General features: G+C 41.4%; 2 protein-coding genes across 4 annotated transcripts in view; both read right to left on the minus strand.

The window, feature by feature from the left end:
* Window positions 1-256, minus strand: part of LOC138172151 (lipase member N-like) — a 55,275-nt gene extending 55,019 nt beyond the window's left edge. For 2 of the 3 annotated variants that reach the window (XM_069101770.1, XM_069101767.1), the window contains exon 1: window positions 1-60. This exon is cut by the window's left edge and continues 118 nt beyond it. The gene's annotated coding sequence lies outside the window, so the exon portion shown is untranslated. The other variant, XM_069101769.1, reaches the window with a different exon arrangement.
* Window positions 257-24,691: 24,435 nt separating this feature from the next.
* LOC138172035 (lipase member K-like) lies at window positions 24,692-54,802 on the minus strand. The gene is made up of 10 exons (XM_069101641.1): window positions 54,784-54,802; window positions 45,818-45,933; window positions 41,869-41,986; window positions 40,839-41,037; window positions 39,531-39,640; window positions 36,514-36,650; window positions 32,189-32,335; window positions 29,691-29,762; window positions 26,377-26,448; window positions 24,692-25,060 (listed from the first exon to the last, which is right to left on the minus strand). The coding sequence occupies exons 1-10, from the start codon at window positions 54,800-54,802 to the stop codon at window positions 24,692-24,694; spliced, it is 1,359 nt and encodes a 452-aa protein (XP_068957742.1).
* Between the last annotated feature and the right edge of the window lie 11,951 nt (window positions 54,803-66,753).

Raw genomic sequence — 66,753 nt, forward strand, 5'->3', positions numbered from 1 at the left:
CAGCTTATCGGAAGCGAGAAAATGACCCTGTTTATTTGATCCAATTACCATCACCGGTATACACACCTGCCTCCTTGCTTGCTTGCTCAATGGGCCCTCGGAAGAGGGGTTGGTTCACTTTGGAAATCTTCCCGTGTTTGAATATTTGCAAGGGGCAGATTCAAATGGTGACTTTTTTCCCCATAGGCATGTGAAACAAGTAGCCAGAAATTCAAGTTGGGGCTAGTTCTCCCCACTGCCTCGCCCATAGGCCCTGGCCTGGTGACTGTGCCTTTTCCTCCTGGGGATGTCGTCACCTCTTCTTCTGTACCTATGCCTTGGGTTCCTTCCACCTGTATTTCCTCCATTTCAATGAAGTAACTATCAAACCCTGTGGGAGTTGCTCCAATATCCCATAATGTTTCCTTTCAGGTTTGAGTTGTGATAGAGTTTGCTCATAGGCAGAGATGAGGGGTGGAAAGGGCATTGGGCCAAGAATCAGTGGAAACATGGATTTGAATCCTGACCCTGACACTTAGTAGCTGCATGACTGTCAGTGGGGCCTTGCACTTCTCTGAGTCCAGTCTTATCTTTAACAAACTGGAAAGCTCCTACTCTGCACTTGGGAGGAAGGCTTTGTAACCACTCTAGATATGGGAGTTTATCTTAAATGAAACCCGGGAGAGATGATGCTATCTATAATCACAAGGTCAGGGTGGCTAGATGGTGGAGTGGATAGGGCCTAGAGTCAGGAAGACCTGAGTTCAAATCCAGTCTTGGACACTTACTAGCTGTGGGACCCTGGGCAAGTCACTTCACCCTGTTTGCCTCAGTCCCTTAATCTGTAAATCTGGAGAAGGAAATGGCAAACTGCTCCAATATCTTTGCCAAGAAAACACAAAATGGGGTCAAGGAGAGTTAGGCATGACTGAAATGAATGAATGAACAACAACGTGATCACAATGTAGACTGTTCCAAATGGTAGCTTCTAGAAGGGTCATTCTTGGCATTCCTGAATGTGTCAAGCCTATGAAGGTCACATGACCCAGCAGTAGTTAGTTTTCGAACCCACCAATTTCAAAGATGCCATACATTTCAATGAAAAACAGAAAAATTGAGGGGAACATCTGGGCACACGAGGAAAAGGAGAGATAGCTTTTAAGTGATCATTAGTCTGTGTGGGAGTTCTTAGGTCTGATGCCTATAACTCAGGTGGGGCTGGAATTCCAAAACAGATGCCACATCAGCTATGTGCTTGATACACTGCTCAGAAATGCTGCAAAAAAAGAGTTGGTGTATGTCATAAGACTTAGTTCTAGAAGGAACCTTCGGAGTGATTCATCCAGTCTAAGCCCATTACTTTTTACTTCTTTTTATTTTTCTTTTTTAAAATGATATTTTTATTTTCCCCCAATTACATGTTAAAACAATTCTTAACATTTATTGTTGTTGTTTTTTAAAGTTTTGAGTTCCAAATTTGATCTGTCCTTCCCTCCCCGCCTCCCTGAGATGGCGAGCAATCTGATATTTATGTTTTCTCAATTGTAATTTTTATATTACAGTTATTTCCATAATGGTAATCAGGACAATAATTAGAGTTTATATACTAATTTAATGCAAAGTGATTTGCATCTATTATCTCATTTTATTTTCATCACACCCTTGTGATGTAGGTGCTATAAGTAACCTTATTTTATAGATGGGGAAGCTAGGGCTGAGAGGAGTTAAGTGACCCTGGGAGTAACGGACTGACCCAGGATTTGAACTCAGATCTCCACTCCACTCCAACTTGCCTCCAACTCCACTGCTTTTTCAGCTAAGACTGATGGAGATGCCATCTCCCTGTCTCCTTGCCTCCCATCTAACCCTTTCTTGTAAAGTAGAACAAAATACTTAAGGAGACTCAGAAGACACAGTAAATATGTCAGACAGTGGAAGGCAGTGGTGTGTCAACTCCGATAGAAACCAGGCCACTAAACCATACATGAGGATCCCTGTAGTTGCATGTGACTTAGAAAACCACGTGTCAATATTGTCTATGCTCTATTGTGCTATTGTTTGTTTTGTTAAATTATCTCCAGATTACATTTTCATTTGGCTCCCGATGTACACACCGGCTGGCCATGTGTTCAACACCTGTGATGTAAGTCATGTTCCATAGAGGCAGTCGTTCCCCTCCCCCCACACTGTCACTGAGAAAGGGGAGGTGATATCAGTTTGGAGGACAGAGATTGCTCACTATGATCAATTAGAATTCAACAACCTTCAGGTGGCCCGCCCCCAATTGTTGTAGTTACTGTAAACGATGCTCCTGGTTTAATTTGATCTGTTCCACATCCATTTATACAAATCTTACTGAATTTCTCATGATTGTGTTTTCTTAATACAAAATAATATTCTATTAAGCTCATATCCCATAGTTTGTTTACCAATTCCCCAACTGATTGGCACCATCTTTGTGTCCAGTCTTTTTTTCCCACCACAATAACTGCCACAATGAATATCATGGTATTTCAGTTTATAAAAGACCCTGATTTCTGTATTTTAGGTCGTCAAGATATAAGCTTTATAGTGGAATCGAAGGGAAAGAAAAAGGGAATTGGACCTACGGTTATTTCATTGATTTGAGGAATCCCTAGAGGAGGGGCATTTCCTCTGCTGGTGTAGACAATTTTTGACCTTATGGGTGACTTCTCAACCACAACCTCTTGGCTCTTTGGCTTCCTTTGAGACAGCTCAAATCCCATCTTCTCCAGGAGGTTTTTATGGCCCCCTCCCCACTCCTGCCTTCTCTTTGAGATTTTTTCCCATTTACTCTGGATCTAACTTGTATATACATAGCTATTGACATGTTGTTTCCTCCATTAGCATGGGAATTTCCTGTGGGGGGGGGCAGTGTTGTGTTTCTTTGTATTCCCAGAACTTCATTGACAAATGTGGAGCACTCATAAGAAGCAGTTAAGGAATATTTGTTGGTTGACTTCAGTCCTTGATTGCTTCTGCCTCTCAATCAATATTTCACTAATCCACTTTTCCACTCTTACAAAACTTACACCAAAAAGGTTTAGTTATTACTGTTTTATGATATAGTTTAAATCTGCTAACAAATATTCCCTCTCTATCTTGTTATTCCTACTTTCTCTGTTTTCCTTGAGATTCAAGACCTTTATTTAATTTTAAAAGTTGAATTATTTGGGGGGGGGGTGTAATTCTATAAAGTAACTCCGTGGAAGTTTGATTAGTATAACATTAATGTGTAAAATGATTTAAGTAATATGGTCATTTTTATTATGTTTGATCATCCCAACAATAAACAACAAATCTTTCTCCAATTATTTGTCTTCTTTTATTTTTGTCAAGAATGGATTGTGGTTGTATTTATGCAAGACTTAACCATCTCATGACAGGCAAACTCCTAGCTGTTTTATACAATTTGGAACCATCTCCAATGTATTTTTTTCTATTTCTTTCTCTTTTCTGATTAGTACTTTATAGAAATGTTATTTAAAAAAATTTTTTTTTAATTCTCTTACTTTACCGAAGTTATATGTCATTTTATTTTCTTTGCTGTTACAGGAGGTTTTCTAAGTAAATTGGCATGCCCTCTATGACAGTGACAGCTTTGTATCATCTTTGAAAAAACTTAGACTTTTAGTTGCTCTCATGTTTATGCTACAGCTAGAATTCACAGGACCCTGATAACCAATGAGCAGAGGTGCCCCTGCTTTTCTCCGCACTCCATGAGAAAGCCTCTTGTGCTTCGTTGTGGCAGATAACACCAGCTCTTGGTTTTAGCTATGTGCTTTTGACCAAAGAATGTCTCTTCTATGCCTTTTTTAAGGATTTGTAAAAATAGAAATGGATGATTCATCTTCTACAGAGACGTGCTCCCTCCTATCCTCTTGGAATCGCTTTTCTGTGTCAAGATTCAACTCAAGTGTCACCTTCCGAAGGGGACCTTTCCCCAGACTACAAATAAACCCCTCAAAATATCCCAGAGAATTCACGTAATAAATCACACTGGAACCAAACCATCGTCACAGAGTCAACTGGTCATAATATTGATTCCTAAAGACTTGAGAACAACCATATGATCACAATGCAGACTGCCCCAAATGGTAACTTCTGGAGACTAAATTAAAGTAAACCAGGAAAATAACATACCACTACCACAGTGGGGCAAACAAACAAACCTAAGAATAACATTTTTTCATAGACATTGTTTAACCAAATACTCAAAAAAAGTGAAATAAGGGATTTTTTGGATGCAGATTCCTAGTAGAGGGGCCAACAGGAGTTTTTGTTTGTTTGTTTAGAACAGGCTAAGGGGCATGTCACCCCTATCATCCTGTGTGTTACTGGAAATTTATGGAGTGTATTTTGAGTAAGACTAGATAGGAATAATTTATACCTCAAGACTTTTGTTCAGTAACCAAAAAAAGTGATCCTATCCATCTATAGAAGAGCCCACAGAAAATTAAATATAAAAAGATAATAGCAGGATAATGACTTATTCTGGGATCATTTCTATCTGAACACTGTGGAAAAAGAATAGAGGAAATTGGTAATAATAATGGTGCAAGGGGTTTGATGATACTTTCATGTTTTTGTAAAATCCTTTCCTCTCACCAAATCCAAACCAACTTCTCCTCGGCTTAGAATGTGCCTTTCCCCATCCCACCCCACTCTTGCCATGGTTTGGACTTCCCATGAGAAAGCAAGCACAATTTGGCCTCCTAGATGGGCAGTCTTCTTCAATCTCCCCCGCAGACTCCTACACAGTCACCTGAAGACTTGTAGTGATACCACATGGTTTGGACTGTGACCAGATGGCAAGCTCAACTTGCAGCTGCTGAACTGGCAGCCTTTTCCCCATGGGAACCACACTATCTGAATAGTTCACAGTAATGGGAGGGGGTGTCAAGGACTTGATCACTCGGTCCCCCATACCATGGATTTAATCCCCATTCTGCTGTTCCTCAAGCTGTAAGAACCATGTGGACAATCCTCTTCTCTATACAAGAGGCACAATGCTGAGGAACACTCCCTCCCTCCCTTTTTTGAATTCAATATACTTTTTATTTTTAAAAAATTAAATGTTTATTTTTCCCATTAAATAGTACCTTATTTTTTCCAATTACATGTGAAGGTAGTTTTCAACACCCATTTTTATAATATTTTGAATAATATTTTTGAATAATATAAAATTTTGAATAATATTCAAAATTTCTCTCTCTCCCTTCCCTCCCTCCTCCCCTTAGACAGCAAGCAATCTGATATAGGTTATACATGTACAATCCTGTGAGACATATTTCCACATTAGTCATGTTGTGAAAGAAGAATCAGAACAAAAGGGAAAAACCATGAGAAAGAAAAAAAAAACCCCAAAGTGAAAATAGTTTGCTGTGCTCTGTTCTGCGTTCAGACTTCATAGTTCTTTCTCTTGATATGGATAGCATTTTCCATCATAAGCCTTCTGGAGTTGTCTTGGACCATTGTATTGCTGAGAAGAGCTAAGACTATCAAAGTTGGCCATCACACAATGTTATTATTACTGTGTACAAGGTTTTCCTGGTTCTGTTCACTTCACTCAGCATCAGTTCATGCGAATCTTTAATTTTTTTTTATTTCTAAGTTTTAAATAGACAATAAGAAACAAAAAAGAAAATATTGTAAATGTAAATACTAAAACTTAAATACAAAATAAAAGGAAAAAAAACATTGTCATGTGCACAGCAGGACATAGTAGAAGATTCAAAATGGACAGCAATAAATTTCCATTTCAATAAAGCATATATAACACATTGTGTTCAGAGCTGTCCATTATTCTTTGCTTCCTCATAAGTTTTCCTTTGTTCTCTGCTGTACACTTGTTACTTTATTCTTTCCCTTTTCTTCCCCCCCCACCCCAGAAGGCTGCAATTAAGCATGGATATACTTGTGTATACACACACACACAATACATACACATAGATCCACACATATATACATATGTGCATACATACAAACACTTACATACCCATACATATACTTAGATATCTACAATCCTACTCATATATAGACACATACCTTCATGTGCATCTATGTAAGACCATACTAAACTTGTTTGTCTTGTTTCTCTGCAGTTGGATAACGCCTTCCTTCATTAGTCCAAGCCTTTCAATATTTTTCTAAGTCCACCAGCTCATCATTTCCTTCACCACAGCAATATTCCAACCTTATTTTAAATAGTCTGAAACAATGTTAATATGGCTGACATATAGCACATGATTACTATCCCTGCTTCTTTTCCCTATTAAATTCTACTCCTGATATTTATTTTGTTTGTGTGTATCTCTTATTTTCTATCCCTCCTGACTCCTCTACTTTACTTTTACCTGTTACCTTGCCCTATTACTTGACCTACTCCCACCCAAAATCCCTCCCTTATCCTCTTCCCCTCATTAATCTAGACACCCTTCTAAAGCCTCCTTGTCCTTTTCCCTCCCCTCTACCTCTAAAAATCCTTTCTCCTCCCTAACCCTTTAACCTTTTATTTCTTTCTGAACTTAGAAGACTTTTATACATACATACATACACACATATGTAATACAGATACACATATGTATGTATAGTTCCCTTTTTAACTCATTCCAGAACTACCAACCCTCCTCCTCCATCTAATTCATCTTTTTCAGCTCTTCCTCTTACACCTCATTTGTATGAGATAATCACTCTTTTTACCTTTTCCTAGACAGCTTACTTTTTAGTATTGCATCATTCTCAACTCTACCCCAGTCTTTCTATCTCTCCAATTATTAATAACAATCTTAGACATGTAATTTATATTTCCTTGTATAAAAAGTAAACAATTGACCCTTATTGAGTCCCTTGTAATTAGTCTTTTATGTTTACCTTATATTTCTCTTGGATCTTGTATGTCATTTTTTTTTAATGATTTCAGGTCTTTTTGCAACAAAATGCTGAAAGTCTGACAATTCATTGAATATCCTTTTTCCAATTGATGATTATGCAGCAGAGTATGATGTTTTTCACTGCAACCCCAGTTCTTTTTTTTTTTAAAGCAATCGGGGTTAAGTAACTTGCCCAAGGTTACATGGCCAGGTGTTTCTGGGTGGGTGCTAAGTGTCTGAGCCCGGGATTCGATCCCAGGTCATCCCAACACTGGGGCCGGTACTCTTACTCGGTGTGCTACCTGCCCGCCCCAATCCCAGTTCTTTTGCTCTTTGATATATAGTGTTCCAAAACTTATGGTCTTTTAGTATCACCACTGCTAGGTCTTGTATGATTCTAATTGCAACTGCACCATATTTGATTTTTTTTAAAAAGCAATTGGGGTTAAGTAACTTGCTCAAGGCTACATGGCCAGTTATTTCTGGGTGTGGTGTTAAGTATCTGAGCCCGGATTCGATCCCCTAGGTCATCTCGACACTGGGGCTGGTGCTCTTACTTGCTGTGCTACCTGGCTGCCCCAATTTTTTTTCTCGTTACACATAATATTTTATCCTTGAGCTTGGGGTTTTGGAATCTGGCTATAATATTCCCTTAGGTTTTCCTTGTAGGATCTGTTTCAGGTGATGATTGAAGGGTGTTTTGTTTTTTTCCCCCCTATTTTTACTTCCCCCTTTTGTTCTAATGCTCCAGGACAATTTTCTTTAATTATTTCTTGTATTATTGTATCAAGACTCTTTTTTATAATTGTAGCTTTCAGGTAGTCCCATTATTCTTATGCTTCCTCTTCCTGCCCTGTTCTCCAGATGAGTTATTTTAAACGAGATATTTCACTTTCTCTTCTATTTTTCATTATTTATATTCTGTTTTATTATTTCTTAGTCTCATAACTTCATTGGCTTCCTCTTATCTAATTTTCAAGGAGTCATTTTCTTCCTTAAGATTCTGGACATTCTTTTCTAGTTGGTAGACTTCCTTTTCATAATCTTCTTGGTTTTCTGTATTGTTCTTATTTTCTTTTTAAATTTTTCCTCAATATCTCCCATTTGATTTTAAAAGTCTTTTTAAAGTTCTTCTATAAATTCTTTTTGGACAAGTGACTATTTGATGTTACTCTTTGGGGTAGGAGAGACTCTTTTCCCTTCAATATCCTCCTCTGAAGACAAACCCTGGTCTTCTCTATTCCCATAGCAATTTTCTATGACTGGATTCTTTCTCCTTTGCCTGCTTTTAAAAACAAATGCAGCAGTTTGTTATTGTAATCACCTCTAGTACTGGGGTATGGGGGATGGTGCCTCTGGTCTCAGATTCCCATTCAGTTCTCCCCTCTGGACTGGAACAGAAAATAAGATCTCCAGGCTCCTGTAAGTGCCCACAGCCAGTGGCTTCCCTGTGCCACTGATTCTGCATTCACCAGGAAAATGCTGGTTCCTTCTCACCCAGGGCTATGTCTTGGCAGCACAGCTGGGTTTGGCATTATTTATCAGCAGAGGCTCCTTCAATCTTCCTCCACTCAGAACTGGACTTCCCACACTGTCCTCTGAAAATTCCTGTGGCTAGGGCTGAGGTTACCTCCCAACCCAGCTAGTCCCAGGCTTACCACTTGCTGTTTCAGTGGAACTAGCTTGCAGGTGTTTACACTTTACAGGGACCAAACTTTGGTCCTGGGATTTTTCTACCAGTTGTCCCAGGAGGACCACTGCTCTGCCCAACTCTTGTTTGTTTTCACCCCTCTACATTCACTGTGAGGTTTTTTGTCTCGTTTGTGGAGGAAATCTGGAGACCTTGGACTTTTCTGACTGACTCTGCTATATTCCCAGAATCCTCTCTCTTGTGAGTCTTTCCAGGTTTTTCTGAAACCAGCCTGCTCATCATTTCTTATGGAACAATAGTATTCCATTACATTCATATACCACAACTTGTTCAGCTATTCCCCAAATGATGGGTATCTCAATTTCCAGTTCTTTGCCACGACGAAAAAGAGCTGCTATAAATATTTTTGTACATGTGGGTCCTTTTCCCTTTTTTGTGATCCCTTTGGTATATAGATCTCAGAGTGGTATTGCTGAATCAAAGGGTATACACAATTTTATAGCCCTTTGGGCATAGTTCCAAATTGCTATCCAGAATGGTTGAATTGGCTCACAACTCCACTAACAATGCATTAGGGAACTCTCTCTTTTTCAACAGACCTCAGTTTCCCAAAATCTAAAACTTGGGTTTGCTTGTGATTGCTTGTGAAGAAATTTTCAAGGCCAATGCTGTCCAAGCAAGACCCTTTTTAAATAAAAAGCTGCATTGTTATATCACATTGCCTAGGAAATTTCAACATTCAGGAGGTTTGTCCATGAATTTGTCCTGCTGGAATGGGAACTCTGCTAGGGCAGGGAGTGGTTCTTTTTTTGTTTGTTATCTTCAACACTTAGACAGTTATTGAACATCCATGGGTACTTAATAAATGCTGTTGAATGAATGAGTGAATGAGTGAGTGAGTTGATGGATATATGAATGAATGAGCTATCTTCAACCATATCAATACGGCAATGCAATGCCTGTGAACTTCCACCTCCAGGCATATTAACTGCTTCAAGCTAATCCTTCTGCCATTTAGCCACCAAAATGATTTTCTTTATTTTATTTTTTTAAATTTGTTTCCTTTTAGTTTACAGAATTCTATCCCACAATTCCTTGAGTTTCACATTTTGTCCCCCTCCCCTCCCCCCATGGCAGCATATAGTCAAGTATAGGATCTGCAAATACTTTCACATTATACATTAGTCAGGTTATAAAGACGGATTGTATCAGCTGGAATGAAAAATGGTAAAGAGGACACAAAACCAAATAAGAGAAGGAAAAAGATCAGGTATTTTGCTTCCACCTGGATATAAACTCAGTTCTTTCTAGTTCTTTCTCTGGATGCACATATTTCTCTCCATCATGAGTTTTTTGGGATTGACTTATATCACTGCACTGCTGACAAGAGTCCAGTCTATCAAAGTTGGTCATCACACATACCTTGTGTCTGTAATTGTGTACAAATTTCTCCTGGTTCTACTCTTCTCATTCAGCATCAGTTTGTATATGCCTCTCCAGGTAAATATGAAGACCGTCTGCTCCTCGTTTCTTATAGCACAATAGTATTCCATAACATGCATATACCACAACTTGTTCAGCCATTCCCCAATTGATGGGCACCCCCTCAACTTCCAATTCCTTGCCAACACAAAAAGGGCTGCTATAAACATTTTTGTACATATGGGTCTTCCTCCCACTTCTATGATCTCTTTGGGATATAACCCTAGGAGTGGTATTGCTGGATCAAAGGGTATGAAAATATTTATAGCCCTTTGGGCATAATTCCAGATTGCTCTCCAGAAAGCCTGGATCAGTTCACAACTCCACCAGCAATGCATTAGTGTTCCAATTTGCCCACATCCTCTCCAGCATTTATCGTTTTCCTGTTTTGTCATCTTAGCCAATCTGACAGGTGAGATGCGGTACCTCAGAGTTGTTTTGATTTACATTTCTCTAATCAATTGTGAATTAGAGCATTTATTCATGTGCTTATAGATATCTTTAATTTCTTTCTCTGAAAACTGCCATTTCATATCCTTTGACCACAAAATGATTTTCTTAAAGAACAGGCTCGATCATGTTACCCTACTACTTCAGTGACTCCCAAACACCTCCAGGATCAAATTGAAATCCTCTGCTTGGCATTCAAAGCCCTTTATCACCCAGTCCCCTCCTCCCTTTCCAGACTTCTTATACCTCACTTCCCAACAATCCAGTGACAGTGGCCTCCTGACTGTTCCACAAACAAGATCCTCCATCTTTTGACTCCGGGCACTCTTTTTGGATGTCCTCCAGGCCTGGGATGTTCTTCCTCTGCCCTAACTATTAACCTCTCTGGCTTACTTTAAGTCTCAGGTAAAATCCCATCTTCTGCAGGAAGCTTCCCCCAATCCCCCATAATTTCAGTGCCTTTGTTCTGTTAATTGTTTCCTGTTTATCCTTTATGTAACTTGTTTGTTCATATTTGTTTGATTGGTGTCTCCCCCGATAGACCATGAACTCCTTGAAGGCAAGGATTGTCTTTTGCATCTTTTTGTATGTCTAGTCCTTAGCACAGTGCCTGACATACAGTAAATGCTTAATAAATATTTATTGCCTTGCTGGTGCTTCTGGGGTGATGGTGGGTGAGAGGAGGAGGACCGAGTCCAAATGGTTATAGCATGGAATTCTCCTTTGGTAAATAGGGCTGGAGATTTTGGAGAGTCAAATGTCCACATCTTTGGGGATGACCACAGGCTCATATCCCCTACTCCACTCAGCTGTTGGCAACATCATGTCTTCCACATGGTAAAAAGGAGAGATGGGCTGACTACAATTAAGAGAGGAAGTGTTTCTAACAAGAAGAACGTTGTAGAAGAAGTGTTTCTACTGAAGCAACACTCAAAGTATGCTATCTCTAGGAGAAGAATGGATTCATGAGGATGGATGGTGGCACATCTTGGTTTACGCAGAGATTACAGTGTTTATGAAGAGGTATGCAATGTCTGATTTTGGCACGAGCTGAGGGGGAGGTATTGGCCAGTTGGCTTCACTCAAGGGATATCAGGAAAATGGCTGTATTTTGTGTTAAAATGAAAAATTCTGGTTGTAAAATTACATTGTTTTCAGAATCAATGGAATCATTTGGAGATCAAGCTCCAATAAAGGATGCTGAAATGTAACAGGCCCTCTGCCGGTTCCAGATAGTACTGCAACCTAAATGCAAAGGATTGTACCAGAATTGCCAACATAGACCCCTAAGTGACCAAGGACCTGAAGGTTTTCAATCTCTTAAGGATTTCATGCCAGTGTCTTAACTAGACAGGGATAATCTCTTTTTCCCAACTGGGCTGACCCCAGAATTGCTTTCCTAGCTGGAGTGAGGCATCACCAAATCACAGATTTGGAGAGGAGTGGAGATGCCACCTGGTCCAACCTTCACCTGAACAAGATGCCCTCCCACAACTTACCCAGTATGTGGTCATCTAGCCTTTGATTTCTCTGTACCTAAATATTGGAACTGGGCTCAGATGGTTATAGTGGATTAAAAATAGCTTACCAATCAACTTCCTAATTGAGGTTGATTTTACCCCAGGTGGGGATATTTTTCTTTCAAAAGTCTCTCAAAGTTCACTCTTTCTCAGATATTCTCTTTCTGTAATTCAGTTTGAGGTGTGGAAATATTTCTTCTCACCCCTTGACTAGTCTGGACATCTGTGTATCTCAGAACTCTGCAGGAACATCCATTCAGAACATGCTTCACTGGTCACAGGCATAGGACTGAAACCCTTCTTAGCCCCAGTGTCAGCACCATGACAGGTCCACTTTTGGGGGGAAGACTTTGAATGTCTGTAAGGAGGGATAGTTTGAAGATGAAATGGATGTTTGGTGGCAGGGAGGAGGGGAAGAGAAGCTGGATAAACAATGGACTGGTTGTGGACTGTTTTTACAACACTGGACAAAAAAGAAGAATGCATCCATATTCACAATCCTAGAACCATATGATTTTCACGTGCAGGCCTTGCTTTGTAATCCCAGCACTTATCAGGCATTGGCACTTAGTATGCTCTTTATAAACTAACTGATGGTCAGTGTCAGAAAACCAGAGGAAGAGGAGAGGTGGTGACAATAGGAAGCCAGCAGGGGGTGTAAGCGAGCCAAGCTGGAAGGATAGAGAAAAGCAGGGAAACCATCCGGAGTGGTAGTGGTGCTCATGAAGCCTGTACAGACCCCTTCTCTTCTTTACTGGGACTGCCCTCCCCCTACACATCCACCCTGGTCATATCCATGGATTTTCTTTCTTTCCTCCGAGGAAATCTCAGCCTAGACTTTAGAGTCTAGGAAAAGGACTGATAAACCAATGAACTTTGAGGTCTGCTGATGTAGGTGATGGTAGCTTCCTGAGCTTATCTCCCTTCACCCAAAGAACTCTATAATGTTGAGATTTCTGGGATCTAGGGTTAGGGGGAACTCCGCCACCTCCCTTGGCAGCATCTGAGCCCTAGGAGAACCAATCTTCACTAAAGTCATAGTGAAGGACCTTATCCTGGCAACAGAGTGAGCCTGGTCTCTCAGTCAATACACATTCATTGAGTGCCTACCACATGCCAGGCACTGTACTAAGTAATGGGGATAAAAAGGCAAGAGAAAGTCCCTGTCCTCAAGGGCTTCATAATCTCATGGGAGAGACAACAAGCAGACAAATATGTACAAAGCAAGATGAACATAGAATAAATGGGAAATGCCAGGGGGGAGGCACTGAAATTAAGAAGGGTTGAGAGAGTGTTCCTGTAGAAGGCAGGATTTTACTTGGGACTTAAAGGAAGTTAGGTGGAGGGGATGAGATGGGAGAGCAGCCCAGGTATGGAGACAGCCAAAGAAAATGCCCAGGGCTGAGAGGAGTGGCTTGTTTGAGGACCAGCCAGGAGGCTGGTGTCACTGAATTGAAGAGTATATGGGGGATAGGGATGGTAAGATGTAAAAAGACTAGAAAAGTGGGCCAGGGGCTTGGCTATGAATGACTTTGAATGTCAAACAGAAGATTTCGTATTTGCTTGTGGGGGCAATAAGGGAGCTGCTGGAGTTTATTGAATAGAGAGATGGCATGGTTGGACCTGCACTTTATGAAATCACTCTGGCAGCTAAATGTGGGATGGACTTGATGGGGGAGACACTTGTGGGAGGTAGAATCAGCAGCAGGTGATGGTGATAGTGCAAGCATGAGGAGATTAGAACCTGCATGAGAGTAGCGGTGGGCGCTGGAGAGAGAAGGGGGAATATTCAATGCTACAAAGGTTAAGTCAACAGCCTCATCATCAGACTGGGTAGGGAAGGTGAGAGATAGAGGAATTCAGGATGGTGCCTAAGTTTTGAGCCTGCGGAACTGGGAGAATAGTCACACCCTTCACAGTAACAGGGAAGTTAGGAAGCGGGGAAGGGCTAGGAGGAAAGGTAATGAGTTTGTTTGGGGACAAACTGAGTGTAAGATACCTACAGGACATTCAGTTCAAGATGTCTAAAAGGCAGTTGTACAATCAAGACTGCAGGTCAGTAGAGAGTGTAGAGTTGAACAGGTAGATTTGAGAATAATCAGCATAGAGATGATCATTGGACCCTTGGGGGCAATGAGATTGCCAAGTGAAACAGTGTAGAGGGAGAGGAGAAGAGGGCCTAGGACAAGACCCTGTGACAGGACACCCAGGTCCATGAGCATGAACTGGATAAAGAGTCAGAAAAGGAGACTGAGAAAATTGGTCAGAGCGGCAGAAAGAGAACCAGGAGAGAATAGTGTTCCACAAACCTAGAGAGAAAAGACTATCAAGGTGAAAAGGGTGACCAATAGTGTCAATGGGGTCAGAGAAATCAAGGATGAATATTTAGAAAGGACCACTGGATTTGGCATTTGAGAGATCATTGGTAACTCTGGGAAAGTCATTTGTTGAATGATGAGGTCTGAAGACAGATTGTAGGGAGTTACAAAGAGACTGGGAGGAGCAGAACTGGAGGTAATTATTGCAGATGATCTTCTCAAGGAGCTGCAAAAAGCAGGAGAGATGGAATGATAGAGGGCATGGAAAGATGACGTGAGGATTTGTGGGGATGGAGAAACAGGGACCTGTTAGTAGGCAGTGAGGAAGCAGCCAGTGGATGAGGAGATTTTGAAGAGAAGTATCAGGTTACAGATGACAGAGGCAACGATCTGTTGGAGGAAACAGGACGGCACGTGATGCTTGTGCATGAAGAAGGCTTGGTTTTGGAAAGCAGAGACACTTCATGTGAGATTGGGGTGAAGGAGGATATAGTGGCAGGAGGCGTCTGAGTGATAGAAGATGAGGAAGAGTGGAGCTGAGAGAACTCACACTGAAGAGCCTCAATTTTTTTTTCTGCAAAATAGGAGACAAGGTTCTAGCTGAGAGTGTGGGGGGAGGAAGGACCATGGGAGGTTTGATGAGGTATGAGAAGGTTTGGAAGATGCACTGTGGAGAGAGAGGGTGACCAGATAAGGGAGGCACAGAGGGACTGCCCGGCAGCAGTGAGGTTGTGTAATGGACGCAGTCAGAACAGTTGTGTGATTTTCTCCACTTTCTTTCAGCAGCATATGTGAAAGTAATGGTGGGACTGAATCAAGCTTGGCATGGCAAGATTGGCAAAATGATCAAAGGGCTAGAGATCCAAGAGAATATGGCAGTGGAGAGTTGAATTGACTCACCATGGAGTCAAGTGCAGGGTCGGGGGGGATAGACTTGGAGAAAGTTGAGGGGTCAAGGGACTGGAGGTCACTGTGAATGGAGAGTAGGGTAATGTAAAGGAAGACAGAGGGAGAGGTGAAAAACCAATAGATTATGGTCAGACAAGGGGATTTCAGAGCTCTTTAACATGGAGGGGGTACATTTGTGGGCAATGACAAAATCAAGGGTATGACTGTCTTTTGGGGAGAGGTGGAAGAGTCCATCGTGAAAAGTGGGTCATTTGAGGAACAGAGAGGTTAGGCTAATTGAGATAATATCAGTGTGTAAGTCATAGTCCCCTGCCCCAGTAGAACAGGAATTTCAGCAGCTCTTGTTAGACTCTGCAGGTAGATGGATATAAGGAGGAAGTTTCCAACAAGCAGGGCTATGAAAAATGGCACAGGCCACCTGAGGAATGGAGGAATCTCCGTCTCTGACGTCACCCAGCAAGAGCTGACTGGCCGCCTCTTTGGAATGCTGCAGAGGAGACTTCTCAAACAGAGACGGGATCAGTAAACCTCGAAGTGCCCATCTCTGAGAATCTGTGCTTGGTTGATGCCAGGCTGGAAAGGTTCAGAGTCTGAGACTGGTGATAGATGGTTGGTTAGCCATCCGCTTTGGGTCAGAGGCTTGATGGAGCTCCCAAGAAGGGTTTCCTGGTGGTGTCTGCCTCAAGTTTGGAAGAAAACCAGAGATTCCAAGTAGCTTAGAAGTATGTATGGTGAGCATTCTAGACATAAGGGACATCTAAAGCAAAGGTAGAGATGTGAAATGGAGTAGCATATGTACGGACTGAGTATTGGTTGGTACAGCTAGACTGCAGACCACATGGAGGAGAGTAATGTGTGAGAAAACTGAGGTGGTAGAAAGAAGTCAAGCTGTAAGTAGCCTTAAATGCAGCCAAAGTAGTTTGTATTTTATCCAGAGTAATAGGAAGCCATTGGAGTTGAGTAAGGAGGTGACGTGGTCAGATCTATGCCTTACGAAGATCAGTTCCACATCTGTATGGAGCCTGGATTGCTGTAGGGGGAGGGAGGGCTGAAGGAAGGGAAGCCAAGCAGAAGGCTACTGCAACGATACAGACAATGCAGTCATCTAGGTTCACTGAACCTGGGCAGGAGCCCTTTGGATAAGAGACCCACTGACAGGATCATGGCTTGGTCCAGAGTCAGATGGCAGGTTCTTCCATTCACTACCAGGATGACTTTGGGACTGCTACCGCTGCTCTAAGAGCTAGGTTCCTCCTCTCTAGAGGGTCTCCTAAAGTAGATGACGACGTGGCCTTGAAGAGCAAGTGTGCCATGACAGTTACATGGCTCATGAATTGACCCACTAGAACACAGAGCGCACCTCCCATTCCTGAAGAATGGCAGTAAGGGGTTATTCTTAGTTGGGTTATTATTGACAATCTTCAGAAACTACCTACCTTGAATAATGACTGAAGGATGGATGCCAGAATCCACAAGGGGCCCTTGGAGTGAAATGGGATAGTAACTGGTCCCAAGGCAAAGAAGGTCTTGATTCTCTGAGCCAGCTTTATGTTGATAGAGAATTCTATGAATAGTGGAAGAGAGAAAACTCTCCTGAAGAGTGTTAACATCGTCCTGCACTGGCAGAGAATGAGACCAAGGTAGCCCAGATGAGAACCCAGAGTGAATGAAAGACCACAGAACATAGAACTGGAAAGGACCTTAGAGGCAAGTCCATAGCCCCTGCACCATTGGAGAGTAGTTAGAGATGGAGACATGGCATAGGAGAAAGAGAGGGAGTTGGAGGAGGGAAGGTCTGGATTCAGATTCTGCCTCAGACACTAGGTGAGTGATCTTGGGGAAATCACTTAACCTCACTTGGTTCCAGTTTCTCATCTGTAAATGGAGCTAGCTGGCCTCTAAAGCCCAGCTTTAGTTCTAGTCTGTATGTGGGCACCCACATAGAATCAGAGGAACTTGGAGCTAAAAGGGAACCCCAGATCTGACTAATTGTACCTCTCATGAAAAGAATCCCCTCTACCACATCTCTCCCCACTCCCACCTCTGATGGTCAGCTAGCTTCTGTTCACCACCTCCCAGGATAGCCCATTCCACTTTGGGACAGCTCCATTATTTGCTCAGGGCCTGTTCTGAGTTGTACCTCACAGAACAATGTTAATTTTCCATTTTCTGGATCAGGGAGCAGAGTCTAGGACTGTATCCAGCCCAAACCCACACCCAAGACACTGACCAAAGAGAAAAGAGGCTGACTGATGGCTGACCCTCTGTTGGTCTTTACATTCCAATTGCTGCTGCTTGGTTTCCTTTACAATGAAATCAATTATGGCAGGGAGGTTGTATTTAGCCCTTTCATCAATAATGCCAAAGAAAAAGAGAAATGAAGCTGTTTGCCCACACTAGCTGTAATATCTGCTTTAAAATAAATGGATATTAGCCATTAGTCACACTTCAATTCAGTATTTCAAGACAACTTGATGTCATCAGTGTCAACTTTCTCTCCATTGATAAAGATCCCAGCTTCTTTCAGCCCTTATGCTCCCCATCATCGTGATGGACCAACAAGGCTCTGTGGAACACTGCCCATTCACTGCAGTGTGGCAGCAAGGGACTATTTCATTAGGCTTATCACTGGTAACTTTCAACCATCTACCTTGACTAATGGCCAAGGGGTGAATATCAGTGTTCTTGGGGCGCTCCTCTAATGTATTTGAGTGCATCCCAACATAAACATGCCTTGGGAGATTTTGACAGCAAAAACATCATGACCAATATACAGTGGCCAATCACCAAGCTATGTGTGTCCTTGAGTTTGGCCACACTGGCCCTCCAAAAACAGACAGCTAATCCTTTTCTGGCCATGGAGTTCTACTGGTGCAGCCTTTAAGAGCGTAGTGACATTTCCATGCTGACACTTCACTAAAGGCAGTGGAGGAAACATGATTTAGAATTGTTTAACATAAGCTTCAGTTTTCTGCTTAGATTAGCTATCCAAGTTCACAGAATGCATACAGGCATTCTACATACAAAAGCATTAATATTATCCACGCTTATTTCCCATGTTGGATTTTACCATGAGGGCAAGGAGATCACATCTGTCTCTCTTCTCTTTCTCCCTACCCAGGGCCTAGGATGGAGTTCTGCTCTCAGGGGGCACTCAGTCTTGGAGGAATTGAGCTAAATTGATTATAGGAATGGTTGCTTCAGAGGAATAGGAATTTAGACCATAATTTTGGCCAAATTACATCACCTTCAGAGTTGGGATTTCCCCATGTTTATCCCTGAGGCTGCCTAACAAAACGGGTTGGAGGGCTGGATGCTCTGTCATTGAAGATTGTCAGCAGCTGAGTTCTTTGCTTTTGAAACTCAAACCTAAGGGCCCCCATTAACGACTCCATTGCCCAGTGAAGGGATCCCTGACAGGTTTGTGGATGCCTACTCCTTGGGGAAGGGAGAGTCTATCCAGTGCAGCCCTGACTCATTTCCAGTCCGCACATATCTACTCCCCTATATGTGCTATAGGCATCTGCCCCATAGGCGCTGTCCAGTATCATTGCTGGTGTTGTTTCTACTATCATCGCACTTCCCCTCTTTTCCTATTGAATTCTTCCCCATCCTTTAAAACCATCTACTCTAGGAAGACTCCTTGGATGCTCGACAGCCTCCCACCCATTCATGTGAAAAATCTTTCCCTTTCAGGTCAGAGGCCATTCATACATCAATGAAATCCCTCCCACCTCTAAACTTGTGATGCTATGGGAAGATGTGTCCATTTTATAGACACTAGGATATTTGCCCAAAACATTTTGCGAATTCTCCTTTGCAAATTGCCTTTAAAGTTACCATTTTGGACTCTTGGAATATTTTCACTGATGGCAACCTTTTGACCTGTGGTTTGGGGAAATCACTAAAAATAATTTCCGAACAAGTAGGGCAGATGGTCAGGCAGAGTGGTACAGCATGAGAGAGTGGATGAAGCACTGGATTTGGAACCAGGGGGCCATGGTTTGAATCTTGGCTCTTCCAGTTAGTTGTGTGACCTTTGGCAAGTCACTTCTCTAGGACTTAGCTTCCGTGTCTGTAAAACGATAGAGCTGGAATCTACCATCTCTCCACATCTCAGATGCCATGGTTTCCAGTCCTTCCTAGTTCTGCCCACTCTTCCATGAGCACCGCACCCCTCAACTCATCAATGTCTTTCCTAAAATGTAGTGCCCAGAACTGGGCAAAATACTCCAGATATGTCCCAAACAAGGCAACATACAGTGAGACAATGACTTCCCCAGTGCTGGACACTATGCCTCCCAGTGTAATCTAAGACTGAATCTTATTTTTCCACTGCTATGATGCACTGGACAAAATGCCTGCTGCTGCCATCTTATGGAGAAATCACTACACAACGCATTGCTAGTTACTGGTGATACTATTTACTCAATTTATTTTATATCTATCCCCTTTTCTCCAATCAAATGGCCATGACTCTTTCAAGCTCTCATCCCATCTTGCCTGGACTACTAAAAATTAAGAAAATAATCATACTCTACAGCTTCACACATACAATCACATCATGAAAACATGATAATTCACTCAAAACCTAGAAGAGCCTTGGCCACTGTAAGTCTCCAGATTCCCAGAAATACATATCTGAGGATATTGCATATTAACAATTAAGGCCAAAAAAAATTTAAATCTTTAAAAAAATGGGATCTATTGGCTCAAAGAATTACCTTTAATACATGTTATCAGTGCAATTTCATAATTTTCACAATCAGTAGTCAGACAAATCATTGTGTGTGATACACATGTGTGTGCTTGTGTGTGTATGTGTGTACATAAGCACTTCTATAACATAAGCAAACTTATAAGGCCCCCCCCCCACTTTGACTTGAGTTACCTATAATGGGGAAAAGGATCTCAGTTTATCAACCAAGTTACTATTTTAGAATTTCTCAGCATTGTTTCAGCAATGTCTTTCACAGGATTGATATGATTTTATAACCTTGTCAAGGCCACGACAATCCAAGGGACTGAAGGTCCCAAAGAACTTTAAAGATAATGAGAATTTACAAGACTTTTGATACTTTCTCCAAACACTAAGTCATTATTATTATTCATTTTAAAGCAAAATATATCCAATTACTTGACAGTTTTTTAAACCATTGCAACAGTCCTTATAATAAGATACAGTTTAAATGAATAATTTCACAACATCCTGATCAAAAGAGCATTTGTTTTTCTAACAATACAATTGCATCTCCATCTGTGTATAATTTTCCAAGTTAACTTCATTTCTTCTTCCAATATCACAAAGAAATTAAAGGCATAAAAACCTCATAAAACAGAAGTATGGGCTTGAAACATGAAATGTGAAAAAATGTTACTAATCAAAGGACATTCTGAATTATTTTACATGAAAAATAATTTTATTCACCTATCCATTTTGACAATAAAAAATATCACCAGTTCTATAGTCCTGTTCTTGGGGAAATCCGCATGTATTTCACATTACCCTCTAACTGAATTTCATGTCCACACAATCTCCGTTTTTTCCTCCCATTCTCCTCTCATCTCATCTTCTTTAAACTTTCTTCTCTCACCTCCCCCAACCCACCCCCTTTTTGATTAAAGCCCTTCAAACTTCTAAGCTTCATCTTTCTTTTCACACTCTGATTTAACCCTTGACTTATTCACTATTTTCTCAGTCCCTCTCTTTTATTTACCAATTATATTCCGCACTATTCGCAAAGCTAGTTTTATTCACTCCATGGAATATCTGTTACAAATTAGATTATAATTTCTCATATAATACCAATCAATTGCAGCATAATAACAATCATACCAAATATAACACTAATCAATTACAAAACTTTTACTTTGGGGTTCTTAAAATCTCCTAAATGCATAGTCTATTCCAATTCTTTCAGGTGATTTTGCTTTTAATACACCTAAACCATTACATTCTGTTAAATCATTCACAGAAGAAAATACAATAGAAGAAAAAATATTCCCCCAAATTAAATTTTGTTTATTCTCAATTAGCTTTCTGATTTAAATAAGCCTCTGTCTTTCCAAGCTGGAGTGGAGGATTAAAAACAGCTGGTTCTGAAGCATTCACCTATTTTAATAACAACCTCCTGCTGAAAGTATAAAAAGAGTTAGTGGAATCCTTGGTCATTGGCAAGGCGAGTTTAGCATCAGAATTGTAGTCATTACTGACACTAGGTAGAGCTGGCTTAAGTATAAAGCTTCAACAATGAATTTACTATATTTCAGTTTCAAAAGATCCACCCTGGGGTTAAGAATGCTTTATATATTGACCATTATTACATATTTTTTTTCAGAGTTTAACCAGACAAGAGTTCCCATATCAGGAGTAGACTTGACCAGGAATCATTTAGCTTCTAAACCTACTGTTGCCGCAAACTAAAATGACCAGAATTTATCCAGTTATTCAAACTTGAGGAGTCCCATAGTGATCACTGACTGAGAATTGAGATTTCTGTCAGGTTTATATCTTTAGTGGCAGAGATCCTTTCTGATCACTCAAGAATTACATCAAGCAAAGGGTTTAGCCCAGATACACAGTAATTGCAAATGAGAGACAATCAGCCAAATATATCAAACTCTGCCTCTCTCTGCTTTCTATACATTTGACTGCAACTTTGCTGGTTAGTTATACTCTTTATTTTAATCATCCCTTAAAGTCTTCCTTGCCTCTTATGGTGTAGAGGGTACTCTGGCTTTTAAAAGGTCTCCCCAGAGTGAGCTTAATGGCCAACCTCGTGTATGTAACCTGAGGACCAGCTGAATTAGGACAGAGGGGTAAGTGGGGGAGGCTGGGAGCCAGGCACTAGATCATCCATGGTTTGGTCATAGGAGTTCATGGAACTGTCTTCAAATATTAGAAGAGACCCAACATCTCCAGAGTCCAATGTTAAAAGGACAATTGCCTGGATTATGAACACCCATTTCTTCTGTTGTGTTGATGAGTCATGTCCAATTCTTTGTGGCCCCATTTGTGGCTTTCTTGGCAAAGATACTGGAGTGGTTTGCCATTTCCTTTTACAGTTCATTTTACAGATGAGGAAACAGAGGTAAACAGGATTGAGTGACTTGCCCAGGTTCCCACAGCAAGTAAGTATCTGAAGTCATATTTGAACTCAGGAGTCAAGGAGACCTTGTGGTTTCTGGTGAGGCAATGTTTTAACATTCCAACTAAATCCTTTCTTCTTCCTAGCAACTCATAGAGGCCTCCAGTCTTATGGTACTATGTTATTTGAATTATCCTCAGCAGGAAAACACATTTGGGATGGCTAGAAAGACATCCTTCCTCTGGAAAACTCCGATGATCATAGTGATTTTGTATATATTTAGAATTTTTTCCTTATATATTTTATGTATATATATTCCTTATATTTTTCCTCTGTAACTTCTCTGCATTTCTCCTAGTTTCCCCTTTCAGGCAAAGTAGACCTAGAAAGACACCTCTCATGTCTCATTCAGGATTTCTCTTCTCCAGGTTAAATATCACCATTTCTTTCAATCAATGACTGATGTATTTCAGAATTTTGATGTCCCTCAATCTAACTTCCCAACCTCTGGCAACTCCAGCTTATTGATTTCCTTTGGAAAGGTGGAGCCCCAAACTGAATAGAGCTTTCTAGATGTTTTCTGCAGTTTTCATAGACCGGTTTTAAGAACCTAACCTTGAAGCTCTTTAGAAGCTCTTTATATTAGGAAGACAATGTGCAAACCTATAACTTAATCATTATATTTATCCCCATTGTCCCCATTATTATTGGACAACAAGTAGTTATTAAGTGCTTCCTATGTGCTCAGAGGTTTGGGTGCTAGACACACAAAGACAAAAATGAAACTAGCTGACAAAGTGGACACAGGAAAATACTTAGAAAAAATGTAGAAGATAAACGCATAGTAATTTGGCAGGTAAAGTATGAGCACAGTGGGGGTGGGAGTTGAGGGAGACCAAGACCATCCCCAATGGAAAATTGTTTCGTTAGTTTCCTATCTATTTTGAACATTGGACTCTGATCGAAGATATTTGTGGCAATGACCTGCCGTGCCAACCTGTCCCCATCAACAGTTCGCCTTCCTATCATACTGGAATTGCTTTTTTCAATGCAAAATCTTTTCAAATTCATGAGACAGAAATAATTTATTATATCCTTTACCATATTTTCATACTATAGAATGTACCGAGGTGGGCCTGAAGTCAGAAAGGCCCATCTTCTGGGGTTCAAATCCAGCCTCGGACACTCAGTGACCCTGGGCAAGTCACTTAATCCTATTTGCCTCAATTTCCTCATCTATAAAATGAGCTGGAGAAGGAAGTGACAAGCCATTCCTGTACCCTTGCCAAGAAAACCTCAAATAGTATCACAAAGAATAGGACATGAACAAACAACTACCTTACTCCCAAACCACCTTGTCTCTAATTTATTGTGTGTGTGTGGGGGGGGGGGACAGATCTGAGTTCAAATCCAAATCCATCCTCAGACACTTACTAGCTGGGCACATCATTTAGGCCCTATTTTCTTCAGTTCCTCATCTGCAAAATGAAGACACACTGGAGAAGAAAATGGCAAACTGCCCATCAAACTCCACAGATGATGCTCATGGGTCATGTAGAGTTGGGCACAACTCAATGACTGACCAGAAACAACAACCTACCCTTTTTCGGTTAGGAATGTCCCCCAGTCATAGCTAGGAAAGGCATATGACCTCACTGGAATCTATGGGTTTTTATATGATGTAACCTTGAATATTTTTAAGAGATCTTTTGAAGGAGCAATTCATAGGCTGAGGATTGATGGGGTGATAGAAGGGAGGAGGCCCTGGTGGCTCCAGGTTTTTGGTTTGGAAGCTAAATCAAGAGTCCCTCACCCAAAGCTGTAGGCTGTCCAGGGGCCGCTTGGGCCTTCTTTGTGGGAGGGCTTCCATGACTGGGCTTGGAGTTAGAGCTTCTGTCCCACACAGAAACTGATCTCACAGCTCATTGCATTGTTTGTTTTGTACTGGTTTATACTTCTTTCCTCCTCTCTCTGTCTTTCTGTGTGTGTGTGTGTGTGTGTGTGTAATGCTATCTGTGCAACACACCAAAATGACAGACTCCACACAGGGCTCCCTCTGGACCCATGTGCTCTCAGACTTCTCTTGAAGTGCTCCGTTCCAAGATCCAAGCCCTCCACTCAGCCCCTCCCCTTGTGGCCCACCAATAAGGATAATCTAAACTCTCATTCACTATAGCCACTGCCTCTCCTTTGAGACTTTAGCAGTCGCTGCTGCCGGGCTATCTTCTAGTCATTTCTGACTATAGATACCAGCTGCTGCCTCCTTCCACAGGGCCCCAGATAACTCCACAGAAATTAAATCAACATCTCCCTCTTCCCCTTGAAATTGGATAATATTTGTAAAAGTGCCTAATATAGTCCCTGGTGCACAGTGGGTATTAACAAACTTTAGTTGTCCTTCCTACTGCCCCAGTTGGGGAGGGGGGATGGGAATGTTCCCACCCAGGAGGAGCAACCATGTCTCTCCATTGTCCCAACCCCGAAGCCTCCCAGCCTCCAAACCAGATATGGAAAGGAAACAACGAGGTCTGTAATGTTTCATGTATGTCTTTATCAAGTAAAGAATTTCATGGAAGAATTCCTGAGGGGCATCCAGACCCAGCAGAAAGTCGATGTGGTTGTAGTATGGGATCTTCTTGTGATATATAAGGTGGGGGAGTTTGGGGAGTACATTTTCCACATCTGTGGGGGACACAAACCGGTCTTGTTGCCCACTCCATATGACTGTTGGTATCTTGATGGCTCCCAGATCATACAAGGGAGGGGTTACCTGAATGCAATTAAAAGAAAAAAAAGCAATTACCTCTAAGAGAACTATTGAGCAATGCAATATATGGTACTTTAAGGTATACAAAGGACAATTTAAAAACAGCCATGAAAGATAAGTAGTGAAAATGTTGTGGTCCCCATGTTGTGGATGAGATGCCAGAGGCAATTTGGTGGCACAGTAGATAGAGTTCTGGTCCTGGAATCAGAAAGACCTAAGTTCAAATCTACCCTAAGATACTCACTAGCTTTGTGACCTGCTTCATTTTTCTCAACTGTAAAATGAGAAAAATAATAGTACCTGCCTGACAGGGTTACTGTGAAGATCAAACAAGAGAGCCTAGTAAGTGTTTGATGTATGTGTGCTCCCTTGCCCCAGCTGAGGTCCAAAGACTGAGATAAGTTGCCCATTTATCGGTGGCCTGTTCTAAATGAGAGCCCATCAGGAACAGACATGGGTGGATGGATGGATGAGTGAATAAGGGACAGGACTTAGGACAGGACCAGGGTCTTATGACTTGAGGTCTAATTCTCTTTCCATTCTCTGGGGGTCCTGCCCTTCCCTGTAACTTGACTAGAACATCTGTTGATTGGTTGGTGAAGCTACCCAAAGATGGAAAACATCTGATGGGGTTGCAGGTGGCATAATGAGGCAGGAGCACCTATGCTCAAATTTTGCCCCAGACACTTAGTCAGCCTGCCTCAGTTCTCTCATCTGTACGTGAAGAATGATTATAGCACCCATCTGGCAAGAGAACTGTGAGCATCAAATGAAATGTAAAGCATTTAGCAAACCTTAAAGTACTCTACAAATGTCGGTTATTGCTTTGTCATTGCTATCAAAAGGTACCATGCCATCAGGAAAATAATGGAGTCCAAAAACCTGGGTTTGAATATCAGCTCATCACTACCCATGTGACCATGAACAAGTCATTTTCTCTAGACCTCAGTTTCCTTATCTGTCAAACAGGGGCTGGGATTTGCTGAGCTCCTAGGTCTCTAAATCTATGATTTTATGATCAAATTCATTGCCTGTGTGACCTTGGGCAACTCCCTGTTCCCCTCTGGACCTCAAGTTCCCTGTATATAAAAATGAGGGTCTGGGATTAGATGATCTCCAGGGTCTCTTTTGGTTTTAACTGCTATGATGTGGTGAATAGCTGAAGAATATTGGAATTACTTAATTACACTTGCTGGCATTGAGACTTGTCTGAAATGGAGCAGAGGAGGAACGTTAGCGGTCAGGATTGCGTGTGGTTTGGTCATCAATGGCCTTCATAGGGATTGGCTCTTTCAAGAATTACAACTATATTTAACTACCTGGTTAAAATGTGCCATATTCGCAGCTGCATTCCCCCAGTCATAAGCTTGGAACTTTGCAGAATGAAGAATCTAAAATTAAAAGAAAAGGAATCAATTTATTCATAGATTTTGGAATTCTTTCTGTCAGCACTATTAAAAATACAGACCAGGAGAGAATTCTGAGAAGATGGTGCAGTAGGTCGGGAAATCCTAAGCTCTTCAGGTTTTCCCCACAAATGAGATGATATAGTGCCTGATGATGAACACAGAGCAGTTAGAAATAAACGAGAGTTGGGGCGGAACTGTGGTCATCCTGGGACAACTGGAGAAGACCCAATGAAAAATCCCAGGATGAGGTTTGGTCCTTGTGAAGACTAAACATCTCTGGGCTAGTTCCACTTAAACAACAAGCAGAGAGCTCTGGGCTTAGCTGGGTTGGGAGGCAATTAGCCCCAGCCACAGGGACTTTTACTTCCTGGACAGTGAAGGAAATTGGGCATCTGTGTCAGGGAAGATGGAAGGAACCTCTGATGACAAGGAACACCAGACTCAGCTGTGTTGCAGAGATGCAAGAAGGAGCCAGCACATGCCCAGTGAGAGCAGAAGCAGTGGGGAATGGATGCTGCTGGCTGTGGGCACTTACAAGAGGCCACAGTCTTTGCTTTTGGTTCCAGGTCAGAGGGGAGAACTGAAGGAGGACCTGAGGCCAGAGGCACCATCCCCAATACCCAAGGACTAGAGGTGATTACAATAACAAACTGCTATAAATTAAAAAATTAAACAGGCAAAGGAGAAGTAATCCAATGATAGAAAGTTATTATGGGAATACAGAAAACTGAAATTCATTTTCAGAGGAGGATACTGAAGCAAAGAAAGCCTCTCCTACCCCCAAAAGTAATGTCAAATGGTCACCTGCCCATAAAGGATTCATAGAAGAACTTAAAAAGGGCTTTACAAATCAAATGAGAGAGATGGATAAAAAATAAAAAAAAAACAAGAACAATTCAAGAAAAAACAAGAAGATTATGAAAAGAAAATAGACCAACTAGAAAAAGAGATCCAGGATCTTAAGGAAGAAAGTGACTCCTTGAAAATTAGAATTGGGTAGGAGGAAGCAAAGTTATAAGAGACCAAGGAATAATAAAACAAATAACAAAATAAAATATAAAGAATGAGTAAATAGAAGAGAACGTGAAGCATCTCAAAAGAAATATGGAGCTGATCTGGAGAACAGATCAAGAAGAAAAAACATAAGAATTAATCAAACTACCTAAAACTACAACCAAAGAAAGAATCTTGACACAATAATACCAGAAATAATTAAAGAAAATTATCCTGAAGCATTAGAGCAAGAAGGGAAAGTAGAAATAGAAAAAAAAATCTACTGAACACTCCCGGAAAGAGATCCTATAAGGAAAATCTATGGGAATATTATAATTGAATTCTGAAACCCCCAGATCAAAGTCAAATATTGTGAGCAACAAAAAGAAAAAAAATATGGTAGTGCCACAATTAGAATCACATAAGACATAGCAGCAGTGACACTAAAAGGCCAGGGGTCTTGGACTTGGAACACTATATATTGAAGAGAAAAGAACTGGGGTTGAGCCAAAAATATCATATCCAGCAAAATTTAGCATAATCCTGAATAAAAAAATAGAAATTTAATAAACTGTCAGACTTTCAGGACTTTCTTTAAAAAAAAACCCTAGAAATTAATACAATTGATATACAAAAGCTAAGAGAAATATAAGCTACATATCTAAAACTAATTATAAGACACTCAATAGAGACAGACTGTTTACCTTTTATATGAGGGAATGTGAAATGTATGTCTAAGGTTGTTATTAGTGCTTGGGTAGTTTGTAAGAAAGATTGGGGTTGACATGAGCATGATATGGTTTTTAAAAAGTAAAACTGTCTAGGAACAGGTAGAAATTATCTTATACAAATGAAGTGTGAGAGGAAGAACTGACACAGAGGAACTAGATGGGGGAAGATGACTGGTAGTTCTGGAAACCTACTTTCATTGGGAATAGGCTTAAGAAGGAAATATACACACATATCCACATATATGTATAAAAGTCTTCTAATTTTAGAAAGAAGTAAAAGGTTAAGGGATAAGAAGGGGGAGGGGAGAAAAGAGGGAATTTTAGAGGGGAGGGTGAGTGAATAAGATAATGGGGACTATAGATAAATACATAAATTTTAGATAAATGTATAGATAAATACATAAAATAAAGATCAGGAATAGAAATTATTAGGGGAAAAGACAGCAGGGATAATCATGATCTCAGAGAAAGTTGAGGCTAAAATAGATTAAATCAAAAGAAAAAATAGGGAAACTACTCTAGGTGTCAGTCATATTCATCGATGTTCATTTGGACTATCTAAAATAACTTAACAGTATAAGGTTGGAATATTGTGGTGTAGGAAATGATGAGTTGGTGGACTTGGGAAAATATGGAAAGACTTGGACTTACAAAGGAAGAGGTTATCTACCCTCAGAGAAACAGAGGACAAATAACTATAGTATAGTCTTACACAGATGCATATAACTGTAAATGCCTATATGTGAGTATGATTATAGATATTTAAATATATCTATGTGTATGTAGATATATGTATGTATATATGTGTGTATGTGTACACACATGCACACAAATCTGTTTCATTATAGCCTTCTTTGAGGCAGGAAGGGGGAAAAAGAACAAAATAAAAAAAAAAAACTCACAAGGAAGCAAAGAAAAGATGGCCAGCTCTGAACACAATGTGTAGCATTTATTATGTAGGCTTTTTTCAAATGGAAATTTATTGCTGTGTATTTTGAATCCTTCTTATGTTCTGCTGTGCACATGACAGTGCTTTTTTTTTTCTTTTCTTATTTTGTATTGGTTTCAACATTTGTTTATAATATTTTTTCTTCTCTTGTTGTGTATTTAAGTTTTACTTTTCAGATTAAAAAAAAAAAAGAAATATAGACCAAGTATGAGATCCTAAATCTGGATCCTCAGAAGTCATCTAGCCCAACCCTCTCATTTTATACGTGAGGAAACTGAGTCCCATGGGAGTCAGGTGATTTGTTGCCAGCTACTCCAGCACTAAGCACCAAATGAAATATGAACCTAGGTGCTCTGAATTAAGTCAGGGCTCCTTCCACTCTACCTTCATAACCTGGAAAATCCAACAGTAAAGAAAAAATACTAAAGTGGGACATTAGCTTACTCTACACCCATAAAGAGGGTTTGGTTTAATATGCTGCCAAACTTGTAGGAAATGAATCTCCCTCCAGTACCTGACCTTGGTGCTAACAAAGATTTTTGGATTCTTACCTGACTCCAATGCACTATGTTCTGGACAGAGATTCCAGCCGGGTTCTGGGACAGATAGACATCTAGGCGGCTCTGGGAAAGTAAGGTTTTATCTCAATCTTTTAATTACAAAAAGGGGCAATTTGGGAAATAAGTGAAGCTGAAGGGACAGAGATACTTTGGGGCAAATATTCCCACCCTGAATGGAGGGTATTTTTGTTCCTCTGTTTTCTCTTGGCTCCAATCCTAGCATTTAGAGCTTAGAGGGACTTTTAACACATCACTTCGCCCACTCCCTCATTTGACAGAGAAGGATACTGAGGCACAAAAGGGAAAAGGTCTTGCCAAAAGTCATGAAGTTTTAAAATCTTCACTTCACTTTCTCTGAGGCTGGACCAAGTCAGGAATAGGATGTAGATACAAGAGTGAAGTTGAAATAAAAATTTTGTCAAACCATTGTGGGAAAATGAATTGTGATGCCATTCACATATGAAACAATTTCCTGTAGGCTTGGTTAGTAACCTGAAAGTCAGTCAGCCCCTCTGACATATTGATCAGTCCTCTGGAATACACACACAACCTTCCCATCTCCTGTCAGTAGGCTTTTGAAAGGCTATCCCCAAGGCCTGGAATGTACTCCCTCTACACCTTTGCCTCATATCACTGCCAGGTGTGAAGAAGTCCAATAGATGCCCATTGGTATACCCCAATTCAGAAAAGGTCTTACTGAGAGGAAACAAGGAGGGTATTTGAAGTCTGTTTCTTTCACAAAAGGAGGAAATGGTTGTACAGTCACAGACTTAGAGCTGGGTCCTTAGATCAAGTACAGCCCCTCCATCTTACAGATGAAGAACAAGGCAAAATGACTTCTTCAGTATCACACAGGCATTAAATGCCACATCTGGGATAAATCCAAATCCAGCTTTCTTTCCACCCATATCATGATGTCTGTTTTACAGACAGGGAAACTGAGTACCCCAAACTTAAGGAACCCAACTTGAGAGATTAAGAGGCACTGTCCATGCTCATGAATCTGCTAGAGAAAATCATACAACTATGCTGGCAGTATCTCCTGCCCCATTGTGTTGTCTAATTTCAATAGCACCTTCTCTGATTCATGCCAATAGTTTTTGCTCTTTCTCAATTGTCTCTATTTTACTTCCCACAGAATCTGTTCCAAACCTTATCTTTCTTTTTCACACCACCTACATCACTTCTCCCCTCCCTATCAGCTGAGATCCCTGCCTCATACTTTAACATTGACCATCCCCCCAAGAAAAAAGAAATTAATCTGTCTGGTGTGATCTCTCTGTTCTCCCCAATGCTACACCTCAGACCTCCTCAACATCCTCCTCCATCTCTCTTCTTCTTCCATCCACTCTTGAAAAAGAGGGTCCTTCTACTTGTAGCCTTGATGCCATCCCCTCTCACTTCCTCAGGAAGCTCGTTTCCTTTATCAAATCACAGAATTTGGGAGTCAGAAGGGACCTCAGAAACCATCTAGCCCAATCATTCGTTATGATCTTTCATCTCTTTAATCCTCTGGCTTTTCTGCTGCCTAAAATCACACCTTTCTTAAAAGCCAAGACACTTTAATTGACCTCATCTTCCCTTTATCTCCTCCCTGTTCACAGACCTTGTTCTAGAAAAAGCTGTCTACTTTCATTGAGTCCACTTGCTCTCCTCCATCTCACTTCTCATTCCCTTGCGATCCAGCTTCTGATTCCATCACTCAACTGAAACTACTCTCTCCAGGTTGATCAGAGATCTCTTGTTGCTAAATCCAACGGGTTTTCATGGCACTTATCCTCCTTGATCTCTCCCTAGGGACTGAGTCTGGTGACCACCTCTTCTATAGACTCTCTCCACTTCGTCACAGATCATTCCTGCTTCTCAAGTCCTTTTTCCAGGTTCATTCATGTTTTGTTCCTTAGGCATGGGTGTCCCTCAGGACTCTGTGCTGAGCCTCTTCGTTGAATTCATCAGCTCCCTAAGCTCAATTGACTCTCAAATCCAACTATGTTTATAACAATTTACCCTTCTCTTTGCTGATCTCCAGTCCTGGACTTCTCACACGACTACTCTCGAAAATGCCATGACCATGTGTCATTGTTCCGAATTTTAAAGTCTTGTATATTTTCTTCTCTGCATGTTATTTTGAACCCTTGCATATTTCCCAGCAACTCCTGACAGAGATTCTGGGAAAGATCTCTCATTTTATCAGTGTGGAGTCTTCCAGTGTGGGGACCCTCTCCAGGAATGCAGATAGTAAGTTCTAAAGGGTGTCTGGAGGCACCTAAATGGTTAAATGATTTTCCTCAGGGTCTCATAACTCGTAAGTATTAGAAGTGATATTTGAACCCAGGATCTCCTGACTCTGAGCCTAGTACTCTGGTACCACATCTCATCTTAGTAGGCTTCAATAAAGAAAATAAAATAAAAATAAATATGTTAAGAAAGATGGGAAGGGGAGCAGGGGAGCTCCTCTATAATTCCAGAGAGAAGGAGTGGACACCTACCATGTTAATGTTTTCCCGATCATATCCATATACACGGAAGAGGAAATCTGCACAGAGAATATTGAACCCTTTCCGGTTGCACACTTGGCTGCTAAGGAAATGACTGAGGGCAGATTTTGGAAACAGCTCCTTTCTGCCAAAGATAACCTGGGAAAGTGAGATGAAACACAACAAAGTCACGAATAATGGGACTGCAGTGTCCCGTTGCTGACATGGGAAAGATGAAAATGGTTAAGTAAGACATGTTCAGGTCAATGTTCTTCTTTCTTGGCATCTGCTTGCCAGGACCCTCTCTTCTGGTATCACTTTGGAAAGTAATCGGAACAGCTCAGGACCATAGATACTGAACTGGAAGGGACCTTGAGACCAAACTCCTCTTTTTACACATAAGGAAACTGAGGACCAGTTATCCAGTCATCCCCAGAGGATAAGGGACTTGTCCAGCTAGTAAGTAATAGACCTGGGAGGAACTTATACAATCATGTAATCACAGTTCTAAAGCTAGGATGAATCTTAATGATCCTTTAGTTCAATATCTTCATTTGACTCAGGAGGAAATTGAGGCCCAGAAAGCATAGTTCTTTGTCCAGCTCACACAGTACATAACAATGACATCTGGGGTTGGGTGTCATGGAATACAGATTAGTCCCAGTGCTCTGGTACCTAGAGAACTGAGCTGCAGGTGACCCTGCAGGTAATACTTCAAGAATGAAAGTCAAGGTCCAGAATGAGGCCAAAAGAACAAGGCACATGAAGATGAAGGAACTGAATCGCATAGAAGTAAAAGGCCTTTCCTGGCCTGGAAGTGACCTTAGAGGTCATCCAGTCCAACCCTCTCATTTCATATACATGGAAGCTGAGACTTCCATATTATTGTGCTAGTTATTTCTAGTGCTCTGATGACTGATGACCACAGACCATGAATGTATGTGGGTAAGGAGGAAAGAACTGGGCCAGGGTCTTCCAGGTACCATCCCCAATAGAGAGTGAATGAGGTCACCTCATTCCACCCCCACCTCACCCCACCCCACTCCATTCCCATTGCAGATAAACTACCTAGGACTAGAGCTATGCTTCACCCAGGGATCAACCATGACTCCCTCATTTCACCTTGAAATAAATGTCCAATCAGCTAGAATCCATACATATGGTAACCATGGCCCTTTGAGAGGAGGTCAGGATGAGTAATTAAGTTATTCCAGGAGAATCAACAGGACAATTCTGCCTCCCCAAAGTTGTTCCAGAATACTAGGCAGACATCAGGGGGTCAGAATACTGAATAGGTCATGTTGAGTTAAGCAAGCTTAAATTATGTGATGTACTAGGTCTCCAGGTAAGCAAATGAGAAGCCGAGTGATGAACAAGAACCATAGACAAAAGATTAAAGAATCTCAGAGTTAGAAGGAATCTTAAGGGCTCCCAAAGCCCAACATTTGTCTGAGAAAGAGTCATCCCTAACACATCTAACTTGGCACTGAGATTCTCTGGGAACTCCCCAGTCAGCCCCAGTTATCTTTTGGACAGCTCAATTTATGGTCTAATCAGGAAACATCTAGAATGTTCTACCCAGTTTGGAGCTCCACCTTTCCAAAGGAAATCAATAAGCTAGAATTGCCAAAGCCTGGGTAGTTAGACTGGAGGACATCAAAGTGGTGCCATACACAAGTCCTTGGTTGAAAGAAATGACAATATTTAACATGGAGAAGAGAGTACTGGGTGGGGACAAGAAAGGTGTCTCCTAGTGTTTGAAGGAAGAATCACCTTGGCTGTGCTTGGCCTCAGAGGGGAAACCAGGAGAAATGCAGAGAAGTTAAAAGAGGAAAAATATAAAGAAAAAAAATTATAAATATATACAAAATCGCTATGATTATCAGAGCTTTCCAAAGGGATGGTGCCTTTCTAGCCAGCTGAGGGTAAGTCAAATAGCATAGTAACATAAGACTAGAAGTGTTTATGAGCTCCTGGGAAGAAGAAAGGTTTTCAGGTGGCTAGGTAGCGCAGTGAGGAGAGCACCGGCCCTGGAGTCCGGAGGACCTAAGTTCAAATCTGGCTTCAGACACTTAACACAAAAACTAGCTATGTGATCTTGGGCAAGTCACTTAACCCCCAACTGCACTCCAAAAAGCAAAAAAAGAAAGAAGAAGAAAGGTTTTAACTAGAATGTTAGAACATCGCCTCTCTAGAAACTACAAGTTTATTTCTTTGGAGGAGAAACTCCATATCTTAAGGGTAGTGCTATGAGGCTAGAGACTCTAGCCATGAGTCTGGAGACCCTTTATATGAGTTTGGGGGATGAATGTGCAGCTCTCCAGACTATCTCAGGTTGTCTCTGGCATCACAAAGTCTGTTTTCCTTGCAAGGGGGAGTACAAAACCACAAGGGGGAGCCAGGGGTCTAGGCGACTGCACTGGTCCCCAGTCAGAGGTAGTGTTCACCCAAGTGGAAAGTGGTCCCATATTGATCTTTTACTGCCTATTGTCAGTCTTCATGCTTTTTTTTTTCATTTTATTTGGGGAGGAGGAGAAGAAATGAAGGGACTACTGTACTCAGTAAGCATTAATACTTTGGGTATTTGCATAGTAACTGGGATATGTTTACTCATATCAGTGAAAGTCAAGACAGTCTTAATTCTGGGGTTCACTGAGGAAATCCTGAGCAGGGGGCAAAGCAAGTAAAGGGGAAATGATTCAGGGAGGCCACCTCCAAAACCGACCTGGGTTTGTGTAAGCCCAGAACTTGCGGTGCTAGGTCACAGATCATCAAAACGCCAGCTGTTATTACAGTAGCTGAAAACAATGAGACCCACAGCCCACATTTCTGACGCCCGAGAGTGCAGTAGAAAGGTCACCAGCCTTGCTATCAGAGGACACCTGGGTTGGAATCAGATCAGTGACTCACTTATAAGCTGGCTTATCTTACTTTTGCCTGTTTCAGTCTTCATGTCTTCATTTCTAAGATGGGAATAAATACACTTGTACCGGCTCTCTTTTAGGTGGTGGTGAGGAATGTGCTTTGTAAGCCATACAGATGTGATGGAAATGAAAGCTGGCATTGGGGCGCTGAGCCAAAAAGATCCTCCGCTTGTCTTGTCAGCCCTTTGGCTTCTGATCTTCCTTGTGACTGGGGTAGGAATCAATCTCTATCCTGAGAGTGTCTACGGTGTGTGGGGAATGAAGGAAGTATCTGGGCATGTTGTTCCCTCAGCTTCCTAAGCCCTACTGGACTTCCAGCAGGAAGCTTCCAGGACCAAAAACCACGTGGCACAATATCAGATATAAGTAGTTTTCTTTTGTTTTCCATTGGGGGAGGTGAGTGGGAAGTTAAAGCAATAAATTCTTATTTGAAAAAAATAATTAAAAAACACAAAAAGGAAGAGGGCATTGAAATGAAAGCATTTCTAGGATTTAACCTTGGGTAAATCACATCTCAGTAGTATCTTCATTTGTAAAATTGGGAGGAGTTCTGACTTTGCTTATAGAAGGTAAGCCTTGTGCCCTGGAAATGGAATGGAGAATCTGAAACAGAACAGGAGGAGCTGGGCTCCAGTCCTAACAGTGCTGCTTATAAGTCTGTGATCCTAGGCTAGTCCCTTCATCTTTTTAAGCCTCAGTTTCTTCATTTGGAAAACGAGGTTATAACAAAATGTTTGTAACAGCTAAACAAACTGGGGTATAAGAATGCGATAGAATATGACTAGGCCATAAGAAATGATGAATATGGGGAATTCAGAGAAGTACAGGAAGATCAATATGACTGATACAGAATGAAGCAAGCAGAACCAGGAAAACAATGTACACAATGACTGACCGCAACAGTGTACATGGGAAGAATGTCAGAAAACTTGACATTGTGTCATTATAATAACCAATTTCAAACCTGGGGAAGAGAAGAAAAAAAAGTGTCTCCTCTCCTTCCTTGTGGAGGTGAAGGACTACAGGAAGGAGACTGGGCTGGGGATAAATAGGTTCAGAAATGAAGCTGATGTAAAAAAAGAACTCATATACACATATATCTCTGTGTGTATATTTAAAATAGAGACAAAGAGGGAACCAGAGAGAGGGAGGAAAGGATGGAGGGAGGGAGAGAGAGGTCGAACTAAATGAGTTCTAAGATTCTAAAATCAGTTTCAAATGAATGTTCCTGTGATGCTGGTGAGGAAAACTGGAACAAAGGACCTTTGTAAGAAACTGCTGGGGCTATAGAATGTGAACTCTGCCACTGATGGATTATGAGATCACCCTGAGCCCTTTCCCCCATTCCCTACATGATATCAATTAAGGTAATTATTAACCATATCTCCAGGATAATCTCCAGGATTCACTTACCTTGAATAAAGGTGTAGGGATGGACATCAGGGTCTTTAGGGGTCCCCTGCTGTGTTGTACTGAGACCACTGGAGCCAAGGCAAAAAGCATCTTGATCCTCTCAGCCAGCTTTGGATTGGTGGAAAATGCTGCCAAAGCTGGATGAGAGTAATTCATTAATGGTAGCTCTTTTCCAAACATCTTGCACCCATGGAGGATGAATTGAAGGGTGGGGGTTGCTGTTGTTCAGTTATTTCTGACTCTGTGACTCCATTTGGGGTTTTCTTGGCAAGGAGACTAGACTGGTTTGCCATTTATGTCTCCAGATAATTTTACAGATGAGGAAACGGAGGCAAACAGGATTAAGTGATTTGCCCAAGACCACACAGCTAGTAAATGTCTGAGACCAGATTTGAACTCAGGAAGAAGAGTCTTCCTGATTCTAGGCCCAGGGCTCTGTCGAATGCACCATGGGATCTGGAGCTGGAGGTAACCTTGGAGCTCACATAAGGAAACTGAGGACCCCAAAAGGGAAATAACTTGTTCTGGGTCACAGCTACCAAATGGCAGAGCCCTAGCAATTGATGTGAATGAGTAAAAAGGAATGCTGGGGGATCGAATCCGGGCTCAGATACTCAGCACCACACCCAGAAATAACTGGCCGTGTAACCTTGAGCAAGTTACTTAACCCTAATTGCTTAAAAAAAAAAAGGAATGCTAGAATCATTTATTTTACTCTTTAGTGATCTCCATGCAGAGAGAGATGGAAGACATGTCTGTCTAGTGGCCTGTGGGGGGACCCAAACTTTTCACAGGCTTTCAAGGGTTAAAGCCCCTCCTGACTCCCAAGTCACTTGGAATTGTCACCTTTCCATAGCCTGATTTGGGACAGCTCTTGGACCCTGGTGAGTTGGACCAAGCTTTGATGATGCAGTCCCCTCCTGCTATGTGGACATAAAGGTAAAGTGTGGCTCTGAGAAGACCATTTAAGAATCTCTTCTTTCTGGTTAAGGATATTGATTCAGTTTTTAGTTAGCCATATCTGTTAGAACCAAGATTTAAATTACATTGAGAAAATGAGTAAATGTAGTTTAGGGTAAGGGGTCTTCCTATAATTTACATTGAGACATTCTCAGAGCCCCGTCACCAGGTAAAATTAGTAAAGAGTCTTCATGGTAAAGAATGGTTTGGCTCAACATGGCATCAAGGGCACCCCAGAGCTGGAATGGGGCTTAAAAGGCCCCTCACCCAACTTGTATTTCAACAAAAATCCCATCTACAGTATACTTGATGAATAAGGGAACTTGACCATTGGCAAAGCCCTTTACATATACACTATCTCATTTGATCCTTGCAATAACCTGTAGTAGATACTAAAGGTTAGATCCCTTTGTACAGATGAGGAAACTGAGGCAGAGGTAAAATGATTTATCCAGGGTCACACAGCTTGTAAGTTCCTGAGGCAGGATTTAAACTCAGGCCTTCCTAATTCTAGGTCCAGTATTCTAGACACTGCATCACCTTGCTGGGGCTAGAGACTCCCTCCCCTCTGGAATAGCTCTCATTGTTTAGAAATTCATAATAATATCGAGCTCAAACACGCTTCCTTGCAGCTTCTTTGCATTAGTCCTATTTGTACCAAATTGTTATGTTCGGTCTCTTTTCAGTGGTGTCTGACCCCATTTGGGGTTTTCTTGGCAAAGATATTGAGCTGGTTTGCCATTTTCTTCTCCAGATCATTTTACAGATGAGAAAATTGATGCAAATGGGGTTAAGTGACTTGCCCAGGGTCACACAGCTAGTAAGCAGTTGAAGACAGATTTGAACTCAGGAAGGTGAGTCTTTCTGACTCCAAGCCTGGCACTTTATCTACTGTGGTGCTACTTAGCTTTCCATGAGCCAAATCAAACAAGTCTAATCTCAACTTCCACAGGACAGGCTTTCAAACACTCTCTGTCCCTCTCTTCCCCCCCACCCCCTCCCCAGTTCCTTTTTCTCTGGCTGAACCAGCTCAGTTCCTTCTACTCCTCATGTGGCCTGGTCTGCCTTCCTCCTCTGGACACTTTCTAGCTTATTCATATCCTTCCAATGAGTCTGGCTCTGGGAACTGAATTCCATACTTCTTAATTTTGATCCAGCAAATTCCAGGTCAAGGGCAGAACCCAGCTTAGTCAAGAATTCTTACATTTATTCTTTAGAACTGAGGCCAAGAATCATGATCAGAGTTCCCCAATCCTTAAAAAAAAACAACCTGCAATAGACTTTTCCAATCCTAAAGCTACCTTCCTGTATGTCTTCCCCTCCCTTCTCAGGCAAACTCCCAGAAAAAAGGGGGCTGACCTCATTGCCTCTGCTGTCCTTTGCGGTCTGACTTAGAACCCACCAATCAACCCCAAATGCTCTCCGCAATGTGCTCATGTCCTCTTAGTTGGCTGGTCTTGGTCTTTCCTGTAGCCTCGTCCTTCTTGACCTTGGCTACATTTCACCGGGCTGGCTACAAGTTATTCCCGTCTGCTGTCTCCTGCCACCTGTGTGATCACTCTTCCACAATGTTCTTTCCAGGTCACCATCCCTGTCTCACCCTAGAACTGTGGGTATTCTGCAAGCCTCTGTCCTGAGCCTCCTTCTATTCTCTCTCAATTCTGTCTATGGGGCTTCATCAGATTTAATTATCATCTCTAGACAGCTGATTCCTAAGTCTGTGTGCCTTGTAACAAAGCCCCAGTGACCCACCCTGAGCTTCAGCTGCCCAACGTCCCTTTTTAATTGGCTGTCCTGTAGCAGCTCCCATTCAATGAGCCCAAATGTATCTCCTTATCTTTCCACACAAATCCTTTCCCAAACTTCCCATTTCCACTGAAGGCACCACCATTCTTCCAGTCAGATCCCTGGGTTTAAAGCTGTGGCATCATCCTGATCTCCTCACTGTCTTTTACCCTCCTCTTTGGAATCTACTTCCCCAGCACTCAACACAGGGACTGACACACAGTAGCCAATATCCTTGTCGACTTCATTGATGCCCATTGATCTACACATACCAATGGTGACGCCCTGGTCATGGCCCACATAATACAGTGTCTCCTGATTGGTTTTGTTCATGACGAAATTCAAAGTGGCAACGAGGTCGTATTTAGCCATTTCATCAAAACTGCGAAAGAGAAAGAGAAGAGAAACCAGACGCTGTAGCCTTTATTTGTAAAGAAATAGACATTTCTAGGTAGACACACCCTTTAACCTCAAGGGCTTATGAGTCCAACAGGGTGGACCTGTGCTGAACTGAGGTGGATCCTTCACCCCAGGCCTTAAGTGAATGATTTTTGTGTCCAAATTTTTTTTTTTTAAATCATTGTCTTGTGGCCACCTTGTGAGGATGAGTCTTGCTGAACTTGGCTGTGCTGGTCCTCAGACTATTCCTGGAGTCCTTGTGGTTGGTAGGACCCATAGAGCTGTACCAATATTCTCCCAGAGCCTCTAAGAGTCCAAGGTGACCTCCACACCATGATGAGACATTAAAGATAGCTGTCAGTGAAGGAACCACTTGATTTTTTGAATGTCCATGTTTGTGGACCACTTCACAGACCTCAAGCCTCCCAAGGAGCCTTCTGGAGCAACTACTGGACTGTAAGCTCCATGAGGACAGGGTCTACTTATGAATCTTGGTTATCTGTCGAGTCCTCTCCAGGACCCAGCACGGCTCTGCCCAAGTGGGAACTTAATGAAAGTGGGTAAGGTGGACAGAAGCAAATAAGACCTAGTATTTCTGAGGAACAGGAATGCAGGCCATACTTCAGACTCAGTCATGGTACTTTGAAAGTAAAGATCTTGCCATTGATCACTGAATTGTCCGAGGAATGGTGGCCTTAGTTTGGGCATTTCTTCACTAGAGATTACCAGCTGAGGCAGCCTCCATGCTTGGCACTCAGGTCCTAGACCAATAACAATGGTTCTGGCACCTGGTGAGGAGAGCCCTAAACAGGATAGGGACTCAATTCATGGGAGAAGAGAAGAAAGGAGAGGGTCCACCAGGTGCACCTTTCCCTTTGCTCATCTCTAGGCCACATATGCATGTGATTCATGGTCTGCCTGTGGGGTAAAGGCCAGGGCCCCCAAGAAGGAGATGCCCAGTATTGCTGTTGTTGCTAAGTTTCTGTCATCACCATCTTCCCCTTCTGCTCCTTTTGAATTCTTACCCATCTTTTAAACTCTCTTCCAAAAAGTCTCTCCTAATGATAATATACCCACTCATTATCATAATTTTTACCCTTAAAGAAGGAAAAAACGATTACTGGCTTTCCATACATCTAGAAAACCCAGTGGAATATTATTTTCAAACATCCCTTTTCTACCTGAAAGCCCAGAATTCCAGTGATTCCGGAGAATGGCGCACATGTTTCTGTGACCAGATGTTCCCACGGCTGTTCCCCATCCACACGTCAAATCCTGAATCTGCCAGAGTGAAGGCGAGGCTGGTGTAGGGTGGATTTGCCACCCAGATACTGGAAGACACAAACATTCCATGCTGCAAATAGAAAATGGGCCTCTGAGCTGCAAAGTGAAGGAGAGACATCTTATTACCAAGTTCACAGGCATCTCCAAGACCCTGCTGACATCTGCTTCCTAAGGAAGTCTGAATGTCTAAATATTCTCTTACTCATTTCACAGATTTAGTACTGGAGGGATTTTAGTTTCCATATGGCCCCACCCATATATTCTCTAAATCCAATGATTTGCCCAGGTCACTGTAATGACTCCAGTAACCTCTCACTTTACTCTATGAAGAAGCCCTGCCTTGAGTTACCATGTTTGAGTAAGACCAGCAGAAGGACCAAGTGCCCCTTTACTGCCTGTGGGTATCTTGAATCATATCAGATAGCCAAGAATTTTCCAAGAGTCTTCTCCCATCACCAGTCGCAGCTATCATGAATCAGCACCAGTCCCCAGGTTCAGACTCCTCACTCTTTCTCCCCAATGTCTGCTTTCTTGACCCAGATAAGAACCTTGTAAAATCCCAGTAGACTTTGCTGGTTTTGTGAACCTAATTCCACCCAGCTTGAGTGAACCTGCCCTATTTCTACCATTCTCCCTGTTTGCCTTTCGTGTTATAAAAGTCTCCTCAATAAAGCTGACTCACTCTACCATCTTATATGTGCTGTTTCCTTGTACTGAATTATTGATATTCTGAACCTTCCTAAGCCTATATTGAGATGGTTACACATCTAACAAATGTCTGAGATGGAATTTGAAATCTGCCTAAGCCCAGAACTCTTCCTTTCCACCAAATCTAGGCTACCTCCTACTGAGGTGAATTCTAGGCATTCACTCACCCAAGTTTTAGGTCACATTGTGTGGAGTTTTTTATAACATGATGCCTCTTACCTATTCTATTAGAGTGTCCTTTCCCATAAGGAATCCTATGAACCCCAAGAATGAAGCCATCTTCTGTTATAACATCATATGCTTCACTGGGGTAGCCCCAGTAGGAAATGATCTGGCTCTGTGTGGAAGAAAGAAACAAATCTTCACCTTAGTGCCTCTGGATGGTTCATCTTAAAGCAAGAAAGCCCAAATATTCCTGGGACATACAGAGGAAGACACAGGGGCAAGAGAAAGACCCTGGGCCAGCCTCTGGAGAGAAGGCAGAAGCATTATTAGAAAAGGCACAGACAGAGAGAGCCATGTAAGTGCTGAGGGAGGAGCAAAAGGGGATGTTCAAAACAGCATTCCAGGGGACTTTTCATGGCTTCCGTCATACTTTTTTGACAGCAACACTGTGAACAAGAAGGGAAAATATTGTTCTCACTTTACCTATTAGGGCACTGAGGCTCAGAAATGCAGCACCTAGCCCCAGATCACAGAGGTAGTGAGTAGCAGAGTTGGGGTGAACTCATGTGCCTAGGAATAATTCACATTCCCGCCTCTCCAGAGCTTCTGATTGCCCACAACAATGTTGGTATTGGATACTTGAGTTGTAAACAACAAGCTTTAGAGCATTTGTATGATTATCACTCTAATTTTTACAGAGGAGGAAACTGAGGCCTCAGTGTCTAGCCCCGGATCCCCAGCAGAGCCCAATCAAGTCAATAAGCCTTTATTAAGGGCCTGTCTTGTGCCAAGCACTGCCCTAAGTACAAGGGATGCAAAAAGAGGCAAAGCACAGTCCCTGGTCTCAAAGAGCCTGCATCTGAATGGGGGAGACAGCATGCAAATGTCTGCATATGGAAAAGATAAATATAGTGTCAATGGGAAGTAACATCAGAGGGAAGGTGGGAAGTGGAGGGGGGATGGGGTAAAGGTTCTTGCAGAAGGTGGGATGTGAGTTGGGACTTGAAGGAAACTGGAATCCAGGAGGCAGAGATGAGGGGGAAGATCCTCACAGACATGGGGGACAACCAGTGAAATACCCAGACACAGGAGGTCTTGTGTAAAGGGAAACATAGGCCAGTGTCACTGGACCAAAGAGTACTTGGATGGGGAGGAGGGACTGAGGGATGAGAAGACTGGACAGGAAAGAAGTAGACAAATTATGAATAGTTATAGAAGCTAAATAGAGGGTTTTATACTAGATCCTGAGGTTGATTGGAAGCTATGGGAGTTTACTGAGGTCAAGCTAGATCTTTAGGAAGATCAACTTGATACCTGAGTGGAGGATGGCCTGGAGCAGGGAGATATTTGAAGCAGACAGATCCACTGGTACCGTGTTTCCCCGATAATAAGACCTATCCCGAAAATAAGCCCTCCCCTTACTGTGTAAGATTCCTCTAAAATAAGCCCTCCCCCGAAAATAAGCCCTATTGAGATTGCTACTGTAGTGAAGGTTATCCCCTGTGCTACACGCTACATTACGGTACCCTCTGTATGCGGCCCCCCCCCCCCCCGTGAAACGCACGCCGCGCTCCGAGCTGCATCCAATCAGAGCTGCAGCAGTGAGCGCATCATCCTGTTCTTCCCCAGTGATTGGCTTGCTGGCACCATTGAGAGCAGTGCCGCGGAGGAGAGCTGAGGCAGGACAACATAAGCCCTCCCCTGAAAATAAGCCCTCTGGTGTTTTTCTGTCCAAAAAAATAATAAGACAGTGTCTTATTATCGGGGAAACACGGTAGCTCTTGTAATACTCCAGCCATAAGGTGATAAGAGCCTGCACCAGAATGGTGGCCATGTCAGAGGAGAGAGGGGGGCATGTTTGAGAGACGGGGCAAAGGGGAAATCAACAGGTCTTGGCAATCGATTGATATTGTGAAGAGGGTGGGGAAAAGGAATGAGAAGTGGAGGGTGGCACCTACATGGAGCTGGGAAGCTGGGGGACTGCCGTGGCCTCAGTGGTGATTGGAAAGCTCTGGAGATGGAAAGGTTTGGGAAGTTTTGGACATATTCAGTTTGGGATGTTAATGGGACGTCCAATTTGAGGTGACTAATAAATTATTGGGATGTGAGAATGGAGGACAGGAAAGAGGTTAAGGCTAGATAACTGGATTTCAGAATCATTTACATAGAGATAATAGTTGAGTCCATGGAAGCTGATGGCATCATCATGTAAAATAGTATAGAGAATAAAGAAAGAGGTCTTAGAACAGAGTCTTAGGGAACACCCAAGGTCAACAGGTATTACTTAGATGAAGATCCAGCGAAGGAGACAGAGAAAGAGTGGTCAGACAGACAGACAATTAGAAGAGAGCAACACAAAAACCTAGAGATAAGAGAGTACCAAGAAAGAGTGAGACCAACAGTGTCCCAGGCAGCCAGAGACCAAGAATGGGGATTGAGGTGATTTAGATATGGCCATTCAGAAATCATTGCATGAGGAGGTCAGAGGCCAGTCTGTAGAGAGCTAAGAAGAGAGTGAGAGGAAAGAAAGTGGAAGCAATTATTGTAGAAAACCGTCTCAAGGAATTTAGACACCAAAGAAAGGAATAATATAGGAGTTTTGGAGAGAAAAATTTCAATTAGATGATGAGGTTGGAAGCCAGACTATAGAGAGTTTTACAACAGAGTGATGGGAAGAAAATGGAGGCATCAATTGTAGACAGCTTTCTTAAGGAGGTTACAGGTGAACAGGAGGAGAGATACAGGAGGGAGGAATAGAAGAATCACATGAGAGCTTTTTGAAGTTGAGAAGACATGGCTGTGTTTGTAGGTAGCAGGGAACCAACCAGTAGATAGGGAGCAACTACAGATTAATAGGAGAGATACAAAGCCATGTGAGCAAAATGAGAACAATTTATGCAAAAATAGAAATGTTGTAAAACAATAATCTGAATCAACACAACTACCAAAAGCAAGTCCAAAGGACTCATGATGAAATATGGGATCCACCTCCAGATGATTGATGGAATCCAAGGGCAGATAAAGCCATATTTGCTTTTCTATTCTTTTTTCTTCCTTTCTTTTCCTTTCCTTTTCCCTCCCCCTCTTTCCCTCCCTCCCTCCCTCCCTCCCTTCCTTCCTTCCTTCCTTCCTTCCTTCCTTCCTTCCTTCCTTCCTTCCTTCCTTCCTTCCTTCCTTCTCTCACTCCCTCCTTTCCTTCCTTCCTTCTCTCACTCCCTCCTTTCCTTCCTTCTTTCCTTCCTTCCTTCTTTCCTTCCTTCCTTCCTTCCTTCCTTCCTTCCTTCCTTCCTTCCTTCCTTCCTTCCTTCCTTCCTTCCTTCCTCCCTTCCCTCCCTCCCTGTCCCCTTCCTTTGTTTTTGTATGTATGTTGAAGGCGTCTAGAATGAGGGCAGAAGTTGGGGAGAAGAGAAATACTATGAGTCTCGCATTGAACTCATGGAGAAGGATAGGGAGTGTCTTGGAGGTCAGTACACAACAGTCACCAGGATTTTGACTGGGTAGTAAATATAAATAAGAACCAGAAAGTTTACAGAGTTTACAAATTAACATTGGTAGAGGGAGCAATGGGGAACAAGGAGTATTCTAACTCTTCCACCTCTACATCTAAGTTGAGGGGAATGAGTGAATGTAGCCGGCGCTGGAGAGGGCAGGCAGCCAAGAGGGGCTGTGTCATCAGGAGGGATCCAGGTGAGAGTGAAGAAGGAGAAATTGTAGATGAAAGCTAACTTGTTACCTATGGAGCAGGCATTGCAGAGGGCACAGTAGGAATGGTGGGGAAATGCTGAACAGGATATGGGGAGCATCTGACTGAGGCACATGGAGGTTCCAGAGTGGGCAGTGGGGCACAGGATGTGGGGTCTGAATGAGGACAGGCAGAGATTCAGAGTAACCTAGGCCCTCTGAGGCCAAGTCCAATGTTCTTTTCACTACACCCCAGTGTGGCTCTTAACCACACCCCAGCCCACATGGTATTTCCCTTCACATTTTCATTAACATGACTTACAATGCTCATGTTAGCTTCTGGATTCTGCAGAGGTTTGCTCTTAATGCCACCATTAGCAATTCCAAAGACAAGCATCCAACAGACATTTGCTAAAAGGCACCAAATTTCATGTCTGCCTGAAAGGGAAACAGAGTCTGATTAGTGATTAATAATACTGGGGGGGAGGGGAAGGAAGAGAATAAGCATTTATACAATGCCTACTGTGTTCCAGGCGCTATGCTAAGAACTTTTGATCTTCACAACAATCCTGTGAGGTAGATGCTATTATTATCCCAATTTAGCAGTAGAGGAAAGTAAGGCAAACAGAGGTTAAGTGACTTGCCCAGGGTCACATAGATAGTGTCTGTAGTTAGATTTGAACTCAGGTCTTCCTGACTTCAGGTCCAGCATTCTATTCACAACACCATCTAGCTGAATTAATTTGAAAAATTTCCTAATATAAACAAGAGGTAACATTTATAAAATACTTTACCTTATGAGTTTTAGTCCTAAAATATCTGAATGAAATGTTTTATAAAAAAATCCCACAAATGTTCAAGAATGAACTAGGTACTTGGCATTTCCTGTCTATTTATTCCCATAGCTGCATGGGAAGAACCATACCACAGAAGCCCTGAGGGGCCTGATAAACTAGTTCTTCCTTGGGGACTTTTAATAACCTTTCACATGCATTGGGGAAGACAGTAGGAAATATGAGGATACTTCATAGTTGATTAAGCAGGCACAGTGACTGGTATGGCTGGAACATATCTGGGAACAAATAACACATTAACAGAATATGGTTACAGAAAATGAAGCGATTGTTTTGTCTAGAGAAAACAAAGTTTCTCATGGGAAGGACAATTTCCCATAGTCCTTCAGGATAGCAGTGCCAACTTCAGCCCTTTTGAAGTAATGTCATTCTCTAAAGAAGCAAAAACAAAAAAGAGGCCTAGAATCTTGATTCCATTCAGCACAGGATAAGTCATAGCTATAGTGATCTATGGCTTGTTAGGCAAAGAAGGTACCTTCCAGGCAACTGAATCCATTCCTTTCATTGACAGGATAGCTCTATGAGATTGTAGAAAAATATATAGTAGAACTCTGGGCTAGGTGCCTGAAGAATTGGTTTCCAGTTATCTTCTATTTACCGGATGGGTGGCCCTAGACAAACTACTTAAGTTAGCTTTATTTATTTAACAAATGAAGATGAGACTTCTTGATTTACTCTCTCACTCTGCCAATCAACCAACAAACTATGTCCAGGTACTCTGCCAAGCAATGAAGATTTGGGAAAAAAAAACACATAAAAAAAGGGAAAACATAGTTGCTGTGCTCAAGGAGCTCACCTTTGAGAGAAGAGTCCACAGTAACACTGAAAGCTTATACGAGATATATTTATAAATTGGGAGTGACCTCTCCCAATAATCTCTTCCAAACAACTTTAAAATAATGCCTAAAATCGAATTCTGGAGTGGAAGAGCCAAGAAAAGGTGAGGGTGAGACCTTTTTCTAGCCCAATACAACTTAGAAGGTTGGCACGAGAAGTCTGTGACACGGTCGTAGGTGCTGGCCTGGAGTGCCGTGTATATGGTGGCAATACCAGCAGTAGACTTTGGAGGTGGCAGCAGCTTTTGGAAGCTCACGGGCCAGAAACAATAAGGCTATCAGACAACTGGTCCGAGAGAGATTACAGGGGACCCTTTGCTGGCATTGAGGGCAAGATGCTGTTGCACCGCCTACATGCAGCACAAGGTCACAGTTATGGTGCCGAAAAGAACACTTGTGATCTCTCACAAGGGAGAAGGGTTCCTGGTCTCAGTTCCAAGGCAGAAAAGAGGATTAACTCTTATAGCTGTAGAGGAGCATGGAACGTAGTCACAGTTCCAGGGCCAAGAGGATCACTAGTACTTGTGGCAACAGAGTAGCATGATCCTCTCCTGGAGAAAGACCAGAGCACAGGCAAAGAGAGCAGTGATCACACCTCTCCTAAGATCGTATCAGCTTCCAAGAACCAAAAGCTCTGAAAACAACAGAATGGAAAACCTGAAGTTTGGGACAGAGTGCCCTCCACCCTGGGACACAATCCAAATTTAATATAAAGTTAAAAGTGAAAAAAAAAAAACAGACTGGAGAATTATGAAAAGAAATTCAAAGGCTTGGTAAAAGTAGCACCAAAAACCCCCAACAGCAACAAAACAGACAAGCACTGAAGAAAATACCCTAAGAAACAAAACTGGCCAAAAGGTGAAAGAAAGAAAGGAAAGAAAGAGAAAGGAAGGAAGGAAGGAAGGAAGGAAGGAAGGAAGATGCACAAAAAATTTGCTAAAGAGAAGAGCTCCTTACAAAATAGAATTGGAGAAATGGGAAAAAAGCTACAAAAGCTCACTAAAAAAAACCCTGTTCCTTAAAAATTAGAATTGGGCATGTGGAAGCTAATGACTTTATGAGATATCAAGAAAAAATAAAACCGGGTGGAGTCAAGATGGCGGAGTAGAAGCAGGACCTCTGAGCGACTCTGGCTTCCACCTTCCCCAATCCATGTAAAAAGGGGACTCTTAAAAAAACTTTGGAGCTGCAGAACCCACAAAATGACACAGAGAAGCTAACCTCCAGCTGAGGACAGCCCAGCAGGCCAGCAGGAATTGGCCAGCAGCGCTCTGAGAGCTGAGCCTAGGCCCTCCAGCCGGAGGCTTTAGTCCCAGGGTGGGCCTGACCAGCCACTGGCCAGAAGGACTCCAGATCAGCAGCAGCTGTGGCTGTTTCCAGATTTATCAACACATTGATGCAAAGGACAAAGTGAGAGGTCAGTGCAGTCTGGACTTTGGGACCCAGTAAGGGGGAGTTCATGGCTTTTGTCCCTGAGGCAAGAAGCCTCTGAGATGCCAGAACAGCCAGCCAGCACCACGTGGCAGCTTCAGCTCCTGGACTGCAGAGTGTAGGGGGACCAAGCACCAGTCTGAGGGGTAATCGCTCTTGCTTTAACGTGCTTGGATCTGGATTGAAGTCTAGGGTGGAGGTCTTGGGGTGTGTGTCCAGCTTGCCAGAGCATGTGGAGACCTCAGAGAGGGCATCCATCTAATATCCTGGCAGCTGAGAAAACCCCAGCATTTGGGATGAAAGCTCCTCTGTCTGGTGACAGAGTCCTACTGTGGCAAAAAGCCCAGGGGTCAAGTGACTGAGGGACGACATGACCAGGCAAAGGAAACAAAGCAGACAGAAGATTCCAACATTATACTCCTATTTTGGGGACAAAAAGGAGCAAAGCATGGAACAGGAGGAAGACAGTGAAGTCAGAACTCCTGCACCAAAAGCTTCAAAGGGAAATACAAGCTGGTTACAGGCCATAGAGGACCTTAAGAAGCAGATAAGAGAAGTGGAGGAAAAATTGGGAAGAGAAATGAGAACAACGCAAGAAAATTATGAAATGAGAGTCAATAGCCTGACTGAGGAAAATAACACCTTAAAAAACAGACTGACTCAAGTGGCAAAAGAGGCTCAAAAAGGCAATGAGGAGAGGAATGCCTTGAAAAGTCGAATTTGCCAGATGGAAAAAGAATCTCAAAAGCTCACTGAGGAGAATCATTGCTTCAGAATTATATGGGAGCAAATGGAAGCTAATGACTTTATGAGAATCAAGATGCTGTTAAACCAATCCAAACAAATGAAAGAATAGAAGGCAATGTGAAATATCTCATGGGAAAAACCACTGACCTGGAAAATAGATCCAGGAGAGATAATTTAAAAATTATTGGACTACCTGAAAGCCATGATCAGGGAAAGAACCTAGAAATCATCTTCCAGGAAGTTCTCAAAGAAAACTGCCCTGATGTTTTAGTACAAGAGGGCAAAATGGAGGTTGAAAGAATCCACTGATCACCTGCTGAAAAAGATCCCAAAAAGAAAACTCCTAGGAATATTATAGCCAGGTCCCGGAATTCCCAGCTTAAGGAGAGAATATTACAAGCAACCAGGAAGAAACAATTTGAATATTGTGGAAACACAATCAGGATAACCCAGGATCTGGCAGCTTCTACACTGAGGGATCGAAGGGCCTGGAATATGATATTCCAGAGGTCAAAGGAGCTGGGATTAAAACCAAGAGTCACCTATCCAGCAAAACTGAGTATCCTGTTTCAGGGGAAAATATGGTCATTCAGTGTAATAGAGGACTTTCAAGCATTCTTGATTAAAAAACCAGAGTTGAACAGAAAATTTGTCATTCATATACAAGAAGCGAACTTATCAAAGTTGAACTATTAACATTCCTACATGGGAAAACAATAATTGTAGCTTATGAAACTTTTCTCAGTAGTTGAAGGGAATATATATATATATATATACACACACACACATACATACACACACACACATATATATATATATGTCTATATTGGAGTGTATATGGGCATATGAATACATATGTGAATGTGTGTATATATGTTTACAGGTATACATAGATAGAGGGCACAGGACCAATTTAACAGGAAGGGATGATACTTAAAAGGTGAAATTAAGAGGTGAGAGAGGAATATAATGAGAGGAGATGGGGAGAGACAAAATGGGGTAAACTATCTCATATAGAAGAGGCAAGGGAAAATGGTTACAATGAAGGGGAAGAATAGGAAGGTAAAAGGGAATGGGTCAACCTTATTCCCATTGAATTTGGCTTGAGGAGGGAATGAAATACACACTAAATAGGGTATCTCACCCTCCAGGAGAGTGGGGGGGGGAGGGGATGACAGGGGGGATGATGGAAGGGAGGGCAGGCTGGGGGGGAAGGAAGTTGGAAGCACCCACTTTTGAAAAGGGACAGGATCAAAGTAGAGAATAGAACAAGTGGGAGGTGGGATAGGAGGGAGGGAAATATAGTCAGTCTTTTACAATATATCTACTGTTAATGTTTTGCATTAGCCACACATGTACAACCTATACTGAACTGCCTATTTTCCCAGTAAGGGTGGGTGACAAGGAAGGAAGGGAATCAATCTGGAATTCAAAGTTTTAAAATAAAATATTATATATATATATATACTATTATTAATACTATTTTATATGTAATTAGGAAATAAGATATACAGGCACTGGGGCATAGAGATCCACTCGAAAAGTCAAAAGGGGTATGGGAGAAAATATGGGAGAGAGCAGATTGAAGGAGGGGATATCCTGTGGGACTGCTATTTTGGGGTAGTGTGTAGGGGACAAATGGGGAGAAAATTTGTAACTCGAAATATGGCAGAAATGAATGATGTAAATCAGAAGTTAATAAAGCATTTGAAAAATGAAAAAAAAACAATAAAACCAAGTCAAAAGATTTTTTTAAAATAGAAGAAAACATGAACTATCTCACAGGAAAAACAACTGACCTTAAAAATACATTGAGGAGAGATAAATTAAGAATTATTGAACTATTTGAAGGTCATTATAAAAAAAGAGCCTAGACATAATCTTTCAAGAAATTATCAAGGAAAACGACTCTGATATGCTAGAACCAGAGGGTAAAAATAGAAATGTAAAGAATCCTCTATTCACTTCCTGAAAGAGACCCTGAAATGAAAACTTCCAGGAATAGTATAGTCAGATTTCACTCCCAGGTTGGGGAGAAAATATTATAAGCAGTCAGAAAGAAACCATTCAGATATGATGGAACTATAGTCAAGATTATGTCGGATTTAACAGCTTTCACGTTAGAGGAGCATTGATATTCTGAAAGGCAAAGGAGCTAGGATTACAACTTGTCAAATCTATGGCTAGGGCAAGGTTTTATGACCAAACAAGTGACAGAGGGCATTACAGGAAGTAAATTAGATAATTTTGGTTACATTAAATTGAAAAGGTTTTGCACAAACAAAACCCATACAATTAAAAATAGAAGGAAAGGAGGAGACTAAGGGAAAAAAATCTTTTATAGACAGTTTGTCTGATAAAAGTCTCATTTCTCAAATAGATAGAAAATGGAGTCCAATTCATAAGAATATGTCATTCCTTAATTGATAAATGTCAAAAGATATGAACAGGCAGTTTTCAGATGAAGAAATAAAAGTTATCTGTCATCATATGAAAAAAATGGTCTAAATCTATTGATCAGAGAAATGCAAATTAAAACAACTGAAACAGCACCCCACATCTATCAGATTGGCTGACATGACAGAAAATCAATTACGGAATGGTTGAACAAATTGCAGTGTATAGCTGCGGTAGAATACTATTGTGCCATAAGAAATGATGAGCAGAATGGTTTCAGAAAAGCTGGAGAAGTCTTAGATGAGGAAAATAAAGTGACTAGAACAAGGAGTATATTGTACACAGTAAGAGCAATATTGTAATGCTGTTCAGTTGTGAATAACTTAGCCATTCTGATCAATGTAAGGAGACAATTCTGAAGGATTTGTCACAAAAAAATGCTCTCCATTTCCAGGCAGAGAAGTGATGAAGTCTATATACAGAGAGATTCATATATATTTTTTTTTATTTTTCTTGCTCTTTGGCAACATGGCTAATATGGAAATACATTTTGAATGATTTCACATGTATAACCGATATCACATTTCTTGCCTTCTCTACAGGTGGGTGATGAGTGGAAGGGAGAGAATGCAGAACTCAAAATTTATTAAAGATATGCACACATATACTATTTGTACAAAGTGGATGGAAGGTCAGCTCAGAGGGGAGGGAGGGTGGGACTGTTGAAAGACTCCAATGAGGTTATAACAATGAAAGTATCAATGACCAGTGACTTTCTGGACTTGGGACCTCATCTGCTAGAGTAGGAATGGGCAACATTCATTGTGTGTCTAGGGCCACTGAAGCTTAGAAAAAGTAAATTGAGGTCTATGTACAAAAAATTCATGGAAGAAGTCATTGCCTTTTCCCCAAACCTTCTTTTCTTCCAAACAAGCACATTTCTGTTGAAGGTATCACCATTCTTTTGGCCTCTCAGATGCACAATCTCAATATCATCCTGAACTCCTCATTACCCCTCACCCCTTGCATCGATTCACTTGGCAAATCTTGTCATTTTGCACTCCATAGAATCTTTTCAATAGGTTTCCTTTCTACTCACACTTAGCTGGGTCTTTTCCAATGACTCTTAATTGGTTTCCCTTCCTCAGCTCTCTTCCTTCTCCATTCTATTTTGGCAGAGCTGACCAGGCAATTTTCCTAAAACCCAGAAAGGACCATGTCATACCTCTCCCTACCCAACAAAATCCCTACTTTCCTCTAGGCCCAAATGGGAACCTCTCTGTCTTGTATTTAAAGCTCTTCACCATTGGACTCATTCTACTTTACCAGACTGACTATTCCAAAAACAAATGATATTTGCAGATATTAACAACTGTGGATACAACAGAGCTATTGTTAATACCTAAGACTAACTGTTAGGGCTCTAGCTTTAGGCCTCTAATTGATCTTTCATTTTATCTTGGGAGGTTTTAAACGACAAAATTTAGTCTTCAGGCTTTGAGAAATTTCCTCATGGAATCAATGCGAATCCTAATTCTTAGAACATTGGATCTCAACTGTACTTTCAAGAGACTAATTAGGAATAACATCACATGTGAGAAAATCCCACCCTTCCTAAACTGGCAGCCCTTCACTTCCAAATACATACACACATGAGCACATGTACACACACATGCAGACATAGACATTCTCATTCTCATTTTATAACAGGCTTACGGGGAACAACGCAAGGAAAAAGGAGTCATGTTGCTTGGGGGTAATCTGAGAAAGAAGGGCAAAGAGACAATCAAGGCAGGTGCTCGTCACCTTTAACCCAGAAACACTTAGTCCTAGGCTCCCATTTGGAACTTAAGGGAATAAGGCAGAAAACTTCTCTACCTCTCAGATCCTAAGGCTCCACTAGTTTCCCTTGCTTTAGAGTATGCTGATCACAGATGGGAGGTGTGAGGTGCAGCTAGCATTGGTAGGCATCTTAGATCTGGATGACAGCTTTATTGTATCACTAAAGGAAAGTCTATGGCAGTCATGGCTTTCAGAGAAGACACATTCATTCCCCTACTGGAAAGAGTAAATGATTCCCAATTCTATCAATATATAATCTCAGGTGATACAGAGAAAATATGAATCCCACAAGTGGTGTCCAACACCCGGGAACCCCCATTTCTGAACTCCATTCACAATTGCTTATGATTAAGGAAACAGATGGGAAGATGCCTTTCCCCCTGACATTGAGGCTTTAAATGCAGGAGAGAGTGCTGGGTCTTGAGTCAAAGCCAGCCCTAGATGCTGCCTAGCTGTGTGACTCTGACTAAGTCATTTAGCCTATGTCTACTTCAGTTTTCTAATCTGTAAAAGAGGAATAATAATAGGGCCTGCCTTAGAGGGTTGCTGTGAGGATAAAATGGGATAATTTTTGCAAAGTGCCTAGCACAATACCGGGCTCATAGTTGTTGTTCAGTCATTTTCCAGTTGTGTCCAACTATTCATGACTTTATTTAGGGTTTTCTTTAGCATTTTCTTGGCAAAGATACTGGAATGATTCGACATTTCCTTCTGCAGTTCATTGCACAGATGAGGAACTGAGGCAAACAGGGTTAAGTGATTTGCCCAGGGTCATAGAGTTTGTAAGTGTTGGAGGTTGGATTTGAACTCATGAAGATGTGTCTTCCTTACTCCAAGGCCAGTACTCTATCCAATGTACCACCTAGATGCTCCTGGCACATAAATAGGAACTTAACACTTATTCCATTCTATTCCTACCAATTAAGGAAAACTCAAATCACCGTGAGAAATATTTGTTAACTCCATTAATCTCAATTTCTTACCATAGTGAAAATTTCTTATTGGACCAGGAGTGTTTAACTGGATATCCTGTTCAATTAAAATTATCTCCCCCCCCCACTTTAATATTTAAATTTTGTGCCCAGCAGATGCAGTACATATACAAGATGGGTCTGGAAAAGACCAATAGTCCTGCAGATGCAGACAATTGTTCACTGATAATTTAAATGAAGTTCTCTTACCTTTGATAACTGGGTCCATGAGGGTCAGTGGAGAAAAGGCTGTTGGGTCAATGTTAACCTCTACCAGAAACTGGTGGGAGTCCAAGATGTCACACTGTCAAAGCAAATCAAGGGGACCACTCAGAGTTGTGTTGAGTGATCAGTTCTGTTGGTAACAATCTTTTATTAGAAGGTCAATTGTAAAAATTCAAACTTCTGTTCGGAGGACAGTTGTTCAAAAGAGATCCTTCTCTATCCACCAATGTGGCTGTTTGACACAAGAAATCTGGGTCTTAAATGGTCTTGTGGAAACCCTCATGGAAATTCACACTATCAGGTTCTACTTTAAGTTACAACTTGGGAACAGAGTGTTTATCAAAGGGAAAAGGAAAACAAATCAAAGCTACATTTGGGAATATCTAATCAGAACAGACTGCATCCTACAGATCAAGGACTTGCAGGCTGAAGAAGCAACATTGAAAATGACAAGATTCAATGAACAGTTTTGTGAGAAAGAATAAGTTTCTGTCTGTCTTATCAGGCATAGAGAATGCTATTGTCATCTGCTATGTGAGAGCAGATGCTCAAATTTGCACATAGGCCATTTGTGTTAATTATCAATTGATAGCTCAGAACTATTGAGGCTCAGTACACTTCAGTTAGCCCAAATATATTGCTTGATTTTAATTATCTACAATTTTGTGACCCTAATATTATGCTTTCATATAATATTATCCCTCTCCTTCGCATGTTGTCATTCCTATGGATGAATCTCAGACTTCTGAAGGAAGACGTTAGAAACTAAAGCATCCACACACGACTCTCCTTCTCTCAGCTCCTGTCCCTTTGCACTGGCTCTTCTCCATCCCTTCAATGCCTTCCCTCCTCATTGCTACTTCATAGAATCCCTGGTTTCCATTAAGACTCAGCTCAAGAGTTGCCATCTGCACGAATCCTCCTGGTTTTCTCCTTCATTCTTATCTGCCAGTACTTACTGCCCTACACTGTGAAATTACCTGGTATCTGTTGGTATGTGTTTTGTATTTATTTCTATACATGTGTGTCATGTCCACCATTAGAATGTAAGCTTCTGGAGGGCAGGGAGTAGTTCGTTTTTTTTTCTTTGTGTACTGCATGGCTAGCTTTGCAGGTGCCTAACAGATGTCTGATAACTGATCATAGATGAAGACTGGATCCCAGAGAGGATCAGCTACTTGACAAAGTTCATAGAATCTAGGCAGAAGTGAGAGATAGGACAGATTATTTTTTTTTTACTTAGTAGTATTTTATTTTTTCTAATTTCTAATTTTTTTATTTTTTCTAATTTTCTAACATGTGAAGATAGTTTTCAACATTAATCTTTGTAAGATTTTGAACTCCAAATTTTTCTCCCTCTTCACTCCCCAAAATAGTAAGAAATTTCATATAGGTTATAAATGTAAAATCATGTTAAACATATTTCCTCATTAGTCATGTTGTGAAAGAAGACTCAGGACAAAAGGGAAAAAAACACAAGAAAGAAAAAAAACACAAAAAGTGAAAACAGACTGCTTCAATCTTCATTCAGACTCCATAGTTCTTTCTCTGGATGTGGTCAGCATTTTCCATCAAGCTTCTCTTGGAATTGTCTTGGATCATTGCACTGCTGATAAAAAATAAATCTGTCATAGTCGATCATCATATAATGTTGCTGTTACTGTGTCCAATGTTCTCCTGGTTCTCCTCACTTCACTAGGCATCAGTTCATGTAAGTTGCAGGTTTTTCTAAAATCAGCCTGTTCATAATTTCTTATAGAACAATAATATTCTATTATATTAATACGCCACAACTTGTTCAGCCATTTCCCAACTGATGGGCATCCCTTCAATTTCCAATGTTAGATTATTTTCTAAAGCCATGCACTTTGTTCTTGATTCCCCTTTGGGATACCACCTTCCTTTCCCCATTCCCCAGCACACACAATCCTCTCATGTTGGTCTCTAGCTGCTCAGAGCTCTTGCCCTTATACATCGTTTCTGGTAATACTACAAACTAGAACCTCTCCATTCTTCCAGTTTTTCTTCCTTTTCTATCAAAATTTACCCACTCTGTGTCCCATTCCCTTACTCTCTGCAAAATGAATCCATGTAAGGCTTCAGGGTTGCTGTTTTGTTTTTTCCCACTTCCAGATAGTAGTTCTTTTGTTTTAATTTGAACAGAAGTTTGTAATAACTTAAACCAAAGGAAGACATAAGGTTTTTAAGACAGGGAAGGAAACATGGGAGAGCTATTTAATGTCTCAATTCATTTCGCAAACATTTATTAAGTATTGCCAATGTTTTAAGCCATCAATGTCTAGCAATACCACTTTGCTTAAAAAAAAAAACAAATCATTGATTTTTAAATGCATTATAATCTGTCTTTCTGCTCCCACTCCCCAAATGAAATCCTGATCACAAACATCTGTAGTCCAGCAAAGAAATTCTTATATTGTCCATGACCAAAAAATGAACATCTTTCTCTGAATTTTAAGTTTATCACTTCTTTAACAGGAAGTGAATGGTACGTTTCATCTTCAGTCACCTGGACTCATAGTTTATCATTGCATTGATTAGATTTTTCAAGTCACTCAACATTAATTATATCACCTGTTACTGTATAAACCATTCTCCCATTTCTGCTCATTTCTCTCTACATTGGTTCAGAGAGGTCTTCTCTGTTTCTTCTAAAACTGTCCATTTTGTCCAATCTTATATTCCTATACCATAACTTATTTCATTCCCCAATTGGAGGGCAAGTCCTTAGTTTCCAATTTTTAACTACTACAAAAATAGCTCCTCTAAATATTTGTGTTCATAATTCCTTTCCTTTTTCTTTTCTCTCTTTGAACTGTAAGACTTGAATAATATAGTTAGGTCAAAAAGTATGCACAGTTTATTAACTTTGGGTACATAGTCCCAAATCCTTTCCAGAATGGCTGGACCAATTTACAGCTCCATCAACCAAGTATTATTGAGACTATTTTTTCCCCATCTCCTCCAATAGTTGTCATTTTTCTCTTTTGCTATCTTGGCCAGTCTGTGAGGTGGAAACTCAAGGTTATTCTAATTTTAAAATTTCTAATTATTAGTGTATAACATCAAATTACAAGATTACTAAGTAAATCAATTATTTTGAAATAACAACACATTTTCACAGATGCCAAGTCAAGAATGTCTCCTTTAGAGGTCATGTCTATACATTTAAGTCACCTGAGAGCAAAATGTTTGGTTTATTTCAGCTTATTCACACCATACTACTAATTTCATGAGCATTTCAAGGGCACTCCCTCCACTGATGCAAATTGTGACTCTACTGTGTCTTATTCAGTAAATGATCTTTATGATTTACTGGGGCTGAAAAACATTCCTTGTCTTTCAGTGCACTTGGTCATGAACCTCTCCACCATCATGTAGGCTGGTCCTTGGCCCACAGTCACCAGACCTGTTCACCAAACCTTCCTACATTGGTAGGATTTATCAGAGTCTGTGCCTCCTGAGCAGAGGTGCAAAGATGCCAGGATCACCTCTATGCCCCAAGTCTTCAGAGGAGACCTTTAATGGAGGTACTTCATGACATGCAGTCAAGTACACTTATCCTAGTGCTCTTGTGCCCACATTTGGTAACAAATGGTTCTAGCTTGGAAATAACTCACCTACACTGAGCAAACTATTGAGTCACAGAATATTCCAGAGGTGAAATCTGGTGAATCTTGTGACCAGTGAGGAAGACTAGGGATTCTGTCCCTTTCCTTTCACCAGTCAGGTACTTGATACTAGGCTTATTGGGTTAAAGTGAAATGAGTTTTAACTTGAAAATTCAAGTAAAAATAGAGAAGGTTAGGAGAGCAGACTGGGCAGAAAGAGAGGTAGCCAACAGAAGGAGAAGGCTTTAAACCTTTTGAAAAAATATATGCACACAATATGTATAAATAAAAGAATACTTTAACGTTGGGCATGGCAAATAAATATGACTTCTACTAAGCTGGGAAAAAGAGGGCAGGGAGGGAAATTGGAGCAAAGGGAAGAAAAGGAAAGAGTGGAAGTATAGAAAGGTGACAGGCAGCTAAGAGAGATGAGTGAGTCCAAGTCTTTGCCACTTCTTGGTAAACTTGGGTTTGGGTTTGCAAAGTGAGCCTTCCAGTGGCTGCTTGATTTCTCCAAAGTTCCAATATTGCAGCCTCTAATTTGGGCAAGTTAACAACAACAACAGCATTTATATAGCACTTTAATATTATTATCTCAATAGGTTAGGTACATAAGTAATCAATGACTATAGTAATCTGCTGTTTGATAAACCCAAAGACTCCAGCTTCTAGCATAAGAGCTCACTATTTGACAAAAAGTGCCGGGAAAACTGGAAGATAGTATGACAGAAACTAGGCATAGATCAACATATTGCATCATATGCCAAGATAAAATCAAAATGGGCATACAATTTAGATATAATGGCTGATACCATAACAAAACTAGGAAAGTAAGGAATAGTTTACTTGTCAGATTTATGGAGAATGGAAGAATTTATGACCAAGCAAGAGATTAAGAACATTATGAAATGCAAAATGGATAATTTTGATTACATTAAATTTAAAGGTTTTTGCATGAACAAAGCTAATGTAATCAAGATTAGAAGGGGAGAAGAAAGTTGGGAAACAATTTTTACAAGTGTCTCTGATAAAAGCCTCATTTTAAAAATATATAGATAACTGGGTCAAATTTATAAGAATGTGAGTCATTCCCCAATTGATAAATGGTCAAAGGATATCAACAGGCAGTTTTGAGATGGAGAAATTAAAGCTGCTTATATGAAAAAAAATGCTTTAAATGACTATTGATTAGAGAAATGCAAATCAAAATGGTTCTGAGGTACCACTTCATACCTATCAGATTGGCTAACATGACAAAACAGGAAAATTATAAATGATGGAGGTGTGGGAAAATTTGAACATTAATGCCTTGTTGGTGGAGTTGTGAACTGATTCAACCATTCTGGAGAACAATGTGGAACTATGCCCAAAGGGCTACAAAACTGTGCATACCCTTTGATCCAGCAATACCACTTCTAGGTCTGTATCCTAGAGAGATCATAAAAATAGAAAAAGGATCCACATCTACAAAAATATTTATAGCATCTCTTTTTGTGGTAGCAAAGAATTAGACATTGAGGGGATGCCCATCAATTGGGAAATGGCTGAACAAGTTGTGGTATATGAATGTAATGGAATACTATTGTTCCATAAGAAATGATGAGCAGGTGGATTTCAGAAAATCCAGAAAAGACTTATATTAACTGATGCTGAGTGAAGTGAGCAGAACCAGGAGAACATTGTACACAGTAACAGCAACATTGTACAATAACCAACTTTTGATAGACTTGGCTCTTCTCAGCAATGCAAGGATCTAAGACAACTCCAAAAGACTCATGACGGAAAATGCTATCTACATCTAGAAAAAGAACTATGGATTCTGCATGCAGATTGAAGGAAGATATTTGCTCTCTCTCACTCTCTCTCTTTCTCTCCCTCTCTCTATCCTTTCTTCTGGTTCCTCCCATTGGTTCTAATTCTTTTCAACATGACTAATGTGAAAATATGTTTAATATGAATGTATATGTAGAGCCTATAACAGACTGCACACTGTCTTGGGGAGGGGAAAAAGGAGGGAGGGGGAGAAAATTTAGAACTCGACATCTTGTGGAAGTGAATGTTGAAAACTATAAATACATAAATAAATTATTTTTTAAAAGATTATTATCTCATTTGGTCTTCACAACATTATTGTTGTCCCCACTTTACAAGAAAGGACAATCAGGCAAACTGAAGGTTAAGTGATGTGCACAGGATCACACAGCTAATAAATGTCTGAGGCAAGATTTGAACTCTGGTCCTCCTGACACCAAGTCCAGAGTTTCATCTCCTATACTACCTAGCTCCCAAGTGAACAACAACCAGAGCTGTGGCCTCATGATCAGATCAGACGTAGCAGACCTTCCTACTCATTTACATTCTCCTTAGTGCATTGTACAATACAGCTGGACTCTCAAATCTTAATGGAGTTTAAACTCAACACTGCCAGAATTATTGACTTTTAAGGTTTCAGGAAGCCTCAAGGGACCACAAAGTATAACGTGGAACAATGAAAACTCTGGCTCCAAACATCTTGTTCAGCAATTGTGTGTGTGTGGAGAAGCAGCTCTATTCATGATGGTAAAAGAATAAAGAACCTGTCTTTTTTGGTAAAGGAGAATGGAGCGTTTCCTTATTTACTTGCTGAATTTTATACTTAATTGACCTTGCTAAATCAACTAGAAATTCATGTTCTCAATCACCAGAGGGTTCATAGAATGTTTCTCTCTTTCTCAAAAATGAAATTGATTTTCTTTTTCTTTTTGCATGGCTCACACTTGATTTTTCCCTCCACTTCTGATCTGTGCCATCCAACTGATCCAGTCCCTTGAATTCAGGGTCACAGTAAGCAATTTGTTTTGTTTTGTTGGTGGGCTTTTTCACTGAGTGTGGTCCTTGAAACAAGTGTCTTCAGGTCTTTCTAGGGAATGGGACCATTCAAATGGTGCATAGTGAATTCAATACCTGAGTTGCATACTCCGGGCTTGTCTAGGTCAGCTATGAGTGCAAAGCTTTGGTCCTATATTATCATTCTGCTAGTCGAGTGTGGGATTTCAAGGAACACTAGCAACATGGTCACATATACCTCTAAATTAACTGTAGAGTCAGTTTGTACTATACAGATCCCTGGGTAGAACGCTTCCTTGGGCATGCATAATTACAAGGAGGCATTCTGGATCCCAACATTGCTCTAGTTCTGTGAAACAAAACCACGTTTCACTGAGACCCAGGTGGTTTCTTCTACCCAGACCACAGATCAATGGCAGATGGCCCAAGAATATTAGGATCTGTAGGGTTTTCTACAGGGGAGCAGACTCCAGGCACCTTTGAATACCCATGATCATGGGTAAGACAAAGGGTGAACCTGTGGAGCCACTAGTGTGACTATTCATTCATCAGTAATTATGGCTCTAGGTTTTTATTCCTCTTCTTGCTTTTGGGAGAAGGCATCTAGTTAGACCAGCGTTTGTCAACGTATTTTTGTGATGTGGGGGGGAAAACCTGCTTTTAACATATGGCTCAAAAACTGAAGTGATCCATTGACACTGGTCTTTTCATTGTTCCTTGAACAGAACATTTCATCTCCCAACTCTGATCATTTGTATTGGCTGTGCCCCCTCCCTGGTATCCCCTCCCTCCATATCTCTACCTCCTGACTTCCCTGGCTTCCTTCAAGTTCAAGCTCAAATCCCACCTTCTATGGGAAGCCTTTCCTAATCCCTCTTAATTCTAGTGCCTTCATTCTACTGAGTATGGTAAAATTATCCTATATAGAGCTTGCTTGCATGAAATTATGTACATGTTGTCTCCCCCACTCGACTTTGAGCTCCTTGAGGACAGGGAATACCTTTATCCCTTCTACTTAGCAGAGCACGAACTGAGAACAGGATGAGCAGGGCTACATCTTCTCGTGCACATAGTAGGCACTTAACAAATGTTTCTTGTCTGACTGTCATTCCCCCTAGACTCTGAACCTCTCTGTACCCTGGTCTCACTCAACCACAGCCTCTTGGGGGGGAGGCAGCTCACTGCAAGGTCAGCTGATCACAGGTATGGCTAAGCAGAAATGCACTCTCTAGTAACTCTGAAATGCCATGGGCCATCCTACTTATGCCAGGCACCCTCAGAGAGGGGGAAGCCCCTGCACAGCTCATACTGCCTGTCTACAGTCACATTCTTTCCTGCTGTTCTGAGAGCCCAGGCTCCTGCTGGCTCCAGGATGAGTTTATCTTTTGCTCATCCCTCTTAAAAGAGCATATAACTGGCCTTACAACTGTTTGAGATGGAGTGGGGGTGGGATTTACTATTCAAATAGAGTTGGTGGGGTATAATGGAAAGAGTATTAGGTTTGAGGTGAGGAACTCCTGAATTCAAATCTCACCTCTGATGCTTGTGACTCTGGGAAAGCTGTTTGATCTCTGAAGCCTCAGACAAAACCCTGGGACTTCCCTATTGAGTTACAGAATCTACTTTGGTGGAAGGACTTCCCACACTAGGAGTGTCAAAAGATGACAAAATCATGGACCCTTCCTGTAGCCATTACTAAGAGCCTCTGTGATGGTGGTGGTGGGGGTAATTTAAAAGGAAAATAACACCTACAGGAGAAAGTTGGCTCTCAAAATTCTGGACTGTTAATCCTGGTCTTGGGTTTTGGAGATAGCAGGAACTTTTGAATTCATCCCTTCACTTTACTGATAAAATCACACATGCACACACACATATGCATACCTGCACACACCTGTACATGCATACACACATACATAAACATTTCATTTATATGTGTATGCATATATTACCTACAGAGACACCTATATGTATCTGCGCATAAACATACACACATACATTCCACATATGTGCATACATATAGTACACATGGACACACATGTATGTGTGTGCACATACACATACACAAACATACATATACACATATATGCATGTGGGTCCTGTTCCCTTTTTTTAAAGTCTCTTTGGCACTCAGGACATAGACCTGGCAGTGATATTTCTGGATCAAAGGATACATACATACCCTTTCACCCAGTGATAGCACTACTAGGTCTCTACCCCTAAAGCTTAAGAGGTAGCTGGGGTCTATCGAGAAGTACACTACTCTGAAGAGCTGAATCCAGACACCAGCTCTGTTACTTGGTTGTGTGACCTTGGAAGAAGTCCCTTTGCCTTTCTGGGCCTTGACTTACTCATCAGCAAAATGGGAATGACCTTCGAGACCTCAATCACGATGCTGTTATAAGGATCACTTGCGCAGTTACCGATATTCCAGGCTAGGCCTTTGGGCTCCAGCTCCAGGACTGCAACCTCTGTGGCTTCCAAAATTCCTTCCTGCTCTAAATCTGGGATCTGACTTGTGTCCCTCAAGTTGAATTTAAGCTCCTTGAGGTCAGAGTCTATTTTTGTCTTTTTATCTTTAGCACCCAGTGTGGCACAATACACATCAGTTGTTTAATAAGTACTTGTTGAATGAATGAATGAATGAATGAATGAATGACTATAAGCCTTGAGCTATAGGAGAATTCTGTGGCACCAATTCTCAGCACCAAAGTCGGGCAAAGAAGAAAGATTAAAGCCTAAAGCCTCTTTCTGCTTGGATAGACTCCAAGGAACCTTAGGGGAAACATCAAGCAAGTTCCTTCTCTCCTCTGGGTCTCCATGTCTTCTTATATAAAATAAAGGGCTTACGAAAATCTCTGAGATTCCTTCCAGTGATGGATCCTCTGACTCCCCATGGTTTTTCTACTTACACCTTCTTAAAAGAGTCTAAGTCTCATGACTCTTCTCCTTCAACTTCCATCCTAAGGTCTAAGATCTAGGATGAGACTCAGGAATCTTTGAGCCTAGCCCCATGACACACCCAGGAGCACACAAAACCAGAATTGAAACCCTGATCTTTTACTTGCAGATACAACCCCCTCTCCACCAACTGTTCTGATTTCCCTTGAGGAAGAGGCAAGGCCTTCCCCTGATGATGATGAGGAACTGTGGTGTCCATGTAGAACTCTTTGAGGAAGCCCTCCAGGTCAAAGCAATAATGGTCCCATGAGGTAGCGCCATGACCATGGCCTCCAAAAGGGCTCAAGATAGAGCCAAAGACAAACATCTGACTATAGATGACTGAGGTTGTGGTACTTGTGATAGCATGGAGTCAGCCCAGATCAGGGTTCAAATAGACCTCTACCTTTGCCACTTACTAGTTCAGTGACCCTGAGCAAGCCACAGCCTCTCTGTGCCTCCTTTAACACATATTTCAAAATTAAATTTTATTTTACTTTTTTTAAATCTCCCTTCTCTCCCTCACACCCCACACTGAGGAAAGAAGAAAAACAAAACCCCTGTTGCAAATATATATAGTCATGTAAAACAAATTCTTGCATTGGGCATTTCAAAAAGAAAAAAAGAAGTCTCAATCCAAACTAAGCTTATTGCGTTTATCAGGACATGGGTAGCACATTTGATAGTGCATCTTCTGGAACTGTGACTGGTCATTGCATTGATCAGAATTCCCAAGTCTTTCAAAGTGATTTCTTTTCACCATATTGGTTTTTTGTTGTATACATTGTTTTCCTGGTTTTGCTTACTTTACTCTGAATTCATTCCTGAGTTTTCTCAGATTTTTCTGAAACTATCCCCTTCATCATTTTTAACATCACAAAAGTATTTCATCAGATTCATATACCATAACTTGCTCAGCCATTCCCCAAGTCATGTGTGCCCCCTCATTGTTTGCTATCACAAAAAGAATGGCTATCTGGGGCGGCCAGGTGGCTCAGTGAGTAAGAGCACCAGCCCCAGTGTCGGGATGACCTGGGATCGAATCTGGGCTCAGATACTCAGCACCACACCCAGAAATAACTGGCCGTGTAACCTTGAGCAAGTTACTTAACCCCAATTGCTTACAGAAAAAAAAAAAGAATGGCTATCAACATTTTTACTCACATGGCCCTTCTCTTCTTTCTTTGTTCTCTTTGAGGGTAGAGACCTAGTAATGGTGTCACTGGGTGAAAGAATACAGACATACCCTTTGATCCAGCAATACTACTGCTAAGTCTGTATCCCAAAGAGATCATAAAAAAAAGGGGAAAGGATCCACATGTACAAAAATAATTATAGCGGCTCTTTATATAGATATCGACTATTTCCTGAAAGCAAGGAAAGAGTCCTATTATATTTTAATATTCTATCTGATAAACTCTCAGACACAATGAATGAAAACCCCAGAAACACAGGGTTTCTTCGTAATTAATAATCGATTTATTATTTACCCTAGCTTGTAAACAGTAAATTGAGGGCCAGTGGTTTCTCTTGGTAACCAAGGAAGCCAAATGGGGCTCTAGAAAACCTTAAATTGCCTTCTGAAAGGGAACTCCCCTGACAAGTGAAGCTCAACCCTGATTGGTGAACATTTGATGAGCAGGTGGGCTAAAAGTCTTTAGTGCCTTCTGCTAAGGAGTGGCTCCTGAGACTCATCAGCCTCAAGGCATCTGGCCAGGGGAAGCTCTTTCTATCCAGATCCCTCTGCCTTGTTTCCTTCTTCATGAGCTGTGTTGCCCTAAACTCTGATGGGGAGGATCAAGAACAAAGGCTTCCTTCCACCTGCAAAGGCTCACCTAGGTTGGATTCTGTTTATATTCTAAATAGAAATTAGATTCCCCAGTTGGGTGAGGTCCCACCCAAGTCAAATCTAGTTAATGAGCTTATGCCCTGGGGGCTAGGAGTAATCTCATCACTCAGTCATGACCTTCAGAGACTGACATGACCTTTTCAAGAGTTGAATTTTAACGAAAATAAGAGGAAAAAGGTGGTCACAAATAAATAATTAGTTGTTAATATAATAGTGTAATATTAACTTCTCTCAAGCTAATACATGTGAAGTGCTTAGCAAACCTAAGAGTGTGGTTTTTTAAGTTAGCTACTTATTTAGTGAGATGATACTAGAGGAGTTTGGGTCATAATGCTGATAAACTGTCTTCCTTGAAATAAATCAATTGTTCGAGGCTCACAAGGGGTGAAACCTGAAAAATCAGGGTCTGGGTATCTACCCCAGTGATGAATGCCATACCATGAAGGTGATTCAGGAAAGGCTTCTTTCAGAAAGTAGCAGAGGCTGGAAGGATGGTGGGAGGTTGAGATGGGGAAGGAGAGTGAGTGGTCTAGGTGTGAGAGATAGCAGGGCAAATGCTCCAAGTGGGGGAACAGCAAGGAAGCCAATGTCACTGGATATCAGAGAACATGGTGGGGTGGCAAGAGGGTATAAAGAGTAAGAAAACTAGAAAGCTAGGAAGACACCATGTTATGGAAGGCGCCATGTTATGGAAGGCACCATGTTATGGAAGGC

Source organism: Petaurus breviceps, unplaced genomic scaffold (genome assembly GCF_028583685.1).
Source record: "Petaurus breviceps papuanus isolate PSGF00001 unplaced genomic scaffold, PetGlider_PUasm1.0 490, whole genome shotgun sequence".
NCBI lineage: Eukaryota > Metazoa > Chordata > Mammalia > Diprotodontia > Petauridae > Petaurus > Petaurus breviceps.

Bases quoted from the DNA above. Each gene is read 5' to 3' on its own strand.
- LOC138172035 (XM_069101641.1), bottom strand. The intron at 41,038-41,868 runs GTAAGAGGCATC...TTCACTTTGCAG, and splicing joins AGGACACTCTAATAGAATAG to CTCAGAGGCCCATTTTCTAT. The intron at 36,651-39,530 runs GTATGTGTAGAT...ACTCTCATCCAG, and splicing joins TGACCAGGGCGTCACCATTG to CTTTGGCAGCATTTTCCACC.